Source organism: Papaver somniferum, chromosome 6 (genome assembly GCF_003573695.1).
Source record: "Papaver somniferum cultivar HN1 chromosome 6, ASM357369v1, whole genome shotgun sequence".
Taxonomy (NCBI): Eukaryota; Viridiplantae; Streptophyta; class Magnoliopsida; order Ranunculales; family Papaveraceae; genus Papaver; species Papaver somniferum.
The window spans coordinates 152,243,573-152,315,661 of NC_039363.1; the positions used below are offsets into that span (position 1 = coordinate 152,243,573).

At 35.7% G+C, this 72,089-nt stretch overlaps 3 protein-coding genes and 5 pseudogenes across 6 annotated transcripts; 1 reads left to right on the top strand and 7 right to left on the bottom strand.

The window, feature by feature from the left end:
* Window positions 1-7,893: 7,893 nt before the first annotated feature.
* Window positions 7,894-11,042, top strand: LOC113286313 (CASP-like protein 1B2). Its single transcript, XM_026534968.1, has 3 exons — window positions 7,894-8,223; window positions 10,430-10,553; window positions 10,654-11,042. Exons 1-3 carry the CDS (start codon window positions 7,964-7,966, stop codon window positions 10,888-10,890), a joined length of 621 nt encoding a protein of 206 aa, XP_026390753.1. The 5' UTR covers window positions 7,894-7,963; the 3' UTR covers window positions 10,891-11,042.
* Window positions 11,043-11,430: 388 nt separating this feature from the next.
* LOC113289825 lies at window positions 11,431-19,632 on the bottom strand (annotated as a pseudogene).
* A 1,509-nt stretch (window positions 19,633-21,141) lies between these two features.
* Window positions 21,142-22,181, bottom strand: LOC113291671 (annotated as a pseudogene).
* Window positions 22,182-23,435: 1,254 nt separating this feature from the next.
* LOC113291672 (60S ribosomal protein L24-like) lies at window positions 23,436-25,286 on the bottom strand. Its single transcript, XM_026541177.1, has 6 exons — window positions 25,186-25,286; window positions 24,982-25,036; window positions 24,229-24,372; window positions 24,026-24,127; window positions 23,709-23,857; window positions 23,436-23,592 (listed from the first exon to the last, which is right to left on the bottom strand). The coding sequence occupies exons 1-6, from the start codon at window positions 25,284-25,286 to the stop codon at window positions 23,436-23,438; spliced, it is 708 nt and encodes a 235-aa protein (XP_026396962.1).
* A 595-nt stretch (window positions 25,287-25,881) lies between these two features.
* LOC113289827 (uncharacterized MFS-type transporter YwfA-like) lies at window positions 25,882-28,606 on the bottom strand. Of its 4 annotated transcripts, XM_026539206.1 has the most exons (5): window positions 28,459-28,594; window positions 27,837-27,951; window positions 27,585-27,785; window positions 26,754-27,487; window positions 25,882-26,671 (listed from the first exon to the last, which is right to left on the bottom strand). In XM_026539206.1, exons 3-5 carry the CDS (start codon window positions 27,678-27,680, stop codon window positions 26,239-26,241), a joined length of 1,263 nt encoding a protein of 420 aa, XP_026394991.1. In that variant the 5' UTR covers window positions 27,681-27,785; window positions 27,837-27,951; window positions 28,459-28,594; the 3' UTR covers window positions 25,882-26,238. The 4 variants fall into 4 exon arrangements, with proteins under 4 accessions (XP_026394991.1, XP_026394993.1, XP_026394992.1 ...); XM_026539208.1 differs by lacking the exon at window positions 27,585-27,785; XM_026539207.1 differs by lacking the exons at window positions 27,585-27,785; window positions 28,459-28,594 and adding an exon at window positions 28,295-28,434.
* Window positions 28,607-29,212: 606 nt separating this feature from the next.
* LOC113289826 lies at window positions 29,213-31,808 on the bottom strand (annotated as a pseudogene).
* Window positions 31,809-49,293: 17,485 nt separating this feature from the next.
* LOC113289828 lies at window positions 49,294-52,038 on the bottom strand (annotated as a pseudogene).
* LOC113291673 lies at window positions 51,986-54,193 on the bottom strand (annotated as a pseudogene).
* Between the last annotated feature and the right edge of the window lie 17,896 nt (window positions 54,194-72,089).

Sequence of the window (72,089 nt, forward strand, 5' to 3'; positions counted from 1 at the left end):
GTTTTACAACCATTCTACGCAAGTCTCTCAAAACTGAAGTTTTCTAATGAACACCCAAAAGAAGAGTCCTAATACAAACAAAACGTGTGAAAGGAGGCTGGAACGACCTCCATACTTAGGTCACGCCCAAAATAAGTGGAAACGAGTTTTATTTTCAAGCCTAGATCAAAAAGGAATCCTTGAAGCAAAAAGAAAAGGAGTTAGAACTAAAAGAGGAAATTGGAGGAATTTGGGCCGAATAAGGAAATCAAGGTCTTTTCTCCTTCCAAAACTCCTCCAAGCCGTGTACAAGACATTTTCATGCGTGCGAATGATCTCATAGGCCATTGGAACGTGATTTATTCTCTCGGGATTTTCCAGAGGGATCAAAGTCGAAGAGAATTGGGAATTTGACGAAAAGCCCTGATTTCAAGAATTTTGTGAAAAAAGGGATTTATTCTAAAAGACAGGGGACCGAGTCTCTCCTATTCTCTTATACGATTATCTAAGCCTCTATCAATCCCTTTTATCTCATTACTCTTCAAAAAAAAGAGCTCATAAGATATTTTGACCAAAATACCCTTATTTCGCAATTTTGAGTATTTTCAAGGAAGAAGGCCATGATACATCCAGAGACCGGCCAAGATCTCATATACTCATTAAAAAAGCCTCATACACGTGAGTATTGAGTTCTATAAATGCTCTAAGAAGAACGGGATTGAAACGGAATCTAGAAAAGCGGAATCTCATAGAAAATAAAGGGAATATGACTCAAAATCGGGAATTCGGGTTCATGATTTCAAAAACCAAGACCAGAAACGCTCCAACCACTCTTTAAAGACGTGATTATGATTAGGGAGGCTCCATTTTTCTCTCATGCCAAAGAAAAATCAGGTTCATATTGGTTTTTGACAAAAATACCCTTGGTTTCAAAGATAAGCACTTCCTCTTGGAAAATGGGGTGTCTGATTAGGATAAGGGATTGAATGAGCTCCCGTTATACAAGGTGTTGAACCCATAATAAATATGCACGCCAACCAAGCCTCTTAAATAATCTCCAGAGTGTTTGAAGAAGTCAGGCGCGGACAAAAGAAAAATTAGGGTTTAGGTAAAGTACAAGCCTGAATTCAAAATTTGCCTAGGATAGGGATTCTGAAAATTCAAAAGGTAAGTGCATGTATTTGCTCACGGATCTTCACCAACATCAAGGTCATCCAGGAAACCGTTCAGAAACTCTCTCTTCCCCACATACCCGCCTGTCCAAACTCGGAAGCTTAAGGATGCACAAAGAGAGAAAATTAGGGTTTTGTCCAGGTAAACCCTAATTAACAAATTTCATTCGTTCAAGACGGAAATTTTGTCTCATCAAGACTTCATTATCATTAACGTCAAACACAAAGTCCCAGGAAATTCCAAGGTCCAGAATCCATTCCAAGATTAGAGTCATAACAATTGAAGGTTAAAAACATCAATCCGAGGATTATGAAAGTCTAAAAGGACGAATGAATTGTGATTGCATACGAATGATTTGATACCATCTATATACTCATCATAGAACAATCAAGGTTCTACTCTGAGTAGGGGACTTAATGTAGATGGTGAAATTTGGATAACGGGAAAAAGTGACATTTCAATCCTATAGGCAGAATTCACCTCTCACGGGAGAGATTAAGCCCTTGGCCCTCAAGGAATCCTTAGACACGACTTCTAGTATACGTCCCCGCGAGACACTACTGGTTGTGATGCCATGATTCCTAGCGCACATCCTCGAAGAGATAATGTAGGTCACATAGGCTCTGTAGAGCGTAAAACGTCCTCGGAAGACTTATGAACCAGAACATCCACAATTCCAGCATGTCTTTGCGAAACGCAACTGATTGTGATGCCATGATTCCTAGTATACATCCTCAACGAGATGTTGTTGGTCCTGTAGGCTCTGTAGATGCATAAATACGTCCCTGGCGGACGTATGACCCGGAGCGGAGATATACATATCTCCTGTAAGCACGACTCTCCCTATTTGAGATCAAGGATTGATTCCTGGTACATCATCACGAGATACACTGGTCATGTATGCTCTGGGCTCTGACTCGACTTACTGAGGTTTACAGATAACTTCTAGGACATCCCCACGAGATACGTTGGTTCTTCTACCTCTGAGCTCTTTCGACAGACTCATAGACGTCCTTTCGAGATACACTGTTCTTGTTGGATCATTATATGGACACGCAGTTGATTCCTAGAACATATCTGCAAGATACGCTGGTCAAAGACAAGTGAGACAAAGTCTCACAGAGGCATTAATCGGGCATACAAAGCCTTTTCTCTCTCCAGGACGAGTCTCAGCTGACCACAGAGAGATTTTGTTTCGTCTGCAAAATCTCGAAGAGATTCAAATCTCTCTGCAAAATCACTGAGAGATTTTGTTCCGTCTGTAAAATCTCAGAGAGATTTTGTTCCGTCTGTAAAATCTCAGAGAGATTTAAATCTTTATGCAAAATCACGGACATATTTTGTTCTATCTGCAAATTCTCAGAGAGATTCAAATCTCTCTGCAAAATCACTGAGAGATTTTCTTCCGTATGCAAAATCTCTCTGCAAAATCACGGAGAGATTTTGTTCCGTCTGCAAAATCTCGGAGAGATTCAAATCTCTTCTCAAAATCTCGAAGATATTCACATGATGGGCACACGTGTTACCTAGTGCTCAAGCCTATTTCTCAGCCTCTCAAGTACACTCACGGCTAGTAAATTGAGCAAGAACTATACATGTCTATCCAAAAACGTGAATAAGCTCTCTTGAGATCCGCATGCTCAACAAAGGGACCCACAAACAATAATACGGTCCGGCCATGGAGAGAGGGAGATAACCTCAACTCCTCTCACACTCTTCACACGATTCATGAGGAATTTCATGCCTTTTTACGTGACTCATCCTAGTTATTCTCACAAATCATAGAACATCTCTATATCTTGGCCAACTCGTATAAAGAGAATATTTCTCTCTTAACATATCATCACAAAGTCTGACTTAACTTAGGGTTTTGGTCTGGCGATCTATGGCACGTGTGAGAAATACCCTGCTTATTTATCACCACAGAAGAGAGAAAAGGCGGTGGAATAATGAGATATACTCAACCTAGTTTATACCTATACCTGAAGAGACGTGAGAATTGTTCCGCACGGCACGGAAAGCAATCCTTATCTTCACCGACTTGAGATTAGAGAATTCAGCTATAAATAGGTCATATATTTTCCAAGCTACGATCACCTTTCTCATAATCTCTCAGAGCATTAATTTGTTCTCTGATCTCTCTCTTCATCTGCTTCCCTCCCTAAGACAAGCCCTAATCCTTCTTCCATGTGACTGAAGCATCCTTTGAACGGCCATCGTGCATGGTTTAGGCGAAGACTGTTCATGCTCAACCTCCGTAACTCACTTTCAGAAACCCTAGAATCCCACTTCTAACCTCTTTAAGATTTTAGGTAACTATAAAGACATATTAAAAAGAAGTTTAGTATGTTTACCTGGTTGGCGGTGATGGCAGAGGAAAAAGTCTGAAGGACCAGAAAACTTGATCGGATTCTTCTTCTTGAGATAATCAAAAATTGATGATGACAAATGACCTAGTCTATTGTGTCACACATAACAAGAGCTTGTAGTGATGCAGTGAAATAAATATGAACGGGTTGAGAAGAAACAATGATGAAATTGATAAGATACAAATTATTCTTTTCTGCATTTTCATCAAGAACTTGTTGAGTTGCAAGATATATATTAACATAATCAGTATAAGAAAAATTAATTTAACATGAATTTTCTTTTACACACTTGCCAACTGATATAAGATTCTGAGCAATTTGAGGAACATAAATTCCATAAGAGTAAAATACGATGAAGAAGTATGAAGACTAGAATCTCTAGTGTCAGGGATTGGTAAAAAAAACACCATTACTAATCATAACTTTATCATCTCTTGTTTAAGGACTGGTAGTAATAATGAATTATTCCTAATATGAGTGGTAGCCCCAGAATATGGAAGTCGTTGTATAGAAGAAGAAGAAGAAGAAGAAGAAGAAATCAAATGAATATTGCTTACTTGAACACTAGAAAAAGCAACAAGAGGTGATAAGTAATCTTCATCTGGTTGCACCTCAAACTCTGGACATAGTGGAGACTCGGAGTTTGAATTGAATTCCGGATGAATTTTTAAACCAGTAAAAGCCTTATCCAACATAGGAGCTGTTGTAGAATATTTGGAGGAAGTATATCGATATGAGCACTTAACAGCGGAATGACCTATACGCTTGCAGATCTGACATTCCATGGAAGAATAATCGGCAAAAGGCATATGACTTTTACCTTTTCCATCTTTAGAATCATATCTATGCGGAATCAATAGCCTTTGAATATTGTTGAGAATAAGAAGGCCTTCTTGAGTGAAAAGCTGGTGTGCTAGAAAGATCAACAACATTTGAAGATGAATTATCTTGTCTAATAAGAATCTAACTGCTCATGTTTCAATAATCGTGAAGGAAGGCTAGGAAATGTAATGAATCTTTATTTAGTACCATGGTAATGAATTGAGAAAATTTTGTTTCAAGACCATAAGTGTGTGCATTACAAGAACGTTGTCTGCAACTTAGTCACTTATGGATGTCAATCGATCAACAAGTGATTAATCTCTGCAAGAAACTCCATTACATACATAAGATTTTTCTGAAATTTTGTAGATTATGTTTCAATATCTCATGAAAAATATTCTCACATTAAATTGGATCTTAGATCCCCACGTTCCTTATGCAGAATCAAATGCAGTAGCATTATTTTGATGAGAAGAAGATAGAATAGACGTAATATATCTCATAACAAACCTATCTAATCTGTCAAATTTAACAAACTGAGGAATTATACGATCATAATCAGGAATAAATCTTGATGGTTTAATTATAAAACCATTAACTAATTCTACGAGATATGTGCTCATAAGAGCATTAAAAAATTGATTCCTTCAATATAATTCGTTGAATCTAGTTTAATAGAAACAAAGTGATTGATATTGATAAAAGGAATAGGATTGAGATCTAACCAAGTAGCTGAAGCCGTGAACTAAGACGCCATGAAAGAAAGTAAATAAATTGATATAATAGTTGAAGTTGTTCTGAAACTTGAGGAAATTTGATAGCACAAAAGTTGTAGAAGAGGTTGAAAATTGAAATCTGTTAGGAAATTTGTAAGAAAAATGAAGAAGAAACAGGTTGGATCGGTTTTACCTTGATACCATGAGAAAGGATGAATTTGATATTACGTGAAAAGATAAAATTATAGGACTTGCTGACAGACTATTTATACAATAAGATCAAACAAAACAACTACGACTATAACAACCATGTGATGCGATATCATTGCAATAAAAAGATTTCCTTAACAGAATCGTAACTGTGTATATGACAGTTAACAAACAGTTGTAATTATCATTCAAATAGAAACTAAAACAAATGTTTTTTTCTCGATATGGAAAACTGCCAACTCTTGTCATGGGTTGGCTCCAGCCTTGGTAAATCTATTCAATAAAAATCATAAACAAAAATATAATTACATATTTCTTAAAGTGTTTGTCATGTTTTTATCGACAACAAGAAATTTTAAAGTCAAAAGTAAAATAAATATGTAATCAATGAAGGCTAATGAACAAACTTCACTTTATTACGCATCAAGGGAATGAATATATTACTTAGATTCCCATGTATGCACGTTTGTTAAACTGTTCAGATTGGCGTATATTCAGATTAATTGGGCTAATACCTAATAAGACAAAATAGGGTCATTTGGAAGTAAAACCCAAAGCCTCTTAGCCATATATTTTTGAAAATGGTTAAATTATCCTTATTTAATTAGTACTAATAAACCTTTTTTGTCTAATAAATTTGGTTAGATTAATTAGTTGAATCGAAAGTTTTGAGTTAGATTGAACTTTTGGATTTTGTTGGAAATTTTTGAGAATTTTTTTTGTAACGAAAATGAAATCACACTAGTCAAACGCTTCTAATAAGGGGATTGTACAGTTGTTTAATGGTTTCATTCTCCAAATTACAGAAAAAATTAACACTTCCAGAAATCACAGTATGAAAAGTCGGCATGCTCCATCGAAACAAAGCATGCGGCCAAACATTAGTTTTTCAGATTTATAGTCTACATGATCGAAAATGTAACAAAACCATGACAGCTAAAAACAAAATTAGGACACAGGAAAACTTGTTTTTTAGAAGTCGTTAATCGGCATGCTCGACTAAAACTAAGCACGTCGACCAAACATTACTTTTTTGCATTCATCACACTGACGACTGTTTATTAGTCATCGTGTTATTTTTACAAAGTCATGACGACTAATACCAAAATTGGACCATAAAAACTAGTTTTCCGGGAGTTATTAATCGTCATGGTTAGGCTTTTCAAACCTTGACGACTATTCATACTACATCACTAGTCGTCATGGTTAGGTTTATTTATGGATGAAGACCATGACGACCCTGTGAATGTTACTTTCAGAAACAAAACTCTTTGAAAAGTTGTCACATTATTCATCCGAAAACCTTGACGAGTGAAAACAAATATGAAAAGTCATCATGCTCAACGAAGAGATACCATGACGACCGTATAACTGCAATTCAACAATTTCAATTTTTCCAACCAAATATGACATTCAAACAACAAAACAAAGTATTCGATAGAGTTTTAAAAATTTAATTGACGATAAAAAAAATTCTAATCAGTGATTATTTTTCATTTGAAAACGATGAAATATAGAGAAGGGAAAAGGAATCAGTTATTAGATTGAGGATGAAGGAGAAGGAAAAGAATAAGGTTTGGATCTAAAACCAAAGAGGAAGTAGTTTTAGTTATTATTGAGGGAAGGGTAATTAGGTAACTCTATACACATTAAACATCCCTTAGCCCACTATTATGGTTGGGAACAAAATGAGTATACCCCAATTAATCTCGGTATACCCCAATGTGACCAGTTTTTTAATGCTCGGTGTTATTGGAATGCAAGGCTTGAGCTTTTCATTTTAGTTCGGAGACTTTCCTCGTTCCCCTGGAAATGGAATTGAGCACATGAATAACCCATGGATTATCTGTTCATCACAGGGAACGCATTTATGTGTTGTACCATGTACATTAGCGCGTGGAACCCATTCAAAGTAATGACCCAAATTTGCTGCTGACGCTTCAATTCCAACCATTAGTCGCGACTAGTACAAATCGTACTGAAGCACCGACTTGCATGTGTTTCAAAAGAGGCAGATATTTTCAACGTACGGGATATGTACCGCTGGCAATAGAACCTCCAACGACGTTGTTAATAACATTTTATGAATGGAAGCTATCTGATTTGACTCCGCAATTAGACACTCAGAGTCCTGTAACATACAGGCGTGCTCCAGTACTACTTGACCAGTAACCAGTACCATGAATTGATCCCATGAAAATGATCCCATGCGATTTCCTGCTTCCTACAGAGGAACAAAGTGTAATGAATATTTTTTATTAATATTTGTTTTTGATAACAACTACGGTCGACTCGACAGTGTATAATTTGAGATAAGCTGAAGTAAAAGTTGGTTGTAGCTAATTGTAAAGCGTTAAAACAATTTAGGTAAGATTTAAATGTTCAAGTGTCGGAAATAGAAACAATTTTTGTTGCACCAAATTGTTCTCTTTAGAGTAAAATCGCACACGAGATTTTTGTTGGGCTCAAATGAAATTGGTGGCCATTTCTTCACCACCTCCACCCAACTCTCAAAAAATTCGATGACAACAATGGTGAAGTTGAGTAAGAGATACACAAATGAAACACAAAATGGCTAGAATCATACATCAACCCCCTTCTCTATATATAGAAGGCTAAGACACATGCTTCAAAATATCCACCTCTATTCATCTATTTTTCCATCTTCATCTATTTGTGTAAGTTAACCAAAATATGGATCATGAAAATGGTGGTAGAAAACCAGAGGTTATTGCAGGAGGGTCAGATGAGCCTAAGACACACAAAAGTAGACACAGTTGTATGTATTGGGGGATATTATTGTTGTTAAGGTTTCTAGCACTTAGTGCAACTGTCTTGGCTACACTTATAATGTCCCTTAACAAAGAAAGCAAAACAATGGTTGTTGCTACTATTGGAACCAACCCCATTAAAGCCACTCTCGTTACCAAATTTCAGAACACCCCTGCTTTTGTGTAATGGGCTTTTTAACTGCATTCTCTTCTCTTTTCTTATTTTATTTTTCTATATTGGAACTATAATTTTGGCATACCAAAATCTTCCAAGGCATACTGAATGAAGACAAAAAAGGTTGTGAAATAGCAAAATCAGATAACCCCTTAACCCAAAAAAGTTTCATAGTAAGCCGAACAACATCCTGAATAGCTCGGAAAAAAAATAATTACCGGTTCGGCTTATATTTCGAAAATCGTATGAGCCGAACATCAATTTGTTATTTTTTGGGTTAAAATATTGTTATTGGTTCGGCACATATTGAGAATATCGTAATAGCCGAACCTCGTTAATGTGCTAGGTTCGGCACATATTATGATTATCGAATACGCCGAACCCCTATGTATCTCTATCTGTGACTAGGTTCGGCTTGAAATTTCATGAAATTTCATGCCGAACTGTTCATATACACTTACAGGAAGCTTTTGTGAAGAACAGTTCGGCTAAAAACGCAACTCAATTTTGAGCCGAACCCAACACTGTAACCGTCATTTAATCGATGAAAAACAGCAAATAGAAGATTGGGTTTGTAAAACTTGCTTTCTTATCCTCATTTCCGGAGTTGGAGATGCAGTTGGTTCAATTTCTGGTTCAATTGGTGGTTGATTTTCAGTTTCTACACCTTCAAAGTATTAGTGTTAATAATCTTGATTAGTGATTAAATACTTTGTTTAGTGATTAAAATAATTTTCAGAATTATAAGAGTTGTTTAGATGAAAAATTTGAGGAAAAAAAAATCACAAGTTTTGGTTTGGTTAAGAAGGAGAGAAAGAGATGGAGAAAGTGAGAAAATTCTAATTCTTGATTCAATGGAGGATGAGGAGGGTCATCATTCATCTAAAAAACCTAGGAAAATACATATCAACTACAACAATGATCCAGAAATGGTTGATTTCTTAGATTATGAGAATGATTTTACACCCACTCAAACTCAAGCTCAAACTCAAACACAAACTCAAGATGATGATTTTTATGAGCCAAATCCTGATGATGAAGACATTGATGAGGAACCCAATGCTTCTAATACACAGGTACACTTATATCCTATACTTAATCTCACTTCTATAGCTCTCAATTATCAAAAGTTAGGTCTTTTGAATCATCGTTCGGCGAAACATGTTGAGGTTCGGCTCACATCTACGAGCCGAATCTACCAATTGATGAACGGTTCGGCTTACTGAATCTGTTTACTGCATGTGCCGAACTGTTTGCTAGACACTAGTTCGGCTTATATGAAAGTTTCATAGTAAGCCGAACAACATCCTGAATAGCTCGGAAAAAAAATAATTACCGGTTCGGCTTATATTTCGAAAATCGTATGAGCCGAACATCAATTTGTTATTTTTTGGGTTAAAATATAGTTATTGGTTCAGCACATATTGAGAATATCGTAATAGCCGAACCTCGTTAATGTGCTAGGTTCGGCACATATTATGATTATCGAATACGCCGAACCCCTATGCATCTCTATCTGTGACTAGGTTCGGCTTGAAATTTCATGAAATTTCATGCCGAACTGTTCATATACACTTACAGGAAGCTTTTGTGAAGAACAGTTCGGCTAAAAACGCAACTCAATTCTGAGCCGAACCCAACACTGTAACCGTCATTTAATCTATGAAAAACAACAAATAGGAGATTGGGTTTGTAAAACTTGCTTTCTTATCCTCATTTCCGGAGTTGGAGATGCAGTTGGTTCAATTTCTGGTTCAATTGGTGGTTGATTTTCAGTTTCTACACCTTCATCTTCAATTGGTTCTTCTTCTTCAATTGATGGATTAGAAGACGATTTGGTTTGCATAGTCCCTGCTTTTCTTTGTACGAGTCATTATGTGGTTGAGTTTAATCGACGATCAAATTTTTACGAATCGACAATTAATCACGATGATGAATTTTTTTTTTTCGCAGGAGGGGAAAGAGTTCGGCTAGAGGAGGAGGAGGAAGAAGAGATGGTAAGAGAAAATGATTTTGATTTTGTAGAAAACTGATTTTAGATTTTTGTATTAAGGGTATATAGGTAATTGAACTACCCATAGGGTACCCCTTATAAGATCACCCAAGATGAGACTATTGTTTTGTATGCCTAGAAAGATTTTGGTATGCCCAAAATCAGGGTTCCTATATTGATTGGTTAACTAACTCGATCTTTATCTTCTGTGAGAAATGCAGATTCTTTGTGATAGTCACTTCTATAGTCAGTTTCCACAACTTGGTGATGTTGTTGACTGAATTGTTTGGGCACAAGTTCGGTTTCAAAGGGATTAAGCTTTTGGCAATGACACTCTTGGACATGGTAAAAATACTATGTTTAAATGTCCCTGTCGTTTGTTAGTTGGGTACGGAAATTAACTACCTTGGGAATTATGTTAACTAATGCCCTTTGGTTCGTGTAGGGAGCGGTTGTTCTGCTATCAGGTGCTACTGGTGGTGCAGCTTCAATAGCGCAGCTTGGAAAGAATGGGAACACACATGCTCGTTGGAACAAGATTTGTGATAAGTTTGAGAAATACTGCGGTCGTGGTTCTGGAGCCCTTATCGCTGCCTTCATCGGAATTATTCTCCTGCTAGTCCTCAATGTGACGTCCACCATTGCTATTCATAAGAATACTCGATCGTCGTCAGCTCATTAATCACTCATATTATATCGGCCTTACTACTCTACGTCTATAACTAATGCTATTTTCATCTGGTTTCCTTCAAGTGCTTGCACAAGTATGTAACCTGTCTACAGGTTTGAGTTATTTAAATTATGAAAGGCATTTGCTTGCTTTGGTTTTAGATACATCATCTGTCTTGAATCTTGATTATGTAGTTGTTTCCATCTCCACGTGGCCGTATGACACTGTCTGAAACTTTAAAATTTAAGCCGATCTCCTTTAGTACCGGAGCACATTGATTTTTCTCCCCAATATCTGCCCTCATTCCATTATCAGGGTGTACTTCGTGAACGAACATTAAAGCCTACCAGAAACTTATTTTGCAAGAGAAGGGATTAGAAAACTTAGGATGGACTGATTATGTGCATGATCCATCTGCCAAACGATCCCCACCCAAAGCTCTTGGAGAATACCAGCAGACTATTTTTCTATCATCGACTTACATTTCCTTGGAAAATAAAAGAACTTATAAAAACACTCACCATCCTGAATCCTGTGTACTGACAACAGCAATTAGTTTTCACATTCTCCCATTTTATTAACATCACATTTTAAAAAATCATCAGAACCGATTACAATATCTTTAGGGCACCCTGATGTGACCAAAAGTTCAGCTATCAGGTTACCTCCACACTACTCTGATGATTATGATAACCATCTTATAGGGGTTCAGACGTTAATTTATCTTTACATATGAACCACATCAGAAAAATTGAGATAAAGTTACAAATAAACTACAACATTAATGAAGGAATAATTGAAAGAATAAGGACAACAAACACTATGGACCTATCACTTACAAGCATAGTTCAAAATTTTGAACGTTTCGTTCGGAGACAACATTCATGATTTGTTTCAGAAAATCAGAATGCTTTGGTCAGCATGTGTTGAGCATCAGAAAAATAGAATGCTTGGGACAAAAAATCAGAACGCTTTGTATAAGTGATAACATTCAGCTTTCCAACTAACCCGAAAAATTCTGCTGGACTGAGATCGGTACCCTTTCCTATGAGAACAGGAATCCGTACCTTGTAATTGGGTAGAGCAGGATGGTGTCAATGTTACTTTTTTCTGGTAATGACTATCTGAGTTAGATCAATAAGAGCCTGTCTTGATCTTCTGGCATCCACATTATCAGTCTCTGGTAGAGATCTGATGGCTGCAGCTGCTAGATTTGCATGCTCAGATGCCAACTCAATGGCCCTCTGTATTCCATTGCTCTTGCCAAGGATTTCAATGGCCTAGAAAGTTCAAGTGAGACATAAAGTTAAGAACTTGCAGCAAGCAAGAGATGCGGACAGGTGTAGATATATCAAAGTAAATTTGCACAAGAGCAATCACTATATTGTTATCCTTTCTGTAAGTATGAAGTTTCTAAACCCACCGACAAGATTACATGTCTGATATGTTCTTGCACATTCACTCGTTCACCTAAGAAACATGAATTTCAAAGATCTTGTAATAGCAACAACACTACACTAGTGACATATTGTAAGACATAACTGAGCTGTTGCTAATATTTTGGAATATGAATAAACTGTTATGAGGGTTCTTCGAAAGTGTTATCATGTGACCAAGAATTAACTAAAGAAATTTACACTGAAGAAAATACATATATGAGTTGTTACTAATAACTTATAGAAAATCTTCAAGTTATTAAAGAGTTATAATACCTGTTACATCACTTTAATAAGAGAAATCCAAGAAAGCTTAGCAAGAAGTTCTGGGCAATGATGTTGCCCATTCCATCCTTTTCTAAGTAATCTGTCCCTGTGAATCGTACTTTGGGGGCTCGAACATCCTTTAGCTGATTGGCTGACTTTAAGCTGCCACTTTACCACTCTTACAGGAAGGTCGAGATTCTTTTCAAAAGAAGAAACCCCAGTGGACAATTCCATGTCATCTTGAATGGATGCAACATGAGGCCAGAACAGAGACGTGGCTCCCAAAATGGGAAATGCTGCTTCTCTCACTTGAAACTAACTAATATATTTAAGCTACAATTATCACTAAACAAATCCTCTAGATGGTCTTGTTAACTTGTATACGGGTATACAAGTTAAAGAAGATTTAAAAAACCCTTTCTTTGCTTTGGGTATCACAATTGTTCTTGGATATCCTTTCTAGACATTATAAAATCAGATGTCCTAGAAGTTTTAGGATATCCAAGAAGAATTGTAATACTAAAGCAAAGAGATAATTTTTAAATCTTTCTTAACTTGTGTACCCTTACGCAAGTTAACAAGACTCATAACTGTACAGGCTTTTGTTAATTAGAGATGGAACACGATGCATATGCTTTGGAATTGCTGATACACAACAAATACCCGCTAATTCTGCTTTGGATGTTGTTAAATGGAACAAACGGGATTTGATGCACTCCAAGAATTACGAAGCAAAAAAATGTGCATGTATTGTCTCTTTTTATGTGCATCAGGTCACAAATTAACAAAAACCTTTACTACTCAGCATATCATTAGAAAATCAAGGAGGGGGTGGTGGTGGGGGCAGGGGCTAAGACAATACCTATACATGAAAAGATGGTTCCCAACACGCTTTTACCTATCACCCTTCCAATATGGTGGCAAAATTGACATTCAAGAATTTGAGTAATATAGCAAACGATTTACTTAGCGGAGGAGTTTTTCGTATACTCCAACTCTTTTGGGTTTCTTTTATGCAAAGAATCCCCTCTTTCTTCACTGGGTAAAGTTTTCAGTTGAGATTCCTCCACTATGCCCCTACTTATTCACGTACTTTTGGACTGTCTTCTTGAATCTAGATTTTTCCATAGAATAACAATCAATATGAACTGGTTAACAAGAGCTTCTCATCCGGATACAAGTATAGGTGGTGCAATCCAATAAGTTTTCAAAAGGATCTTGTTTCACTAATTTATTTTTCTGCAGAATCTTTTTTCACAGACTCGGGGCTCCTTGGTGTTGAGCACGATAACTATATTAGCACAAAATGCGACAAGACAAAAATCGATTAGCTAAGATCCATTTGCATTTTGACTAGGATAACCATTGTAAATCAGAAAATGTAATCAACCCTGCCAGCAAATATCCTCCCGTATATCCTAATAAGAGACAATCAAGGATATAACTAGTTATACAAAGTAAGATTTATTCTTGGGACCTCTTTCTTAAGGACAACCAATATCAATCTTATTAATTATTCTTCGCTGTCTCTTAATAGCACAACATAAGCTAGAGTATTTTAGCCATAGACGACTTACCCTCTCAATTCACCACGGACTGCCTATGTACAAGCTATGATTGGCATGTTAAACTAATAATCGACTTACTAAGTGAAAAGCTGCACCATCAAAAATAAACGTGAACGCCAAGTTGATGGAGATACATGCAGTGAAGCACACATAACGGTCATTGTTATGATTACATAATATATAAAGAAGGAAACAGATGTTATCATAGACTTTTTTGATCAAACATAGTACCCAGGGTTTCATGTGTACTGTATTGTGCAAGTGAAATGGTGGAACGCTTAATAATTAGCTTACCAGATCAACATCGGCAGGATTATGGAAGCCTCGATCCACAATTTTACGTAACTGAGGGAACTCTTCCATGGCGAACAATATTGGAGCCGTTACTATCCCCTACACATAAAACAGCTTGAGTGAGCACTGCACTAATTGAACAGTCATAAAGCATATTTATTATTTTAGGTATGGTCCAAAAAGTAGGAGTAAGATGGTTGAGAATGGGATATCAAGACTATCAATATCTATCGCGTAAGAGTAATACTCAATAATTGTGCACTTCAATACCTAATTAAACAGTAAGAAACAACCAATGATGGTCTTTTTCACCTAATGTATCCCTGAGATACGATTGAGATATAAGCTTTCTAGATCTTAATTCGTCATCTCAGCTTTCGTAAGTATGTAACTACCCACATGCAGCATAAGTTAGAAGTCGAGCATACAGCGGAGCGCCAGGCGCACATGGAGAAGAACCATTGGCTTATTTGTGGTGACATTATTTATAAACTTATTTCACACGAATATTCATAATCCAATTAATTTAACTACTATAGTACATCATCCTAGTTGTCCCACTTGGAGAAAGGGTTTAATTCAACAGAAGTTGTATTTAAATAATCAAGGAAAAAAATAAGAGCAGGAGGATTACATGGCGAATGTCGGACAAGGATCCCTTTCCAAGGGAAGCTGATGTGCCAGTGAAAGAAATCAAGTACATCGTCAATCAACTGGAAGGCCAAACCCTGAAAAAGAAGATCACTTCTTAATAATAGTTAGCCTTATTAAAAGAAGTAAAGTAGCATGACGGTCTGTGATGCATGAGAGACCCCTACTAAATCAGTCGCAACCCAAATTGCACAGGAAACACAATAGAAAATTGGACAGTGAATGAAGAGGGGGAAAAATCTCACTATTAACCTTAATGGATTCTTTTTCTCCGTTTTCTTTTCTTTGTTGAAATTGTCTTCGGAGATGAAAAAAAGTCTCTATTGCTATCAATTTTGTCCTTGGAGAAATCTGGGGAAGCCCTATATTGGTACACCTATTATTTTTTCATGTTTTACGTTTTATAATACCAAGAATGATATTCATTTAGTTTTGCCTTGCAGAGAAATGCTAGGTGAAGGAAAAATTTGTGACGACAAACCTACCAGATTCCTGCCATAGTCATACGCTAACATCGAAACCTCTGCTGTTTGTCCTGTGATAATAGAAACTGCTTGGCAGCTGTTCGATATCAATGATGCTGTTTTGTTATATGTCTTTTCCATATAATATTCCATACTGCAACCACCAAAAGTAATTTATTAAGAACTGTAGAAGAAGTCCACATGACCAAGACAAACAATGTATGACCAATGTTAATAACTTTGAAACTGACATTGGTAGTAATGAAGATGAAGAAAAACAAGTCTCAAGGACCAGAAGAAACATGAAAGAAAGATAAAAACGATGAAGCGGTTCATGTGTTCTGAAGACTGAAAGTCCCTCGAAACATTAAGAATGGTACTGAAACGAGAGATTGATGGTGGCAGCAATGCAAGCAGAATAAAAGGCGATTATGTTGACAACGGTGGTTTCCAAATTTTTGTTGGGTTGACACAAGGAAACATGAACACGTGTACGATACTTGCAGACACTCCATTACTTTCCTCATATTAATAGATGCTATGTTTATAGCTTCTGCGTACTTGCACATGATACATTTTGAACAGTGTGGCGTTCTAGGCTAATGACTTGTGAGTGTGTGGACACAAATTTGACTGTATATCTAACAATTTAAGATCCAGAAGTTAAGGATAAATCGCATAACTACTGAGACAAGTACATATATGCACTTCTGTAAGCCCACACCCTTGTTTTGGGTCTTGCACCTATTTGCCAACCTTGTGCATCAGAAACTGATAGACGTATCAATGTCTGTATTTGCTTTGTAAATTTGTTCATGTTTGCTACGAATAAATAGTATAATATGGAAGATTGGCATACCTACATCTTTGCTCAGAAGCAGTGGTCATTTGCATGGTTTCACCAGTAACCAGATGCTTAACAGACTTCGCAATCAAAGTTACAACCTACATAGAGATGGTGATGATTAGTAAGATGCTGATTCGAATAATCAAAGTGAACTAATTTTTTATTTTATTTTTGACCAGAAAAGTGAACTGATGTTGTGTCAACTGAAAAGTAAACAAAAAGGCAATGTACTATGTTACAAATGGTAACAACCTACGAGGGAAATATGCATGATGCAAGTGAGCAGAAAAAAAATTCCTTAATTTTAGGATTCTTTGCCAACCTTTGAGTGCAACTAACACATTCAACACTAGTAGAGATGCAAAACGGTGATGATTTTTTGCTGTTGCAAAAGTGCTGAGATATTACACCCTTTTTTATTTTTGTCTAATATTTGAAAGGCTCAATAAATAAAGCATACTACAATCATAATTAACATTGCTCGTAAACAATTAAACCCTTGCTTCTTTTTTTCTCATTTATATCGAGGATATTACGTAGGGATACATAGCCCAACCATTGTAGCAAATTGGTGTATGACCATGAACATATTTAATAAGACTCGCCGAAATTCCGAAGGAAGCAAAAGCAGACTGGTCAACTATCTAAGACATAAAAGAGACTCTACATTAGGGCAAGTGCCAAGATGAATTCCATGGATTTGATCTTCTAATCATGTTCGTATATTACCATAAGACGCCGGCTAGTAACATACCTCATTATTTCTCAAAGAAGCAAGAGCAACACATGCTCTTGAAAGCAGAAAGTCTCCTGCTAATACAGCTATCTGCATCATGAAGGAGCACAGGTAAGGATACTACTAAGAAAGGTAATTTCATAAACTAAAAAGTGAATATACACACCTAACATATTTTACATTTGAAGTTTGCTCATATACCGTTCACTGTGTTTTTGCAAATTGCTATATGGTCATTGTCTATTAGGCAGTCACTAGGGTCTATTAAATTGGGAGCTCTGCCTGACATCGTGTAGTCTATTCCACTCTGAACTGCTTTACATTGTCAAGATACTGAAAATAGACTTCCAACAAGATAAACGATAACCATTTAAAATGGATAATGCCGTAATATTCAGGACAAGAAGGGAATTCTTCACTGGGTAAGCATATGTTAGGTATCCTTGCTCTATATTGGATTGGATATAGCATAGACACCCTTAAAAAGACTTAAGGTGCTTCTTTTAATTGTTTATCTGTGCTATTATCATATCTTCCTGATCGCTACCCCATTGAAATAATGCGGTCATTCAACAATGAGAAAAGATTAAACAATTTCAAAAAAATCCTCTCTCAGACATCCCTAATCCTATGCTATACACTTTGCATCCTGAAGAGCATGATTTGAAAACTCTGAAAGTCTGATGATAGAGCTGATTCTTCTTGTTATAGAACACATGTTCACAAGATATAGAAGTTTGGACCCGAGGGAGTCAACACTGAGTCGCCTGAACTCTGATCTCAAGCAAAGTCGAAGGGAAGAATTAAAGTAGCAGACCAGCAGTAAGATTTCTAGGTTATGAATCAAATGGTTTAGATGATCTCAGCCATCCAATTAATAGACAATCCACAAACTGCTGATGAACCTATTTACCATCCAAAGATGCTAAAAAGCAGAAGGTTAGAATCATCTCTCTGGATAAACTTTTATCAGGAGGATCTACCAGCTGTAACCCATTATAATGGGTCCTGATCACTTCATGAGGCATGAACATCTGCAATAAGGTAACAAGGCGATGATCTGCCATCTGCTTAAGAATAGCAGGAGTTTTACATCTGAATAAGCAGGTGAAACAATTCATAATTAAATATATGCATAATACCTTATTCCCCATGAAACAATTTAATGAACCAATACCACGCCTAGTCTCGGCATCATCCAAAACATCATCATGAAGAAGACTCGCCACCTAGCACAAGAAATGAATCAACGGAACTCCGTAATTGAGAAGTATAACATTAATTTATAAGTATGAGGGAATGAACTGCTACTTGATGTACAGACAAGTAATCTCCGATTAATCACTGACACTAGAAGCATACATGTTCATTAAAAATAAATTTGACTAACTTACATGGATCATCTCTGTAATCACAGCAATAGAGAGTTGTCTAGAGTGCAGTTCTTCATGTAGCAAGTCAACCACACCATCAGGAGCTATGGTTGACATATTTAAAGCAGATGCCATCAACAGTATAATCTGTATCAGAAACATATTCATAATAATTGAGTTAGAACCATGTTTATATAGCTTGGTTTCATTAGATTACAGCTCGAGTTTAAAAATTATTGTTTTCTGAAATATACCATATTTTGTTGGCTATATATATGCATTACACAAAGTTCAAAGAAAAACACCTTAAGAAGTTTATTTTCTTGGCCATATAGAACTATTTCAACAGAGAAAGAAAACTAAAAAAGAAACGTGTAAGATAACATGAGATATAGCTCAGCATTTAGGAGATGGTATAAAATTATAAGATAAGTCCGCAAGATGTTTAGAGACAACTGTTTGTCGTGAGAATCCAGATACTAAAACTGTCGAGGAAAATGAGAAAATACCAATGCAGGTAAGTGGGACTTCAACTATAGGAACACGAGTGTGATTATCCTGAGACTGAATTCCTGATACAGTTAGTCTTGATACAAAGGCAGATGAGCATAAGATCTTAAGTAGCAGACCTACTGTTGAATATTACCTTTTCAGTATGTACAATGACTCAACTGATAATACAGTGCCACCAGTATCGAGTCTATCAAAGTTTCATAGAGGGACGCAAACCATCAAAAAATTGAATACCCCCAAACATCATGCTGTACTAGCAATCCTATCTAAGGTTGAGCAATAAATGTAAGGAATGAGGAGTAAGATTATGATTATTGGGAATGACATCAGCCAAAACAAGCTTAACATAACAAATTAAGTATCACATCACCTTCTGGAAGTTCAATTTCATCCACGCATCAGTTGCATAATCATCGTCATCATCATTAGAAGCCGCTTCATCTATATGTTTGGAACTGTAGGGCACAGCGCTATGTTTTGATTCTGCTGCAACATCAAGAAGATATGGAAGCTTTAAAAGTGCAATAAAGACATTGTTTGAGGGTTTCTCGATTGCGCAGATAAGAAGCCCCATGACATCAGCTGGTTGGGATTATAGGGAGGGACAGTCTGCACAAAATCAAAAGGCTTGGGGCCTCTAGTTGCCAGCTTAATCTTAAACCAATCATGATCTTGCTTGTCAAGCTGTACACTCCCCAACCATGTGGTATTTCTGATTAAAGGAAAGATGGGATCGAGTTTCCTTGAAATTGCACGCCATTCATCATCATACTGAATCTCATAGGGTCCAGGCTCCGATGGAATATCCACAATCTGCAGAAATTTGCGTCCTGGGAGGCACTTATCAAGTGCAAGAAACTTTGTGACCGGGCCACTCTCCCCATGTTGGACCATTGCTGAAAACTTGCAATACAGGTGAGATGAAAAACAGTAAGGAGGTTTCAATTTCTTTAGCAGATCTGCAGAAGCTTTAGTTCCCAGGGTTTTTTTTCATTTTTCTTGAATTTCTTTATTAAAATAGGGTTTGAAATGAACCAGTTGCTGCAAATTTTCATAGTCGGTGATACCAACAGGCCCATCATGTGAGAGGAAAATATTGATAGGTTCTTCAACTTGCATGAGCTGTAGACATCGCACTCATGCACATGATAGATAGATAGATCAAATATCATTCTCGTTATAAGGATGCCTTTCATAATGTCCTAACTGGTAATGGTGTGCATTGTAGCGCTGTCCAGCCTCCATAATACAATTATCCACAAGTAACTGGATGCTTCATGATTCCCACCAATACAGACAGTAGGGAAAGGAGCAACTTCTTGACCCGAGTAATACTTCCAGAATGTATTCATACATAGTTCTGCATGTTGGCTTCACATTTGAACTCTCCAAATTCTTGTCATACCTTCCAGCCTGAAAGTCACCACACAAATTAGTAAGTCAATTTTTGTCTTCTCAACTTTCTCCAAATGAAATAAAGTGGCATATACATTGTCTAGATCTCCATGAGTACATCCTTCTACTGCAATTAACCACTTAATAATCAAATAATTGAAAGCTTTATTCCACTGTGACTTCCAAATCCAAATCCAAACCCAAAGGTTCAGCACTCAGCTTTAAGAAACTTCCCTAAATCGAATTTGAATTTTTTTGAAGAACCAATTTTCATTGTTGGAAATCCTGACTATCTTGCAACTACTGATGTTGCCATAAACGAACCCATAGCTAACATAGTACTTTGAATCAATCAGAAAATCGGATAGTCGCACTTCTAAATTCATATATTCAGCAGTTGAATAGTGTTCCAAATACAAATAAAAATTTCCAAACCAGTAATACCTATTTTCAGCACTAGAAATACAACTTTCAATTTTGATGAAGCTGAAGCCGATGAAGATGAAATTGAAATGTAATCTATGGAGTTGATTCTAGGGTTCATACCTAGATCATACTGAGCTTGACCAAACATGAGTCTAGGGTTGTTACTTTGAATTGTAAGATTTAAGGTGATTCTGGATAAAACTAGGTTTACAAAGTAGATTACACCAATATATCTACATGCTAAAATTGAATAAACTGGTGGTAATCAGAGAAAAGCATCTACCTGAATCTCTTCCGGAGCTATCCACCAAATTGAGTCTTCAAATTTCACATCATCAGGAAACGAGAGAAACATATAGAGAGAGAGGCTGAGAGACTGTTAAACGGGAAAATGAACAAGGCATTGGTATATATGCTTCTACAGTGGACTTCTAAGCATCGACCTACTCGTCCAGGCTCTGATGGAATATCCACAATCTGCAGAAATTTGCGTCCTGGGAGGCACTTATCAAGTGCAAGAAACTATGCGACTGGGCCACTCTCCCCATGCTGGAACGATTCTGCAAACTAGCAATGCAGATGAGCTGAAAACCAGTAAGGAGGCTTCAATTTCTCTAGCAGATCTCCAGCAGCTTTACTTCCCAGGGTTTTTTCTTGAATCTCTTTTTTAAATAAGGTTTGAAGTGAAGCAGTTGCTACCGATTTCCATAGTCGGTGATACCAACAGGCCGATCATGTGAGAGAAAAATATCTATAGGTTCTTCAACTTGCACAAGCTTTTGTAAACACCGTACTCACGCACATGATAGATAGATCGAATATCATTCTCGCTATAAGGAGGCCTCTTGTAATGCCCCAAGTGGTAATGGCGTGCATTGTAAATTCCAGACAGTCCAGCAATAAGTAAGGTTCCGAACTTTATCTCCCCAGCAAATCTCAAGAAACATATATTAGGCGATGTCCACCCTCCGTAATACAATTCCCACAAGTAATTGGATGCTTCATGACTCCCACCAACAAAGACAGTAGGAATCGGAGCAACTTCTTGACCCAAGTAATACTTCCAGAATAAATTCATACTTCTGTATGTTGGCTTCACATTTAAACTCTCCAAATCCTCCTCATTCCCTATAGCCTGAAAGTCACCACAACAGATTAGCAAATCAATTTTTGTCTTCTCAACTTTCTCCAAATGTAATAAAGTCCCATTTACACCATCTAGGTCTCAATGCATACATCCTTCTACTACAATTAACCACTTAATAATCAAATAATTAAAAGCTTGATTCCACTGTGACTTCAAAATCCAAACCCAAAGGTTCAAAATCTCCATGAATACATCCTTGAATTCTGCTGTAAGAAACTTCCCTAAACCAATTTGAATTTTTTTGAAGAACCAATTTTCATTATCGGAAATCCTGACTATCTTGTAATTACTGATATTGCTATCATAAACGAACCCTTATCTAATACTTTGAATCAATCAGAAAATCGGATAGTCGCACTTCAATGTTCATATGATCAGCAGTTGAATAGTGTTGCAAATTCACACCACTACCTATTTCAGCACTATCAATACCTAAGCAAATCAAACCATTACAGAAACCCAGTGTTACAATGGCTTCAGTTTTCCTATATTCAAATGGGCAATCAATTTTAATGAAGCGGAAGCTGAAGAAAATGAAATTGAATTGTAACCTACGGATTTGATCATAGGGCTCATACCTAGATCATACTGAGATTGACCAAACATGAGTCCAGGGTTATTACTATTGTTACTTTAAATTGTAAGATTAGGTGATTCTTGATAAAACTAGGTTTAGAAAGTAAACTACACCAATATATGAAATTAACTGAGAAAATTATTTACCTGAATCTGTTCCGAAAGTCCCCACCACACCAAATTGACATTTCTTCAAAACATGGTGAGAGAGGTTGAGAGACTGTTAAAAGGAGGAAATGAACAAGGCATTGGCTTTTCATTCGCTTTTATAAAGCTACGAAACATTAGTCCCACGGCGTCTAAAATTCAAACTTGGGGTGGGTATATAGACCGTAAATGTCTTGATGTTTGTTGACGTGTTGCTGTTTTACTTGATGTTTAACAGAACTATGCTGTTTAACTAAAAAAAGTGAAAGCAAGGGCTCCGGAGGGGTGGTGGCAAGGTTGCCATTTCTTTATTTGTTTTGTTTCTGTTTTTGTTTTTGTTTTTTTTTTTGCAGCTACGCCCAATGGGCTGTCTGGCTCCGGAGGGGTGGTGGCAAGGTTGCAAAACTTGAATTTGGATTGTAGCAAGCCATCCGGACATAAAGTTGTAACTTACGGGAAAAAATCTCTACCTAGGTACAACATAATACATCCCACTAAACATGAATCAGCATGAAAAAACTACAAAACTTATCTAAACCCAACAATGTCGATACACTTGGTTTATCAGTCTGATCTAGCATTTCAATGCAAAAACGAGAAACAAACAGGAAAGATATAAAATGTAGCCTAATTGGATCCTCTGTATTCAAAATTAAGCGAGATAACAAAATAAAGGTTTGTAGTAATAACAGAATTCCTAGCGTCTCTTAAAACAACTTAACGCTTGCCACCACCACCACCACCACCAAGCTTTACTCCCTTTGGTTGGGCACCCTTGGCCACCTTACCCTGAGTCTTTTGTGTCTTGGACATTACTTCTGCTTTTTTAGCTTTCTTCTCATCCTTGGACTTCTTAACTCTCTTCTTGACTTCACTGAAAAAGCCACACAACACAAAATCAGTAAAACAGAACCACGTCAACAAACATCAAGTTTAAATGTCAGAGACTATGTTGTTTAACTAAGAAAAGTGAAAGCAACAAAATCATACTGAAGAGCGGCTTCACGAGCTGCATCTCCGACTTTGGGTTTCTCGGCTCTTCTCTTTTGAATCACCTCCAGAGTAGCACCAACAATTGACCTAGAGTAGGGATTCTTGGTAACACGACGCCTCTTCTTTACTGCCTCTGCAGCATTGTCCTGCAAACAATAAAAAAAAAGGATATCAGTCACAAAAAAGCACTCCATACTTGACATAAAACAAATTAGTAACTTGGAAATTTACTTGATCCTACTATAAGCTTCCACGATTATTCATATCCATGGCACAAAATTTATAAAACAAAAGGACAACCCCCAGACAATTACCTTCTTGTGTTGCTTCATGTACATGGCTGTCCATGTAAGCTTTGAGGGCTTCAACTTGTTGTGGAAATACCTCTTACATTTTGAGTTAACGAAAAGGAACAGCTACCAAGCAACAAACTCATCAATCAAATGGACCATTACAAGAAAAATCTCAACAATCCAGTATCAACAAATAACAACTACATGATACACAAATACTTTACCTGAGAATCACTCTTGATAAATATAATACCTCTGCCAGGGTAAATCTTTGCACCATTGAATCGACATAGTTCAGTCCTGTAAATCCACAACAGTATAAATATCAACACCAACTTCACCAACCAAAAACCCTTATCTTTATCAATCTAAATAGCAGATTCTAACAGTAGTGAGCAATTGAAAACAAATCAATCAAGCATATCTGCATCTATTACTCATCAACCCTAATTCGAAAATCAAGACTATCCACATCTATCGATCTAAACATGGACTAACCTTCAAAAACAACATACAACAATTTCTACACATATTTCATTTGAGATTACATAACAAGTTCTACACAGATTAAGATATCCACGGTTTCGTTTGAGGTCGAGATAACAAGTAAAATAGAACGATAAACCCTAAAATGATTTCTGAAAGATTGCAGACTAACAATCTGAATAGTGAGATCTAGCAGTAATATTAATGGAGCAGAATTTATATAGAATGATGAAGAAATCTTACTTGAGAACCATGGATGTTGTTCTTCACGAAAACCTAAACTAGTCTCTTTCTCTTCTCTCCGAATAAGGGGATAACAAGAGGTTTGGAAAAAGAAAGAGAACCTCATCTAATACATTTTGAGTTAACGAAAAGGAACACCTACCAAGCAACAAACTCATCACTCAAATGGACCATTACAGGAAAAAAACTCAACAATCCAGTTTCAACAAATAACAACTAATGTAATACATCATACACAAATACATTACCTGAGAATCACTCTTGATAAATATAATACCTCTGTCAGGGTAAATCTTTGCACCACTGAATCGACAAAGTTCAGACCTAGTAACACTTTGATTTTCACACTTTCAGCATCATTTTTTTCTCTGATATAAAACCCAATCCGTAATTGGAAGATAATACTTGAGGAAATGCACCCCTTACAAATCTCTACATACAAACCAAATTACTTGAAGGATATTGTGCCTACTAGAGCTAGAATTGCTAGCGATAAAACTGGAATTGAGTTGCATTGCTGTTTCAGTAATCGTAGTCTGGAATATGTTGACATTTGTTCTGTGATTGTAGTTATGCTAGATCAATTTGGTTTGCACTAGGTACTAACATCTCTGATATTTTACAATCTTTTAATTCCTTACTTGATTGGGTTGAAAGTTGGTCTCATAATAATAATCTGAATCAGAATAATCATGTTGTGTCAGAAAGTTACATTTGCATACTTTTGTGTCCAATTTGGTACATTTGGAAAGATATGTACAATCTGTTATTTCAGAGTACCAAACCAAATCCACATGCTACTATTATAAGAAATTAGAGTTTAGTCAACCAATGTAATATCTCTGTTGCTTATCTCAGAACTAACCATATTCCTATTTTGCAGTTGAAAGAATGGATTCCCCCTGAAGGATTATCTGAAAACCAATACGGATGCACCTTTTATTTCTGAAACAGGCAAAGGTTCAATTGGACTAATTATCTGTGATTTTGCAGGAAAATGCCTAGGTGTCAAAGGTATGACAATGGAGGATAATGTGGATGCTGAATTTGGAGCTGAACATTTTGAATGTAAAGCTTTATGGATAGTTGTGGAATGGATGGAGTCTCTAGGATTTACGCAAGCTATTTTTCAAATGGACTGTGGAACTGTAATGAAATAACTTCATAGTGATGATTTGCATGTACACTGATTAGCTGCGGCTAGCCTTGCCGCCCAGATTTCCACAAGTAAATAATAATAAGATGTGGAACTTGATTTTTTTTTTTTTTGCAATGTAGTCTTTGTTTCAATTAGAATTATAACATTAAACTTCCTACACTTCCTGTTAGTACGAAATCTTGCATTTCTGTCCGTTGCACAATGAGCTGACCAACTGTCTCTCTGTACCTTTTTACATAAGAAAACAACCTCTGTCGATCCGCCAATGCTTTGATCCCTGGTTCATCATAATTGCTCATGGGTTAGTAGTTTCATCGTTATTTTCAACTTCGAGTCCATCCTTTACTTAGTAATCCAGCTCAATCACAGTTTCCTTTTCATAAACTTTAGAAGCCTGGATTTGAGAGTATTTTCCATCCATTAGAACTTTTTGTGACTCCAACTGCTCCATTTCTGATTCAATTAGTGCCTTCATTTTTCCGCGGTCTCTATCTCTGAGGTAAGTACAGTACATGAAAGAGTAAACGAGGACACAAATTGTGAACGGAATAGCTATTGAAGCGTAAAGTGCCTTGGCTAGTGAAGCTGCATTTTTTCGGTCTGTTTCGACTTCAGCTGATTGACTTGAACCTTGAGGAGCAGGTCTATAACCAAAAACATGCTGGGACAGAAGTCCGACTACTGGAGGAGCAAAAGAAGCTAAAATGTTCTCAAAGGATTGATCCAGAGCATAAATGCTCGTTCGAGATCTCACCAGAACTATCTCTGCAAATATTGCACTGCACATAACATAGAGGTCAGCACTTGCATAAGTAAGTAAATCTCATAAAGAGGAAAATGGGAAGAAATGGAGAGTCTTACTTGTTGGTAGATGGAGCATTCCACGACGTAAACAGGCCAATGATGAACAAAACCAGGCCATGTTTAAATGCGGTGGAGGGATCATAAGGTAATCCAAGCTGCAAAATCCATGCTAGTGGGATGAATGAAACTGCACTTATCTGAGACAAAATGATCCTGCAGGAATTCGGTAAGCGGACAGAAAGTATATCTCCCATCTTTCCTCCAAATAGTCCTCCAATGGAACAAGCAACTGGATACATACTCATGAGAAAAGCCGTTTCTTTGTGGGAGAAGCCGATAACTTCTAACCACAATGGTATGAACGCCGAAGCTGCCCCTCCAAATGATCCAGTAACACCCTGAGATACAACAATCTGGAACGTCGGGATTTTCATCACGGATTTTGCTTCTTTGAAAAACTCCTTCAACTGTAATGATTTTCCTGTGCTGGAATCCCCATCCACACAATTTTTCTCAACAAAACGAGAATCTTTGCCATACAATCGCACTACGATTCCAACTATGATGCTTACAAGTGCAACGAGATGGAATGCAATTCTCCAACCAGCAATACCATAAAACGACGTGGAAGCAAGAAGAACTGACAACATGCTGCCAAGATTTCCTGTTAGTTGAATCCAGCCAAATACTATTCCCTGGTTATGGTCCTCCGTTGAATCATCAACAAGGGATTGAATAGCTGGTTGAACCATAGCTAGTCCAATACCATTCAAACCTCGCGAAACAGCCACCTAATATACCAAAAGAAATGTCAGCATTCCCCATTTAGGCATTGTCAAGTCAAGTGCAGCAGAAATGAAAACAGTGAGCGGAAAATTAGGCATATACTCTGATATTTAGACACACTAACACCATAAGGTAATACAATACAGTGTTTGCAACACGGCCGGTTAACGGTAACTGAAAAAATCTGTGAAAGGACATACGCCCCCGCCAACATCAATTTTGGATCTAGACATCTTAAACTCCAATAATTCAAACCTAAATCCAACACCAAAAGGCAAAATCTGAAAAAGCAAAATGAAATTACTGCATCACTGATTTTAGTAATCAATGAATGTGGGGTTTATACAAACATACCTGAAAGAATGTGGAAGAGAATCCAACCAAGATGATTTGAGTCATCAACAAGGGATTGAATTGCTGGTTGAACCATAGCTAGTCCAATACCGTTCAAACCACGCGAAACAGCCACCTAAATACCAAAAGAAATGTCAGCATTCGCAGTTTTGGCAGTGTCAAGTGCACTAAAAACTGAAAACAAGTGGAAATGTGCCTTGAGGCTAGACAGTGACAGACATTTCCCAAAATTTCAAATTAACATTAATTTTGGATCTAGACACGGCCGGTTAACGGTAACCGCGAAAATCAGTGAAAATGCATGCCCCCATTAACATCAATTTTGAATCTAGGCATCATAAATTCCAATAAGTCAAACCAAAATCCAACACCAAAAAGGAAAAATCTGAAAAAGCAAAATGAAATTATTGCATCACTGATATTAGTAATCAATGAATGTGGGGTTTACACAAACATACCTGAAAGAATGTGGAAGAGAATCCAACCAAGAAAGTTGCAGCGGCCCATAGAAAAGCACCAAGAACAATAACATGAGTACGATTATGACGAACAGCGAGATACATTGCCAATGGATAACAAAGAGATTGAACAATTGAACGTAAGAGAGTTAATGAACCCAAACCAGTTGAATCAGTATGTAAAGCTGCTCCTACTTCTTTGTAAACACCTGGTAGTAACGATTCATCTGCTCTTTCCATTATCCCTGCTAGATTTACTAACACTAGTATTAGTGTTTCTGACTTCATCTTAAGATCCTCTGTCTCTCTCTTTTTTTTTTTTTTTTTTCTGGTTTTAAATACCTGCTAGATTTACCAACACTAGGGGATGTTTGGTCAGTTTAATGAAGAGAACGGTTCCGGAATCTGTGGAATCTCAACGAATTAAGATTTGCCACGTGTCACTTTCTCTTCTGTTTTTTTTTCATGATATTTTAAGGTGCATTCAGTTTCTGGGAACAGAGCAAATGAACCCAAAAATGCAAGAAAAATCCAAGCACTAGCAGGTGCAAATCTTGGTTTAGTAATCCCTGTACAAAAATACCAAACATTTCTCTTCTTTTCAATTAAAACTAAAATGTTATATCTTTTTGACGCTGACTCTGATTATGATGAGCAAATTGATGTTGTTAAATGCTCATATCAGGATGAAAATGAGGATTTTGAAGAATGAATTTTTTCGTTTTCTTTGGAGGACTTGCGTAGTTTCTTTGGAGTTGATGGTTGGATCTTTTCTGCTTTTTTCTATGTATGAGGGTTCTGTGTTGCTCCTACGTGAGCTCTTAATTTTTCTTTTTTGTTTTTCTTTCTTTTTTTTCTTGTAACGTTGGTGTCACTCTTGGTGACATCTTTTGTTTTTCTAATTAAATTTGCCCTTTCTGCGTCAAAAAGAAAAAGACTACACAACCTTTTGGTGTTCAAGAGGTCAAACAAATTTCTCTTCTTCGTGTACATTTTCGCAAATATGAACGATACCTGATTCTTACTCACGTGTAAGTAGGGTCTTCTCATCACTCTCATCGACTTCAAGGCCATCCTACTCAGCTCCATAATCAAGATCGATCACAGTTTCCTTTTCATAAACCTGAACTTGAGAATAGTCTCCTCCAGTTGGAAGATTTTCCGACTTTAACTGCTCCATTTCTGATTCAATCAGCCTGTTCATCTTTGCTCGGTCTCTATCTCTTGGGTAGGTACGATAGAGGAATGTGTAAATGAAGCAACAAATAGCCATTAGAATTGCTATTTCTGTGTACATGGCCTTGGCTAGTGATGCCACATTTTCTCTATCTGTTTCTACCTCAACTGACAGACTTGACCCTTGAGGAATGGGTTTATAACCAAAAGCGTGTCGTGACAGGAGTCCGACTACTGGAGGTGCAAAAGATGCTAACACAGATTCAAAAGATCGATCCATAGCATAAATGCTCGTTCTAGATTTCTCTGGAACTATCTCTGCAAATGTTGGACTGGATACGACATACAATTTCATATCAGCAATTGCACAAGTTTGAGAAATATTAAGACGTGACTCTGAATGGAGACAAAAATGACATCTAATCAGGAAGTAATTTTGGCCATTTCAAGTTGCTTTATTTTGATACCAATGGCATCATGGCTCATTTTTTCATAGGTTACTCGGGGTTCATCCAGAAATTTATTTGTTTATAAACCTACTAAACTTCAAAAGAATCAAACAAATATGGGAATAAAAGAAAGAGGCTTACTTGTTTGTAGCCGCAGCATTCCAGGTTATGAACAAACCCATGATGAACAAAATTAGTCTGTGTTGGAATGTAGTGTTGGGATCATCAGGCAAACCTAGCAGCGGAATCCATGCAAGTGGGATAGCTGAGCCTGAACTTATTTGAGATAAAATGATCCTGCCTGCGCTTGGAAAATGAACGGAGAGTATGTCCCCCATTTTTCCTCCGAAAAGTGCCCCAATAGAACTAGAAACTGTAAATACACCCATGAGAAGTGTTGTTTGTTTGTGAGTGAAGCCAATAAGTTCTAACCACATTGGTGCAAACGACAAAGCGGACCATGGAAATGATCCACTAACTCCCTGTGCTACAATAATCTGGAAGGATGGAATTTTCATCACCGATTTTTCTTCTTGAAACAATTCCTTGAACTCTAACAACCATGATTTTGCTAAACTTGAACCATCTGTACTACTTTTATCTACAAACCGAGGGTCTTTGGCAAACAATCCAACTAAAGCTCCGACGATAATACTAATAATTGCAACGAGATGGAACGAAATTCTCCAACCAGCAATACCCATGAACGACGTGGAAGCTAGAAGAACTGACAACAGACCACCGATAACTGTCCCTATATTTCCTGTTACTTGAAGCCATCCAAAAGCTACACCGCGATTGAGTCAGCAACAAGGGACTGAATAGTTGGTATAACTGTAACAAGTCCAATCCCATTCAAACTACAGGAAACCGCCACCTAAAAATATCAAACATGAGACAGGTAGAAAATGTGGAAACCATACAGTTCTTACTTCTTAGCATATTTAAGTGGATCGAAATGACAGTTATGCTATCTACCTACTCCATTTGGGCAAACTTTACTAACCCATTCTAGCTGTGAGCAGTCTGCTATAAGTAAACAGAAATGCTCCCCGCAAATGATGAAATAAGACATGTTCCGACACGCCAAGTTCCTTACACACTAATATATAGAGTAACACCAATACAGTAACACCAACCGAGTCGTTTAACCTTACAGGCCTTGACCCTAGGCTCTAGCAGTGAGTTTTTTTTTTTTTAAATGATCAATCCACCCAACCATCATTTGACTGTGTAGCAGCACCCATTGACACTTTTTAGAGTTTTCCTTAACAAGACAACAACCCCATTTTTCAAACTTACACCAATTAGAAGAAAATTGATTTTGGATCTGCAAATTATAACTTTGAACAAACAATATTGAAACCCAAATTCCATATGAACACAGTAAACAAATCTATAACCATGGAATTAACTAATAGATTTAATTCCTTTCACAAAATAAACTAAAAAAATTGGGCAATTCAATTTAGGAAAATTCAAATCAGTCGAATCAATTACATAAATCAACAAATTGGGTTTTATGGTGGCATTCAAAATTAAGCAACAAAAATGTGAGAGAGAGTAGCACCTACCTCGAAGAAAGTAGAAGAGATGCCAACCAAGAACGTTTCAAGATCCCAAGGAAAAGCACCAAGAGAAATAACATGAGCACAATTATGACGAACAACAAGATAAGTAGCTAATGGATAACACAGAGACTGTACAATTGAAGGAAACAGAGTTAATGAACCCAAACCAGTTGGATCACTATGTAAAGCTGCTCCTACTTCTTTATAAACACCTGGTAGTAAAGATTCATCTGCCCTTTCCATAATCCCTGCTAGATTTATTAACACCAATGTTAGTGTTTCTGATTTCATCTTCATCTTCATCGTGTCTGGTTTCTCAGAGATTCAGAGACGGAAGAAACAGAGGAAAATGATTTTCTTCCCTTTTTTCATGTTCTTGGGTTTTATTTTGGTCTGACCTTTGACTCAGACTCAGATTCAGACACTTTGGTAAAGGAAGAAAGGAATGTTAACGGGAACCTCGGGTAAGAATTTTGGTTCCAGAATTAATGGGACCAGGTTTATTGGGTTTATGACACGTGTGACGGTGTCTGTGTTTTGGCATGCATGACAATTTTTTGCGTTGATTTGAGAGTTCACGGCACTTGAGACGTGTAACCAGAACCGATGGGTCCACATGAATAGGCGCAACCAAGATTGAATGAATAAGGATCTTGAAGGTTTTTCTGGAAGGTGGTTCAATATTCGTGTGAGTTTGAGGATAATAACAGGTTCTCTATGTATTTCTTCTAAGGTACTCGTCAGAATCTGACTTAGTACTCACAAAGACTTATCTTTGCGCCATGCATTTGCTAAATGTGACTTACACCATGTTTGTTTTGTTTTAACGGGGTATGACTCACTTAGGTTCGACAGAAATCACCTGAATCATTTCAATAAGACGTAATATGTTTGTACAGAAATATTCTATGACAATGATAAACAGATAAGGTGACAAGGTGTCTCCCAATCTAAGACCCCTTGTAGGAAAAAAAAAACCTCACCTGGAGATCCATTCAATAACACAGAAGTGGAAACTGTAGAAATACATTCGTGCATCATATACATTCCTCATGGAAGCCTAATTTTCTAAGTGTGGCAATCAAAAACCCAATTTTCAATTCTGTCAAAAGCCTTTGACATATCTAATTTCACCGCCATTAGACCTTTTTTAGCTTTATTCTTCCTGATAGTGTCAACTAATTCATGAGCTATCACTAGGTTGTCTGTGATCCGTCAAGAAGAAAAGAAAGCAGCTTGAAAGGGACTAATGAATTTATCCATAACTAACGTAGAGCCTAGAAGCTAGCAACTTATTATTTTATAAGCTTCATTACTAAGACTAATAGGTCTAAAGTCAGTCACATGCTTAGGAGAAGCATTATTAGGATTAGTTAGATGAAATTATGATTAGTTTGTTTCAGCAACTGTTTAGAATGGAAAAATGATTGGACCATTTTCACAGTATTATCACCAATGACATCCCACGTTTTTTGACACTCTGGAGGATAGCCATCTGGAGCCGGAAAGGTCCATGGCTGCATTTGGAAAACAGTATTTCTGATTTCATCAGCATTAGGCATTCTAGCAAGCATGATATTCTCAGCCTCAGAAATACAGGGAGCTAAATCCTTTAAATAATCATCAGGGTTGGGAGGGCTAGATGACCTACTCATTTTAAGGAAATGATTTCTAAGTTCATGAGCAATACCATCCCTATCAGTAAGCCAAATACCAAGATCAGAATGTAAAGAATCAATTTGAGTTCTTTTCTTTCGAAATTTAACGTTATCATGCAAGTATTCATATCATCAAAGGTCAAAACATTTTAGCTCTTTGCACACGGAACTCTTTCTTAACATCATACAAAAAGTTAAGTTTATTTTCTACTTCAGCTAGCGTGTTTCAATTATGAGGATTATTAGAATGTTGAGCTAAATTAGCAATTTGAGATTGTAGGTCTCTAATCTGCGTATGAAAGTTCCCAAATTTATTCATATTCCGATGCGTAAGAATATATTTAACATTCTATAAAGCTTTAATGTTCTTGAATGCATAAGAGCCATCAATATCAACAGACCAATTTTGCTTAATCAATTTCATACAAGAAGCATCAAGAAACCAACATCTGTTAAACCTTTAAGGCACCCTTCTATTGGTAGAATTATTCTCTGTAGCACTGCCAAACAAGATGGACAATTATCACTCCCATAAGGAATCAGATGACACACCACGCTATTAAGATATTCAAAAAATCGGTTTATATTTCCCAAAACCCTATCTAATCTTTCAATATCAGAGAACTATCATTCCTTCTATTAGGCAAGGTATAGGGAGAACCTACAGAAGGGATATCAGAAAGATCTAAGAAATCTAGATTGTCATTGACAGAATCAAGTTCAGACTGAGATGGAGTGTTACCACCCAATTTATCCTCTTTCCTAGTAATGAAATTAAGGTCTCCCACAACTATCCAAGGACATTGGAACTGACCTCTAAGTCAACTTAGATAATCCCATTGGTTCCTAATATCTTCATCATTTAGGGCAACTATAGGGTTAACATAACAGTAATGGGGGAACCATAATCTTTGGGTGAACTGAATCATTCTTTTATCTTGATTTTTAGTCTCAGAGAGAAAAACCAAATCAGGATCATTAGCAGAAATTAAATCACTAAGATGATACTTAGTATATTCCCAAACTCCTGTACGTTCCAGGCAGGGACCTTCGTATTATCAAATTTGAAATTTCTTAACCTAACTGATTTGAAATCCAATTTGAACTAAACAATGACCTTATTTTCCAAAATTGAAATTAAACAACACACAAAAAGTATACTGATAGGAAAAAGTTTTAGTAAAAACCTGTTTTGCATTATTCGATTGATTCTCGGTAGCAGCGTGGTCTTCCATCTCCTTCTCCCAATCTTTCCATCTCTACCATTTGATAGTCTTCATCATTGTGAGTTGCAGTACCATCCTCTATTTGGTAATCACATCGTGTTATGATTATAGTTTGAGGTTTGAGTAATATTAGGTAACTGAGAAATAAAAAGAGGATTTTGGATGATGATTTGAGAATTTTCATCTACACAATCATTTCTGGATCTTTTATGTTTTCTAGGATACGGTTCTGGGCAACAAGACTTTTTTGTTGGTTTGATCTTGAGGAATCACCTTGTTCTTTCGATTGTCTTTGGCTCTCATCAACAAGTATATCCTCCAAGTCAACCATTCTGTCTACACGACACAAAAATATGTCACGGTTTAGCAAGGAAAACTTTCTGAGTAACTTAGAATCTATGACAAAGGAGGGAGAAGAGTAGTAATACTTAATCAAAATCGAACTACAGAACCTTGACTAGCATTATATAGAAGACCAACTTACTAATGTAAACAAAATTACGTAAACAGCATATACAATGAAGTGTAGGGTAGTTAAAAGATTACAATAACAATTTAGACAATTTAGAATAAGAAACCGAAACTTATTAAGGAAATAACTCCTTCGAAACAATATACCAGCACCAAACAAAATAATCAATCAACAACGAAGTTCAGATCTAATACACAATAAAGTGGACAAACAAAGATTCTGCCTCTTTGCTGCAGTGCCAAATGTAACTTTGAGCACGACAGTTAACTAAGTAACCATTAAAGAAACACAAATTGCCAAAACTTTGTCTGCCAGGCTAAAACATGTGCTTCCTCAACTAATATCTACCTCCCAAAGTGCTTTCATTCAGCGGAGACAAATTACTGACAGCATTCTCATGGCTAACGAATGTATCGACTCAAACTAACGTGTTAAGGAGCCGGGTGTAATTTCAAGTTGGATATAGAGAAGGCATATGACAAGGTTAATTGGGGATTCCTGATTTGGGTCTTTCAAAAAATGGGGTTTGGTTTTTTATAAAGGAAGTGGATCTTATTATTTATCCTGCATACACCACGCTCATTTTGCTGTTTTGGTGAATAGGCATGCTGGAACAAAGTTCAAGAGCTCTAGAGGGCTACACCAAGGTGATCCTCTGTCTCCCTTCCTCTTAACTATTGTAATGGAGGGTCTTTGCAGGCAGAGGAAGAACCAAAATTGAGGTCTGGGGGGGTTGGGTGGAGGGAGGGGAGGCTTGGAAAAATAAATTTGAGCACTGGTTAAAAAAAAAAATTGCGATGCCAAAAAAGAAAGAAAATTACCTATTAAAAGACCGTCGGAAATCCTGATAAAAAAATCGTATATCATGTCCCTTTTGACCATTTTTTCCAGCTGATATGGGCATCAGCCCCTAGAACTGAAATTAGCATGTAATAATTCCACAAGAATTTGAGAAAATAAGAGATAAAATGTACCTATCGTTGCACCAGAGCGAGATCCAAATTGTGGTCGTGTTTCGGGTTTCAATTCCAGCACTGAATTTGGTTGCGGTTCTGGTGGTGGTGACGAATCTAGGGTTTTTATTCGACCTGTGATAAGAGCAAGACGATCTTCCCCTATATTAAATATCCTTCGATTTGGGGGTGGGTGAAATAGTTTTTGTCTGCTGTCGATTTGGAAGTTCACGGCAAATGAGATTTCTGGGTTTTCTTTATTTTCTTTTTCTGACTTATTGATTTTTCTAAGGAAACCTGAACTGTTGGGACTTGGGAGGTCTTTGACTTGCCATCCATTTGTTGGGCTCAAAATCTTGGTTACAGGAGTAGTGTCAAGTCTAATGAATAACTAGTTGGTATCATCCAACTTTCTCTAACTCATGTTTTATGATTTAGCGAAATGGTGTGTGAGAACCAAAGTAACGGTAATCAGACCAGCAGCGTCAAGCGTTATTTCACATAGCGTGCTAAAAGTAGAAAAACGTTATTGCATAAGTCAAGCGCGGAAAAGCTATTCTTAATCCTAATCATACAAATATTTTAGTCACCATTAACCAAATCAAACATTATTGCTGTTTGGATTAGTGTTTCTATGATTTCATTATAAGACTCGAGCTTCCATGAACAATTCAAAATGTTGAGTTTGCATGGAACATGAAAGATGAAATTCTTCCACCATAACAGTTACTCTAAAATGCAATCTCGTACTTAGCTTTTGCCTTTCAGAATGAAATTTAAGTCCAAATATATTGGAGACCCTGTCAATATATAGGTAACCTAATATAGGGCCCATGATCATAGTTAGTTGGTTACGGGGAATTCTATAAGCATTTAAAAAGTTTAAATTGACCTTATATATATATAACTTAATAAATATATAAAACTAAATTCTAATCTATTTTTTTTTTGTATCTCTTCTCTTTTCCTACTCTCTTAATCTGTTTCATTATTTTTCATCGTCTTTGATTAATCGACTAATCTAAACCTAATAACCAATTGAAATTTACATTAAAGATGCAGAAGAATAAGGAATATGGCAGGAAATTCGACCGAAAACCATTTATTTTTTTCCCTTATTTGTGTTTGAAATGGTTTTATTTATTGAATAAGTAAAAAAAAAATAGGTTTGCAGTTACATTAACGATATGTATGTTCAATTTGCTGGTGTAATTTATTCTCTAAAACTGTTATAGTTAGCAAAATAAGAACTACTAACTGTAAATTAAAAAAAAAATATTACATGAAAGTTACAGTTATCTTTCTAACCATGAATGTTTATACGATTGGGTATGACTCGCGAAAAACCTAACCGTAAATAATCCTGAATAACAACAGTTTTAAGTTTGGAAAAAATAACTAGGATTGGATTTTATTAAAATATACCAACTGTATTTTGATGCAGTTGGTTTTTTTTCTTTTCTTTTCATTTAAGTAACTGTAAAAAAGGAAGTACCCTGATACTTAAAACTAAGGATCAAATGAATTGGTGTTTATCTTCCTCAACGAGCGAAAACGAAGATTCATCATTAACTATTTATAAAGATATTACAAGGAAGCTTGGTTTACAAGAGAATACAAAAGAAATGAAACTATCATTAAAAGAATAAAAGATATAGAAAGAAAATAATCAAGCAAGCAATATTCTAAATCAAATACTTTGAAGTATGCATACAACATTGCCTATTATATTGGATATGTACCATGTACTGTGAAATGGAAACTAAGCAAATCTTTTGTAGCTGTCCGAATATTCTGCAGTACTCCTCATAGTTAACATAATTATGGATCTCGTATATTGTTGGCATCATATGCGAAGAATATGGATATCAAGATATGCAAATATATCATTTAAGTTGTATGAGATGAAAAAGGAAACAATGAAATAATAGCTCAAATGACGTACATAAACTTCCTTTGATAATGAGTTCTGTTTAGCATCTAAAAAACAAAACCTAGCCATAACCTTTTTATTGTTTGATATTTTGGATTGGGTTAATATTCATTTTACAACCATAAATTATTAAGGTTATAGTTCATGATTTAATAAGAAAATGTGCCTATAAACAGAAGCGGACAACTATTTTAAGACATACCAAAACGGAATAGAGGAAAGATACAAAAAAAAAAGACAGAGCTTGTACTATCAATTATACTTCCTCAATTAACTGTAATACCAACTAGAGAAACCCCTGACTAGATCACTTATTCAACTTGTCAACACAAGGTCGGAGCCTTGAAAATAGCAAGTTCACTTTTAATTTATCAGTTGAACTTTCGAGTGCGAAAGCATTACGAATTTCATGTACGCTTAATGATATTGTCCATGAAACAACTTCATTTAGGGTTTACTAACTCATTAAAAAATGAAGTTCAGTAACTCATAACCTTCTCAAGAGTTAAACTACCTATAGTCATTAATTTTTAACCATCTTCCTTTTTGTCCTTGGGGGAATCATCAAATCCTTTATTTTGCATTTCAAAAGACAACTCTGCTGTTTTCATGTTGTTAAGAAACTCCGTTTCAAATATTACTGATTTAGTATTTGCATCATCAAATAATTCGGTTTCATTTTCTAGGATAGTATTTTTTCTTTGGGCGAACAAATATCACTCTCTACTATTGACTTATTTCTCTTGAGAAGTCCGAAATCAACATATTCACATCCGCGGAGAATTTGAAAATTCGTTTTTTTCTTGTTTAGAAACTCAGTATTAGTCTTCTCATTGCAAACCGATTCAAATTTATTTTCCAGAATTTCCTTATTTCATTGAGCGAACAAATATCATATTGTACCGTAAACTTTTTTTTTTTGAGAACCTCTAAATGGAATGAATCAACTCAACTTTCTTTCTCTTTTTTTTTTCTTCAATATTTTTCTTTTGCTCTGATGGAGGCGGGAGGAAACATAACCCGCGTGAAAAGAACCACGATCACTGGCCGTATGAATGATAATGATACACAACACATAATTTGTGGAAGCAAAGGCTTTGTAGTTCTTTTTTTATGCGTGGAATGGACATGGAAACATAGGTTTTTTTCTTCTTCAAATTATGTCATATAACTATTTTGTTAAAGTCTCTTGATGTGTATGTTGTCTCTTTGGTAAAGCTACGATTGTTGAGAGTCCCTATGTAACCCCTATAAACATTCCTGGCCTTGAATTTTAAGATTATTATCGGTGGATACATGACTTTCTTCTTTATTGTAGTTGTACTAGCATGATTAATCATCGCTAGCTAAGCAATGATTTCTGCATCACTTTTGATCATGAAACAAGTTATGGAAACGAGTGGCTTCCCTAAAATTCGAATAATTTATATTTCGAAAATACATGAAGACCAAATCTATATTTTAGAAATCAATTTCTTTCTGATTTATATTTTTATTATAATTATTTTTCTATACAATATTCGGAACCTATATTAATGCTTAAAGGAAAAATTTGAAATGTATTATATTATCATATGTTTGAATTTATTATTTGAGCATTAAGGGACCAAATTGAAACTAGAAAATTACTCCCTCCGTTTTCAAATAATAGACTTGTTTGTGTATAAATTTGCACACAAACCTGCCTATTTTTTAGAAACAGCGGGAATATATTATTTTAATGAGATTATTATATTAAAGAAGTGATAATTTAATAGGCCACAACCTATGAGCAATTTTTCTAAATTATAAACCTTTCAAAATACTGTAACAAGCTTTTGCATTGGGAAGTTTCTTCCATCATTTTAAGTCTGCATTGATTTGTGTATATTATGTTTACCAATGCCTCTTAAAGGCAAAATATTTCGCATATTTTGCCTCCAACACTATAAAAACAAATAAAATTAGCAAAGATTTCATTATTTTTTCTCATATGTTCGGTATTTTCGCGGCGTCTATATAATGTGTTTTTAATTGTTTCGTATTGTATTTCACAATTCAGCAAAAAGGGTTTTTCTCTTAAAGATGATCAAAATGTTTTTTATGGATTCTCTACTGATCTCCTGTCACATCGCATGAGCAATTTAAGCCTCCTTGCCCAACAAAAACTTATGGTTAAGATGGAATCAACTATCAACTAATTGTCTAGGTTTTGGATTAACCAAATTTGTGTGCCTCTAGTAGCTTTGTGCCACTTTAAAGAAGAGGTGGGCTTGGTTTGGGAGTGGCCGTGCTACTTGGGCTCTATTCTATCGATTCTACGACCAATAAAACGAAATAAAACCAACTTAGGGTTAGAGTTTATGAAGAGGCTCTCTTTCTTATTCGGAGAGAGACTAGTTTTAAGGTTTTCGTGAAGAACAACATCCGTGGTTCTTAAGTAAGATTTCTTCATCTTCAGCCGTGGTTCTAGAAGAACAGCAGCCGTGGTTCTTAAGTAAGATTTCTTCATCTTCAGCCGTGGTTCTAGATCTCACTATTCAGACTGTTAGTCTTCAATCTTTATTTTTTTTCCTTAGAAATCATTTTAGGGTTTATCATTCAATTTTACTTGTTATCTCGATCTCAAATCTTACATGGGTTTACTCAATAAATACTTTTTATTATCTTTTATTTTTTTAACACAGTTGATTTGCAAAAATTTAAATATTATTTTTTTGATATTCTTTTATTTTATTTCAAGTTGGTGCAAGCGCTTGCACATATACTCTAGATCCATTTCTTTTTCTTATGTAGAACAACTCTAGTACTTCTAGAATCTTCTCAACTTGTCTATCAAGTTAAACACTTCTTGTTTTAGTCTTATGCTATTACTGTTTTTAGAGTCTTTCTCTTTTTAGTCTTTTACTCACGCCTATATATACAGGCTTCTTTCGTTTATTGTTTACACACTATTATTATCAAATTATTGAATACAACTCAGTTTGAGTAATCTTTATCTTTTCTCAGCAAAGCTTATTAACTTTCATCTGTTTTCTCACCTCTTTTGACTATTCTCATCTCCAGCAAACTTCGTTTTGCTTTCTTCTTACAAGTGCTACATTAAGTGGCATCGAGCCAACGTTTTGAGATTTTTATCTCAAAACAGATCCTTAATCGCTTCCGCTACATAAACCCTAATACAAAAAAATATATATATATAGTTAGTTTCAATGGGTGACCAAATCACAAGAGTAGAGTTTGCAAAAGCTACAAACAGGTTGGATCAACTCGACAAAAAACGTTGCAAGTATTCAGAGCATCTTAGAAGATATACAAAAAAAGTTGAATATCAAAGAAAAGTTTGATATTAAGAAAAATCCAGAAAGTGAAGAAAAATCTGATGCATAACACAAGTCGCAAGAAGAAGGAGAACATTCTAGGGCAAGAAATACTTCACGAGAAGAGAAGAAATATTATAACCATGAAACTCGCAGCTCAGAAGGAGTAAAAAAAAGTAATAGACAATATGACCGAGAACACTACCAGTCTTACAAAAAAATTGATAACTCCTAATATAGCAGTAGTGAAGACGATGCTGAAGACTATCTTGAAAGAAATTGGGCTGGATCAGAAAGGCGTACATGATCAAATCAAAACTCTTCTGGGTCTCTACCTGATTATAAGCCTATGGATGATTTTCCTACGTTCAGTGGTAGGTTTAAGATAGAATAGTTATTAGACTGGTTTTATGAAGTTGAATCTTTTTTCGATTATATGGATATACCAGAACGAATTCAAGTGAAGCTAGTAGCTTACAAACTCAAAGGAGGAGATGTTGCATGGTGGTCTAAAGTTGGTGAAGATCGCAAGAATTTTGGTAAACCGCCAGTAAAGTCTTGGAGAAGAATGAAGGATCTCATAAGAGATAAATTTTTGCCAAGAGACTACAAACAACAACTTTTTATTAAGCTTCAAACTTGTCTACAAGGTGCAAGGTTAGTAAACGAGTATGTTTCTGAATTTCCTAGTTTAATAGCACGTAATGAGCTTAATGAAACTGAAGAGCAACTTTTAGCAAGGTTTATTGAAGGTTTGAATCGAGTGATTCAATAAGGGATGACTCAAACAACCTACACCATGGTTGAAGCAATGCAACAAGCTGTCAGGGTTGAATGACGAGTTCTTAGTTCTACAAAATTTCCTCTTAAACAAAGTCCCAAATATCAAGGTAATTTCAGAATCTCTCCTTCATACAATAATTACAATGAGAGTTCTTATTATCAAGAGGATATCCCTAGTAGACAACAATTTTGATCTACCAATTTTACTAATTCTCCTGCACCAAAGAATCCTACACCTATTCTACCAATTCCGGCTGAGTTTCGGTCAGCGCAACCATCTCAAGCTACTACTTCCCTACCCAGTAATACCTCAAATACCCGATTCACAAATAAAAACCAAGCACCTTTTCCTCCTCCTCAGAAAATATCAAATCCTTATGCTAAGTTCAGAGGGGAAAAATGTGATAAGTGCCAAATGACAGGACATACTTCATCTGAATGCCGTCGAGTTCATGGTTTGGTACAGGGTAATCAAGAGGATTTATACAAGTATAATGGTTTAGTTCAAGATACTACAAGTACGATATACGTGATGTTCATAATTGTTTTGAGAAAACATATACTGTTTATAAGAATGAGAAGAATTTTTTTTAATTCCTTCAAAGTCTAACTCAGTTTATAAGGAACACAGTGATGGGAAACTAGTGCTTTGGTGGCTTCTATTATCAAGTCATTACATTCTCGAACACTAAATTTACATGAAGATTTATAACCTGAAGTGGACATTCCAGCAAGGATACAACCATTGCTTCAACAGTACCAAGATCTATTTCCAAAGGAATTACCAACAAAATTACCTCCTTTGAGAGATCTTCAATACCAAATTGATTTCACACCAGGGTATCATTTGCCAAATTTGGTTCATTATCGTTTGAGTCCTACTGAGCATGAAATTCTCCAAGGTCAGGTAAATGAATTACTTCACAAAGGTCTTATCAGATTAAGTAAGAGCCCTTGTTCACGTCCAGCATTCTTAGCATCCAAGAATGCATTGATTGTAGACCTATTAATAAGATTACAATTCCGTAGCGATTTTCAATTCCAATACTTGATGATATGATTGACATGTTGGTTGGTGCAAAAATTTTCACTAAACTTGATTGAAGGGGTGGTTACCATCAGATTCGCATCCGAGTTGGTGATGAATGGAAAACAGCTTTTAAGACACGAGAAGGATTATATGAATGGCTGGTAATGCCTTTTGGATTGTCAAATGCTCCAAGTACCGTCATGCTTTTAATGAATCAGGTTCTTCAACCCTTCTTTGGACATTTTGTTATTGTTTATTTTGATGACATCTTAATAAACAGCCGAAATGAAGATGAACACATTGAACATATTTTAAGGGTTTTAGAAACACTTGCTAATAATAAGTCATATGCAAACCTGAAGAAATGTACGTTCCTCTCCAACAAAGTTACATTTTTGGGTTATGTCATTTCTGATGCCGGTATTGCAGTTAATGAAACTAAGGTGAAAGCAATTAAAGAGTGGCCTACACCAACGTGTATTAAAAATGTTAGGAGTTTTCATGGCCTTGCATAATTTTATAGACGTTTTGTGAAGAATTTTAGTTCGATTGCTGCAGGGCTTACAAACTGTTTAAAGGGTGAAAAAATTTTTTGGACAGAAGAGTCAGATAAGAGTTTCAATATTCTTAAAGAGAAGTTATGTAGTACACCTGTACTTGCTTGTGATGCTTCTATCGTTGGGATTGGTGTTGTTTTATCTCAAGAATGACATCCGGTTGCATTTCATAGTGAGAATAATTCTGATACAAGAAAAAAATGGTCTACATATGAACTTGAATTGATTGCTTTATTTCAAGCCTTGAAGCAGTGGAATCCTTATCTTATACATAAAGAATTTGTGGTCAATACAGATCACCAAGCTTTGAAATACCTCCAGACTTCAGCTAAGGTGAATAGAATACATGATAGATGGTTATCCACCATTAATAAATGCACATTCTCTATTTGACATAAAAGTGGAAAGCTAAATACAGTTGTTGATGCTTTAAGTCGACGTGCTCATCTTCTTGTTACTCTTAAAAACGAAAGTTTGTCTTTTGATTTTATCAAGGAAGTTTATCTAGATGATGAAGACTTTAAAGATATTTGGAAAACCTGTGGAACAAAAAATGGTGGTGAAGCTGGATTTTTGATACAAGATGATTTTCTTTTTAAAGATAATCGTCTATGTATTCCTCAAGGTTCATTGAGACTTCATTTGATGCAAGAATTACATGGCAGTGGTCTTGGTGGTCATTTTGGTAAAGATAAGACAATTTCCTTGGTTGAAGAAAGATATTTTTGGCCTTCTTTAAAACGATATGTTCAGAAATTTGTTCAAAAGTGCATGGTTTTTCAGCGTTCTAAAGGTACGATTCAAAACACTGGTCTTTATACTCATTTACCCATTCCTGAAGCTCCCTGGGTTGATGTTAGTATGGACTTTATTTTGGGACTACCTCGTACAACTAAAGGGCATGATTCTGTTATGGTTGTCGTGGATAGGTATTCCAAGATGTCACATTATGTTGCATCTAAAAAAAAAACAGATGCGTCAAACATAGCTTATTTGTTTTTCAAGGAAATAGTACGTCTACGTGGTGTACCTAAAACAATAACGTCTGATAGAGACACTAAATTCCTAAGATATTTTTGGAAATCTCTTTGGATGAGACTCGGTACTAAACTGCAGTATAGTACAACTTCTCATCCACAGAATGATGGACAAACGAAGGTTGTTAATCGTTCACTTGGAAATTTGATTCGAGCAAAGATAGCTGACAACAAAGAGAAACAATGGGATGTTTTTCTGTCTCACATGGAGTTTGCGTTCAATACTTATATTAATCGATCAACAGGAAAGACACAATTCAAGATTGTTTATTCTAAAGTACCAAATCATGTACTTGATTTAGTGGTTCTGCCAAAGATTTCAAAGGCTAATGTTCAAGATGAAAAGATGGTAGACAAAGCTGTTCAAATTCATCAAGAAGTAAAGACAAAGCTTGAAGTTTCCAATGCCAAATATAAAGAGACTGAAGATCAACACAGGAGACTTAAACTTTTTCAAGAAGGAGATTTGGTTATGATTCATCTTCGTAAAGAATGTTTCCCTACAGGTACATACAACAAGACTAAGATGAAGAAATATGGTCCTTTCAGGATTTTGAAAAAGATAAGTGATAATGCTTATATAATTGATCTTCCTTCCGATTGGAATATCTCTAACATTTTCAATGTTCAAGAGATTTTTACTTTTCATGGAGACGTTTGAGCAACTCGTGGACGAGTTCTTTCAAGAGGGAGGGACTGATGTAGAATATATCTAGTTCTTATAGAATCTTCTCAACTTGTTTATCAAGTTAAACACTTCCTGTTTTAGTCCTATGCTATAACTGTTTTTAGAGTCTTTCTCTTTTTAGTCTTTTGCTCACGCCTATATATATATACATGCTTCTTTCGTTTATTGTTTACACACTATTATTATCAAACTATTGAATACAACTCATTTTGAGTAATCTTTATCTTTTCTCAGCAAAGCTTATTAACTTTCATATGTTTTCTCACCTCTTTCGACTATTCTCATCTCCAGCAAACTCCGTTTTGCTTTCTTCTTACAAGTGCTACATTATTTTCTCTCTCTTTTTTAATTATATCCTAAATGCAAAAGCTTAAAATTTCATTTATTATCTTCTATTTTTTTAACACATTTCAAGTTGATGCAAGTGCTTGCACTATATATATATATATATATATATATATATACATATATATCATATGATACGATCAAACTTTTTTGGTTTTGTTATTTGTTGAAATCAACAGTTCCGTTGATGGCTAAAGTGTTTCAGATTATGATTGTTGTTCAATTTAATTTGCAATCAACATTTTTCAAGAATTGGTTTTGATGGGATAAATTTTTTATAGAACTCTAAAAATCTCTATATTTGTTATGTTTGGTTGTTATATAATTCTCTAGAAATCTTGTTTTCATAACTTTTTAGAACTCTACAAATCTCTACAAGAATTATACCAACTCTACAAAACTCTGTAAGTATTTTTCCAACTCCGTAGAACTCTCTAAAAATTGCTATTTTTATGACTCTTTTTAAATCCATACAAATCTACAAAAGTATTTATTGAGTAAACCCCCGTTAATCTGTGTAGAACTTGTTACGCAATCTCAAATGAAACTTTCGAAATCTGTAATGTGTGTAGAAATTGTTTTTGAAGGTTAGTTTATGTTTAGATTGATAGATGTGGATAGTCTTGATTTTCGAAATAGATGCAGATATGCTTGGTTGATTTATTCAACGGCTCACTACTGTTAAAATCTGCTATTTAGATTGATAGATATAAGGGTTTTTGGTTGGTGTTGATATCTATTCTGTTGTGGATTTACAGGAAAACAACTCTATTTGAGTTAGTGTTAATAATCTAATTAGATAATGATTAGATTAATAATTATAATTAGCAACAAAAAAAAAATCAGATTAATAAGTTTTTTCTTTGTACAATTAGTGATCAGATTATGTGTTATATTTTGGTGGGACGAAAAAGTAGAAAAAACAAAGAAATTTTTGATATTTTCTTCAAACTAAAACCTTATATTTGATTCACCAAACCAATTTCCTTTTTGTTTCTCAATTGATGAAAGTACGTAAAAAGATCAAACTTTTTAGCTTTTCAGAGAGGTTAACGGTTGAGTTTTTTTCCTTAAGAGGGATTGGTACAATTTGATGAAGTTGACTTCGAATTCAGAGACTTAGAATGACAAGGAATGATTGGATGGTTATGTTTGAGCTTAAAGGAGGATGGTATCATATTAAGCTCAAACATGGTGATTGAAGAGTTTGTGGTAGAAACTTAGAAATCATACAAAGTGTAGACATAAATAATTTACTTGAGAATCACCCATGATAAATCTAATACCTCTGCCAGGGTAAATCTTTGCACCACTGAATCGACAAAGTTCAGTCCTGTAAATCCACAACAGTATAAATATCAACACCAACTTCACCAACCAAAAACCCTTATCTCTATCAATCTAAATAACAGATTCTAACAGTAGTGAGCAATTGAAAACAAATCAATCAAGCATATACACATCTATTACTCATCAACCCTAATTCGAAAATCAAGACTATCCACATCTATCAATCTAAACATAGACTAACCTTCAAAAACAATATACAACAATTTCTACACAGATTTCATTTGAGATTACATAACAAGTTCTACACAGATTAAGATTTCCACAGTTTTGTTTGAGATCGAGATAACAAGTAAAATAGAACGATAAACCCTAAAATGATTTTTGAAAGATTGAATACCAACAATCTGAATAGTGAGATCTAGCATTAATATTAATGGAGAAGAATTTATAGATAATGATGAAGAAATCTTACTTCAGAACCATGGATGTTGTTCTTCATGAAAGCCCTAAAACTAGTCTCTTTCTCTCTCTCTCTCCCCGCATAAGGGGCTAACAAGAGGTTTGTAAAAAGAAAGAGAACCTCATCTAATACATTTTGAGTTAACGAAAAGGAATACCTACCAAGCAACAAACTCATCACTCAAATGGACCATTACAGTAAAAAACTCAACAAATAACAACAAAGGTAATACATTATACACAAATACATTACCTGAGAATCATTAGTAACACTTTGATTTTCACACTTTCACCATCATTTTGTTTTCCTCTGATATAAAACCCAATCCGTAATTGGAAGATAATACTTAAGGAAATGCAACCCTTACAAATCTCTACATACAAACCAAATTACTTGAAGGATATTGTGCCTACTAGAGCTAGAATTGCTAGCGATAAAACTGGAATTGAGTTGCATTGCTGTTTTAGTAATCGTAGTATGGAATATGTTGACATCTGTTCTGTGATTGTAGTTATGCTAGATCAATTTGGTTTGCACTAGGTACTAACATCACTGATATTTTACAATCTTTTAATTTCTTACTTGATTGGGTTGAAAGTTAGTCTCGTAATAATAATCTGAATCAGAATAATCACGTTGTGTTACATTTGCATACTTATGTGTCCAATTTGGTGCATTTGGAAAGATATGTGCAATATGTTATTTCAGAGTACCAAACCAAATCCACATGCTACTATTATAAGAAATTAGAGTTTAGTCAACCAATGTAATATCTCTGTTGCTTATCTCAGAACTAACCATATTCCTATTTTGCAGTTGAAAGAATGGATTCCTCCTGAAGGATTATCTGAAAACCAATACGGATGCACCTTTTATATCTGAAACAGGCAAAGGTTCAATTGGACTAATTATCCGTGATTTTGCAGGAAAATGCCTAGGTGTTAAAGGTATGACTAATGTGGATGCTGCATTTGGAGCTGAACAATTTGAATGTAAAGCTTTATGGATAGTTGTGGAATGGATGGAGTCTCTAAGATTTACGCGAGCTATTTTTCAAATGGCCTATGAAACTGTAATGAAATCACTTCATAGTGATGATTTGCATGTACACTGGTTCAATCAAACTTTAATTCTTTTAGTTAAAAAAAAGTTTCAAGCCAATAAACTAAGGTTGTGTAAGTTAATTCATAGGTCTGTAATAGTGTTCCCCATAATCTAGCCAAAAAAGCTAGAATTGAACAACCTCTTTCTTTCAATTTGATAATTACCCTCGTGACATTATTAAATGGGTGGAGGATGACTATGTATTCACTGGAGTTCTTAATTCATAAATTTTGTATTAGTATCAAGAGAAAAAAAATACAAACCAAAAATAATTGTGTTTCTGAAATATCAAATCTAACTATATACTAATCTTAATTTTAACGGTTAAAAATCCGCTTATTTTCGATGACTGATTTTCAAAGTACCGGATGGCATGTTATACGTCTCGGAATGTACTCATTTGTATTAGGAACGTAGAGATTTGTGAGGAACATATCCCAAAACACTAGCTTTAAATCAGTTACCTTACATTTAAGTTCTTTGAAGAAACAGGTTCCACTTTTGAGATAGTTTGAGAATAAAAGTATGAGGAAAATGAAATTAATTTTTGATCATAGAAGTAGCTATGAGATAGCAGACATTCTATCAAAGAAGGCAAGAAAGTAAGGATTACATAAACAAAGATGGAACCAAATGCCAAACTCCCTTCTCGCTTCTGTTTCTTTAGATCGATCATTTCAGCTGGATTTTCCTTTTTTGTTGCTGAGGATCAAGTTCCGATTGGGGAAACTCATGTCATTAAAATCCCTGAAACAAAATTCAAAAAATCATGCTTTGCATGAGGTCAAATTTTTGTTCGTAGTTGGTACCCAAAAAATTTGATGGTGCAAAGAAACACGTTAAGGCACAAAAGTAGAAATGATGACCAATGTGAGACTATACATTGTCTGGCCCATGTACTGCAAAGGGGCTTCTGTTATCCAACATTGATGAGTGATACCACCCATCAGTAACATTGACCGACACTTTCGGAAAGAGCTAAGGCCGGCTTTGGTATGCCAATCCCCTCGAATCCTTTGTAGGCAGCCTTTACGGCCACAAAATAACTTTCCTAGTTATTTCCTGAGTGGATCTTTTTGATCGCACCCCCTGTAAGCCAATTCTGCAGAAGAAAATTAGAGTGCTTTGTAGAGTAAACTAGAGAAAGAAACAACCCAGGAAACAAAATAACAAGCAAAGGGAAACTATTTGTATAATCAAAACATTCTCCAATATAGATGAAACCACTACAACCTGATAATATAGAGAATACCAGAAGTAGAATATAGCTGTGTCCACAAGTCACTGTGACTAACTAAGAATACAGTTTCGTTCCAGTGGTTTGAAAAAGAAAATGATAGTAAACTAGACAGAAGAAACCAACGGAAGGCAACAAAAGAGAATTCGTGGCACCAATAAGCTGGAATTGTTCTCAAGACAAATCTATTCTTGTGGTTCACTTCTTTTTCTTTGAGTTGGTTAATCTCTGGATTCCTTCCTTCAGTTGTGGTTTCAGATGTTCGGAGAATGAAGAAACAAAGGAGATCCATGAAAGGTGTTCTTTGTTTTCTGTTGACTATCTCTAACTAGATGAGTTGACTAGGAGTCGATGAAGTAGGAAGTGAGGAAGAGAGTAAAGGATTTGTCCAAAGCATAAATGCTTGTTCTAGATTTCTCAGGAACTATCTCCGCAAATATTGGACTGCATATAACATAGATGATAGATGTGAGACACCATCACTTGCTCAAGCAAATCAATTGCTGTGATAAATGTATAAACCCGTGCATTACTTAAGAAGTGACTCCAATTTATGCTAAACGTGATGTAATCGTGGAAGGACTTTTTGGCCATTTCAACATGCAATCGTTTATAGTAATGTGCGTTCATCAGCTAGGCGGCTTAGGCCACTCAAAGTTTAAGTAAGAAGTATCGGTAGGTGGTATTTTTATAAAGCCTAATTCAGTAGTTAATATTGAAACTTGGGATTTTCGGTAATAAGATTTGTTTTGAATCTGAAGCCTGCGTGGACTTGTTCTGAACAAGTGCCACCATACATTGGGCAAATATTGGTTCGATTGAGATTTGTTTCTCAGGACAGGAGTACTAAAAGCAAGCATGAAACTGTGATGAAAAGTCCCAAACTATGGAACCCCGGAAAAGGGAATCAGTCTTCTAATTTCAGAAAGTCAGAAAAATATATATGCTGGGTTAAATTTTCAGTTTGAAATTTTCAGAAATTAAGGTAAACATATCATGTTTTCCTTAATTTCTGAGTTTCTGTGGATCTGTCATTATAGCAGAAAAAAAAGACTGACTCATACCTATTTGTAGCCGCGGCGTTCCATGACGTGCACAGACCAATGATGAACAAAACGACACCATGTTTGAATGCGGTAGAGGGATCATCAGGTAATCCAAACATCAGAATCCATGCTAGTGGGATAAATGAACCAGCACTTATTTGAGATAAAATGATCCTGCCCGAGTTTGGGAGATGAACAGATAGTATATCTCCCATCTTTCCTCCAAAAAGTTCCCCAATAAACTGTGTGCATACCCCAAAGAAAGGCTGTTTCTTTGTGGGTGAAGCCAATAAGTTCTAACCACATAGGTGCAAATGACAAAGCGGACCATGGAAATGTGCCACTAACACCCTGTGCTATTAGAATATGGAAGGAGGGGATTTTCGTCACGAACTTTGCTTCTTGAAAATAATTCCTTCAACTCTAATGATAATGATTCTGCTGGGCTAGATTCCACATTCAGACAGTTTTTCTCCACAAACAGAGGATCTTTAGCATACAATCGCACAAAAATTCCGACAATGATACTTAAAATTCTCCAACCAACAACACCCATGAATGATTTGGAAGCTAGAAGAACAGACATCATGCCACCTAGAATTGACCCAATATTTCCTGTTAGTTGAAGCCATCCAAAAGCTACACCCCGATTATGATTCTCTATTGAATCAACAACAAGGGATTGAATGGCTGGTATAACCGTAGCTAGTAAAATACCATTCAGACCACGTGAAACAACCACCTGAATATCAAAAAGAAGGTCTATAAACTTTAACAATCGCTGTTTTGGAAGTCAAGTGCACTAAATGAAAAAAAAAAAAAAGTCAATCTATTCCCTTTCCAGGAAATTATTTATGATTAGACTGATGTATGCAGAATCTTGCATAGAGAGTGAAATTTAAACATTGCCCAAACAGGCATTGAGTGGGCACACCATAAGCCAGTACTTAAAAACAGTAACACGTAGTTTAACAGTAACGGACAGAAGACAGCAAAAAACCATTTCTTTTGGATCTAAATTTAAAAAAGAAGTCAAACTGAAATCAAAAATTCACAACATTAGAATCAAGAGTCTTCCTGTGGAATCAATACAAAAACTAAACAAGCAAATGAAATTATTGAATCATCTAGAGAGGGTATACCTGAAAGAAAGTGGAAGAGATGCCAACTAAGAAAGTAGCAGCAACCCATAAAAAGGCACCAAGAGCAATAACATGAGTACAATTATGACGAACCGCGAGATACATAGCTAACGGATAACACAGAGTCTGAACAATGGAACGGAAAAGAGTTAATGATCCTAAAAGAGTTGGATCAGTATGTAAAGTTGCTCCTACTTCTTTATAAACACCAGGCAGTAATGATTCATCTGCTCTTTCCATTATTCCTGCTAAATTCACTCACACTAATGTTAACGTTTCTGATTTCATCTTTAACTCTCTATCTCCTGGTTTCAGAGGTTTAGATAGAGGCGAAAGAGAGGAGATTCAAGAAGGGTACTTTTGCTTTCAGTTATGGGATGAGTTGACTCACAGTTATGGATAAGAACTGAGGAAGAGTGTGAAAAGAAAGGAGATCCATGAAAAGTGTTCTTGTTTTCAATGTTTTGTGTTGACTTTCAGTGATAGGATGAGTTTGACTGGGAGCTGATGAAGATTGAAGAAAGTGATAGTGGGATGGCCTGGATTCTAGGGGATGTTTGGCTGGTGGTGTAACAAGAATTATATTCCAGAATCTTTGGGATAAAAAACAGGCCCAGAGAAGCAATTGATTTAAGGAATTTGAGTGTATATCTTTCTCTGTACACAAGCTTTTCTGCAAGTCTTCAATGGTACAAAAAGTCGAAAACATAGTCTTTCAAAATCTTTCAATTCTGTCAATTGCACAAAGAGCTGATCAACATTTTTCATCCACATCATCAGTTGCATCATCATCGTCATCACCATCACAAGCCGCTTTATCTATATGTTTGGAACTATTGTTTTGATTCCGCTGCACCATCAAGAAGATACGGAAGCTCTAAAAGCTGCTATAGAGATACTGTTTAAGGGTTTCTGGATTGCACAGATAAGGAACCCCTAGACATCATATGGTTGGGATTGTAGGGAGGGACAATCTGCACAAAATCAAAAGGGTTGGGACCTCTAGTTGCCAGATTACTCTTAATCATCTCGAGATCTTGCCTGTCAAGCTGTACCCTCCCCAACCATGTGATATATCTGGTTAAAGGAAATATAGGATTGAATTTCCTTGTAATTGCAAGCCATTCTTCATCATACTAAATCTGCAGAAATTTGCATCCTGGGAGGCACTTAACAAGTGCAAGAAACTCTGTAACTGAGCCACTCTCCCCATGCCCGACCGATGCTGCAAATGTGCAATGCAGATGATCTGAAAACCAATAAGGAGGCTTCAATTTCTCTAGCAGATTCTGCAGCTTTACTTCCCAAGGTATTTTCTTGAATCTCTTTCTTAACAGGCCAATCATGTGAGAGGCCAATCATGTGAAATGAACCAGCTGCTGCATAGTCAATCATGTATTTTCTTGAACATCTTTCTTGAAATGAACCAGTTGCTGCATAGTCGATACCAACAGGCCAATCATGTGAGAGGAAAATATCGGTAGGTTCTTCAACTTGCTTGAGCTTGTAGACATCGTACTCATGCAAATGATAGATAGATCGAGTATCATTCTCGTTATAAGGAGGCCTTTCGTAATGCCCCAAGTGGTAATGGTGTGCATTGTAACTTCCAGATAGTCCACCATTGTGCGTCAAGGTTTTCAATCTCCCTATCAGCAGTTCAACCTCTAATTCCAGTTTATCTTTGGCATCCAATTTCTTCTCCTCTTCAATTCTTTCTCTAAGACGAGCTTCCTTCACTCTCTGAGACCACAATCCACACAGAGATGATCAAGTACATGATTATCTACACTGAACATGTTACTTATACTTGAACCTAAAGATTACAATAGTATATACCTTTTGTTCTTCAGCAATCCTCAATATATTATTGTCTGATTTACTTTGTTCCAATTCTGCCATTTCGAGTTTACTGTTTCTCATCGCATTCTGAAGACATAAGAAGAATGTTGTCAAACAACTTCATCAATGTATCATGCAGAGATGCTATCTCTATATTCATTACAAGTACAGTCCTTGCACAGTATAACCTAGGTATACCAGTTGCTCGGCATGTAAAATACAAATGAGTGATGGAGAATGTTATCAATTGCGATTTTTCTGTATCCTCGTAAAATCAAATTATGTAACTTAGGTATGTAATTGTAACAACTAGTTTATATTATGGAATTTAGCCCTTTCACGCCAACTGGAGATATCATTTAGGTACTTGTTTCTTGCTTCTAGTTGTGCTAATAGGGGTTTTACCATTAGACTAATAAGGAGACGTTACCTTTCGTTTCTCTTCAATAAGTTTCTCTCTATCACTTTCGCTTTGTGCCTTAAATTTCTCCATCTCTTCTCTCTGCAACTTGAGCTCTTCCTTTTGAGATTTCATTCTCGATTTGAGTTCCTCACGCTCATTAGACATCTTCTCCAAATGATCCTTATGATCTTGTTGCATCTTTAATGTCTCTGAAGAAATACAACAGAGCATTGAATCAGTAACCACGACAACTAAAATTACTGTTGTAATTCATACAATACGTTATCACTTAAAATTTATGAGTTTGTACTTCAATTTCTTAAAAATCAGATTAACATCTTATCAGAAACCAGCTCGAATGAACCCAGGAATACCATCAAAAAGCTACATTATGTGCGTGTTTTATGTAGCTCATCAAAACTCCAGGTTCTCTAGGCAAAGGGTTAATGTAATTGAAACTAGCATCTTATCAAACAACATTAAAAGGATAACCAACTGCATACCTTCGTTGTATTTTTTATTTAGCGTATCATGTTGAGATGCCAAGTTCTTGAGAGAATAGCTTGTCTCATTGTATTGAAGCTGAACTTGTTCCAAATTCTTATTATTTTCATCGACGGTCCAAATGCACCAAATTTGTTACCAATTGTTTGTTCTTCCTCAAATCTATTCTCAGAAGGGACATGAACTATCAAGATGTTACAAGTACAAACATCAAGTAAGGCACGCCAACAAACTTCAACGAAGAGCAAATCATTTAGCAAGAAAGTTTAAACTTTTCCAGAAGACTGCTGAGGTATGTAGGATTTTATCTTCGTTTAAGAAGCCAGTTTCCAAAGACAAAACAAGACCATTTGAGAAGAAAGTATGGTCGAATCGTTTTGATAGATAGAAGTCTGAAGATTCCTTTCAAGAGGAAAATGGTGGACAAATTGTTGTTCACCACAGCACAAATTAATTGTGTTGATTGGTAAATCGTCTCATGTGCCTGATCAAAAGAGACAAGATTGTGAACGCACATGCTTTAGGAAAAGTTGTTTTCTTAGGTTTGTTGTTTTCTGTCTATCAAATAAAAGAAAGGGTTATTATCGACAGTTCTACTCTTTATAGGGTTTAGAGTTGAACGACCACGAACCTGTTTATAGGTTTCGAACCCTACATTCCTTTTTCCTCTTTAGTATTCTTTATATCTCAAGAATGCTTGTTGAGATTGTGAATTCCATCCACAAAAATCAGTTGGTTATAACTGTTGTCAAAGCATCATGTCTTTGGAGGGAAAAGATGTCAACATGATTGTTAAGCCATCAATCAAGGAAAAAGAAAAATCTCCAGTAACTCCGTCCTTGAAAAGAAAAAGGAGGAATACAAGAAAGCCAAGGGATGTGCCTTCTAAATCTCAAAAGTTTTTCGATGTTCTTGATGAGTTGAGGGAAGTAAGAAAGGAGATTCGTGATATACAGGCTTGTGTTTCAAGTCTCTTGAAATTCAGAAAGCCCTGGTTCGACATAATCAGCCAAGACGGTTCGTTGATATTAACTCCTATCTTCGCGAACCTTATGTTCCAATGGCTGTTGACAACAAGGAGTTCGGGAATGATGCTGAATTTCTCAAAAATATTGTTGCCTAGTATGTATTCTTTTTGGTTTAGTTGGAAGAATAAATAGTGCTTTGAATACCGATGATTGTGACTACACATAGCTATTATTTTCATCTTCTTGTTTTTAGTCTTTTTGGTTTAAATTCTAAAACTATTTGGAGGATGATGTATTTGCAGTATTTAATCTTTATGGTTTGTTATGTTGAAAATTGTTTATGGGATATTGGTGTTTACATCCGTGAACTATGTTGTCCCATATTTTTTCAAAAGTAAAGTCGTTCATGATCGGTATTCGTTTATTGGTTTAAGAACGAATGGACTGTTGACATATACAAAAGTTAAGCCTATATTGTCAATCTTTGACGGAAGATAGGTTAAAATCTTTTGTGTGTAAGGATGATGTCTATTATTCATATGCATATAATGATTTAAGATAGAATGAGTCCTTGTGTGGTATCCACGGTATTGATCTTCATTGATCCATCTTTTTGTATTACCGTGAAGGCTCCATTGCGTATCTTATGTTGAGCACGATACCACTAAGTCGATTATTTTTGATTGGCTTTGTTGGTTGTTCCGTAGGATGCTATATGTTGAGCATTATGAACTAAATTAATCATCTTGTTTCGTTATTTAGTTTTTACTCCATAAGTTTCTTCTTGTGTCGAGTAGATGAACAGTTAAGCTAATCATTTTCTATGATGAACTTAGTCGGGGTTCCGTAAGTTTTCTTATGTTGAGTTCAAATAATTAAATTGATCACTTTTGTGTTTAATTTGATTACGTATTCCGATTAAATTAGTCATGGGTTTACTTGCGGCTAGTTTGATTGAGATTTTTGGATATAAAAATCATTCTCATGGTTTTGGTGTTCAATTAAATCCTTTGTTTATCTTAAAATTAAAGTCGCTCGTTGTTGTTCCCCTAGGAATGACATCTTATGGGGGAGAGTTCTTTTGAACTTGTGCTTAATGGTCATATCTTGAGGGGTGTGCGGCTGTGGAATTTTAGAGGGGTTATCTTGTATCTTTAAACTCCTTGATGAATGATGTTAGCTTCGGCCATGTGATTGCATCTCAATAAGTTGATGTGTGTTCTTTCTTTTGGTCATGAAATGTCTCTTACGGAAATTTCATTATGATCCCGTTCTTTTACCTTTGCCAATTTTATTGACAGAAAGAGGGAGAAATAATGTAGTTCACACTAAAAAATACATATGGTTTTCGTATCATTGTGTAAGGGGGAGTGGTTTCCATAATCGAGATGGAGTATTGACTAAGGGGGAGTAATACATATCACCATAGTATTATTGTTGAAGTTGTGATACAATTGGACTTTGAGACTGTGTAATAATAGTATGACACTGTATAACAATGATCGAGGACTATGTTTTCTCATTGTTATAGCTACGGATCTTCAACAATGGTAGTGCTAAACTTACAACCTTTGGGATCATTGGAGTACTTGGAAGTAACGAAGATTTCGAGTAATGTTGAAGATTAGACTTATGGAATAGGAGCCACTAAAGTTATTATCTTTTTTTTGTATTCCATATGTATTGATAGTTTTATCACTAAAATTGACAAAGGTGGAGATTGTTAGAACACTGCTCGGTCAAACTCGCATGCGTTGCTATCTCAAGCATGTTTGTCAATGTTAGTGATCAAAACTATAAGTCTTGATTTCTAGTCTCTTATACCCAAGTCTCGGACTAGGATAGTGAGTGTAGTTGAGCTCAAGGACTTCATGGCGATTCATCAGACAAGTAGAAGAACTACTCAAGGAAACGGTGGAACTTCTCGACAAAAAGGTATGTGAAGACTTGAACCTATCTATCACTCAAAAGTATATCTATTCTATCCCCTACTCTTTGAGACAAAAGTCGTATGCTATACATATAAACTAGATCATACACATTTGGTATTTCAAGCCGAGTATATCTCGCCTATCTATTTCTCGAAATATGAGTTGGTAAGATTTTCGCTTCGACCAAATTTATCTTCACCTAGTGACAAAATTCATGAAAAGTTTCAATCACTTTGGAAATTGCTCTGACGAAAAATGGTCTGTGAATAACGGCTGTATAACGTCCTCTGAGAATGTTTCAATGATTGGAATGAGAGTTTAGATTACATGACCATGGATTCCTTGAACCGAAGTTTTCGAACTTTGTTCATCAAGAGAACCGGAAGGATGGCATGTTGCCAAGTACGCGAACTCAGTACGCGAACTGCCGAAGTTCTCAAACCCGAGAATTTCTGCTGAGTTGACAAACTACTTGCGTGAGCCAAGTCCGCGAACTCAGTCCGTGAACCGACGAAGTTCTCAAACTCGAGAATTTATGCTGGAGTTTGTAAACTCTATCCGGTATCTTAAGTCCACGAACCTAGTGTGCGAACTTGAGATGGTTATATATCTAAAGATGATTTCTGAACTTAATCTTAAAAGACTAAGGATTGCTTTTGCAAACCGTGGCTATAAAAGTTCATGAACCGATTTATGTGGATCGGATCATCTTTGTTTCAATTGTGTCTTGTTTAGTTACATAAGATCTCATAGCAATTGAACAACTCTTTAACTAGTTCATTTGAGTCACTTGAACTAGTTATGGTGAGGAAGAACATGGTTGGTATGAAATGATCAAATGGCTAACCTTTTGGTTGACTGTTGTTGAACCAACAATGTACACGTTTGGGTGCAGTTAACAAACCTAGAGGCGTGCATTTCATTTGTGTATGACAAGCTAAGTTTTCGATCTAACGGTTGAAAAATATTAGCTTTGTTTTATGATGGGCATACACAAGACACAACAAAGGTTACACAAGTTACTTGAATTTAGTTTAGCAGAGGAGGTTTTCAATATCAGTGAATTTGAGTAATGCTTGCGCTATTACATGTTTACATCTACTATTAGATTGGAGAGTTGCCAACTACTTTTCCGTGAAACCTGACCTACTTTTAGTAGTTTCCGTCTAAGCAGTTGCTTTATAATAATAAGTAAAGTGGTTGCTCTATGAGTTGCATCATACAGATAGAGACCGAGGATGTTAATGAAATCGTGGATGCTCTGAGTGTTGTGGAATGAAAAAGGTATTAATACGAAGGATTCATTGCCTCGGAAAACGTTGGTGTCTAGATTCTGGAACCAAGTAGAAGTATTATATTTGCGGACTTCAGTGAATATGAGGCTTTCACTCTATGAAAAAAAACTTAACGAGCGCAGGTGTTCTGGATATTTAGATCTTGAAAATGGATATGTTCCCTTCTATTTTGGGTATATACGTTATCTGATGGACTTAGTAGTACTGGAAACTGTATAATTTGCTTTAAATTAGATATGTAACTATAACCTTTATCTCACACAGCATCTTTAAACAAAAGCCAATCGTTTGGTAGGATAAAAGAGGATGTTCTGCACTGATAATCGAAGTGAACGGCTTGGTTTGTAATATTTTTCCTTGATTTTGTTATCTTTGTTGGGGTTTACTAAAGTTTACTTTATGGACCACCCAGAACAGAGTTATGTAGGGGGCAATTCTGGAGGACTTTGTTTCTCAAATAGTGACATTATTGTTGAAGCTTTTGATGTTCTAGTGGTTCCTCTGTTTTATCTTTTGTTATCCTTGTCCTCAACTGAACGTTATGGTGATGGTAGGTAGTGGAGGCACTGGACTGTCCGCAGATGCTGTTGAGGAGAATGCAAATGAAACCAATGAGTTAGATCAGAAAGAGCATCCTGCTAGTGTCGATGATCATCTCACACCAGCTGAGAAGCGTTATATGGAGCAAAGGGAAAGAATCGATGTCCGCAGGCTGGCAAAGACTTCAAACAAATATCACCGTGATCGAATTCAAGATTTCAATCAGTATCTGGCAAACATGAGTGAACACTACGACATTCCTAAAGTTGGTCCAGGCTAAGAACTCTTCAGAGAAGCTCAATCTGTGTAAAGAAAGTGATATTACTGTTAGAACCCTTGGTTTTGATAACGTTACACTACTTTGTTTTATGATGTTTACACTTCATTTCTTTGGTTGGCGAACTTCATGCATCTCTTAGATGGCTAGTCCATGTTGGTTGGCTTGTTTATGGTGTGATAAAACTCCTCCATATGAAAATCTTTATGTACCTCAGTGGACTAGTCGACTGTAAATGAACACCAGGGTGATGTTGTAGATTTCAGATTATTCAATTATGTGCAGATGTATTGACTCGGAATTAATTGTAGTAATTATGAATTCATTTTCTGTCCACCCTGATTTTTGGCATACAAGTGGTGCAGTGATGAGCCTTGGATACAGCTTGCTGGTAATATCATGGTGAATGGTGAGGTTTCTACTAAGCTGAGCTCTACATTACATGAAGGGGATGATACCTAGAAATTTGATAAATTTTTTGGAGTCTGTGTGGGTGAGCTTTGCTGATCTGCATGACTTATATCCTGCAGGTGGTACTCACAGAAAAATCTGGATTGGTATCTGTAAAGGCAAGTTTTTGCTTTCTGATGCTGTAGAAAAAGCTGAGAGTCAAGAATCCAAAGGTTGGCTGGCACAATGCTCTTTGGAAGAGATTTGGAAGTTGGTGAGGGGTGGGTGAGCTAGTGATGATAAACTTAAAAGAAGAGGTGTACCTCTTGCTTCTAGATGTATTCTTTATAAGAATGAAGAAGAAACTCTATATCACTTGATGTAGGAATGTGAAGTTAGCATAATGGTGTGGATTGGATCTGTGATTTTTATTGCTTCACTAGTATTGATGGCTTCGATATTTTCCTGAAAAAGGCTCAACGTAAAAGTTCTGCTATGAAGGAAGTCTGGTTAGTTCTTCACTAGCAATAGATATCCAGAACACACAGAAAAAGATCTTTCGACTGAGATGCACAACACTGCATTTTATCAAATATGAGTAGAGTTTGTTGTACTACTAAGCTAGAGTGGTTCAATGCAAATCTTTTCTTGTAGTTGACTTCTTTTTCTTTGAATTGCTTAATCTTTGGATACCCTCCTGCAAAGTCCCCCTTCTTCTTTCTTTGAAGTTCCATTATTCTGGGACTATGTACCTCCCACTCCCATTGTATTCATTCAACTCCAACAATGCAGTTGCCACAGCTTTGAATACCTCGTCACCTGTGCCATTTCTTAGACGACTCAGCTTCTCATCCTTCACATTCAATATATAGTTCACTTCAGATCATTTTGCATGAAAATCTTGAGAACATTTTGCAGTCTGTTGTCCAAAAATCTACGACTTCTTTTCGCTCCCTAAGTTTTAATATTCGTGTTAGTTGTAGGATTTAGTCTGCTTAAAGAAGCAGCGGAGGAGTGCTGGCATACTCAGATAAATTTGGCAACCTTTAACGCGTCAATGACTGGAGTGGAAATAACATCCAACGCAGCGGCTCGAACAACCCTTGCACTATTTTTCCTTGCGAAAAAAGAGGGTCGAACACCGAAACCCTAATAAAAATTATACTCCCTCCGACCCACTAATAAGTTACCTAGTTACTTTTAGATTTTGTCTCACCATTAAGTGACCTATATCACTAAACAAGAAGATATTTCTAAAATTATCCTTTTAATTATTATAAGAAATATGCATAATTTAATAGTCATGCTTATATTCGTTATGAATGTGTTTTAAAATGCTTTTCAATAGTACGAAGTTTGCGAACATCCGTGATGTAGTTTGAGAGATAAATCATTTCAAAATTTCACTATTTATTACCCATAAGGGTATAATTGTAAAAAGTGCTTACAAATTCTTTTTCCTTACTTGCCTTAAAAATTATGCAAACTTGAACTAGGTCACTTAATTGTTGTGGGAAGGAGGGAGTATAGGAATCTGAAATTGCAGTATTTGGATATGTATTTGATACACTATCCGGTAAGCTTGAAGCTAGGGACAACTGTGAAAGATTTAGGCAACAAGGACAACTTACTTCCAAGTTCCAATGGACTACAGGTCTGTATGGCCTGGCTATGGAAGAGTGTCAGTAGGTTGGCCTCACTAAGTCGATAGGTGCCAGCAACTTCTCCTCCAAAAAGATTCAAGAGCTAATGAGCACGGCCAACACCACCGTACTCGCTCCATGACCATCCAAGCAAAACATCCTCCTCCAACTTTTTCCCTGCCGCATTACTATGATCAAACTCACTTTGCAAGTTATTCCATCGGGGCACTAAGTTGAACTTGTATAAGAAAATCCAAAATCTAAGAACTAGACCTTAAAACTATGAAAAGAAAACTCAGTTTGATCTAGTATTCCCACATAAAACCTCGAAACCAATTAACCAGGATGAAATAGAAAGCCGACTTGGATACCAAGTGAAAGAAATGAAGAATGAAAACCAATAACAGTATATCCAAGGTACAACGTGTTCCACCACCTCTCAGGAACAAAGTATACCCAAGATCCTGTAAGCTAAATTAGGCAAGCACCTCTTGTTCTCAGCTGCCTTGCCTTTGAACTAAAAAGCGATGGTCATACAAGTCATTTCATGTTACTAAGCAGAGTGAGGTGATAATCCTACAAAATGTATAACCAAAGATTCCAACCTTTTCCCCTCGAGCTTTGCCTCAAATCCTTCAAAATGTGTTAAAAGGATTCTAGCAAGCCCTCCAGGCATAAAGTTGGAACTTACAGAAAAAAATCTAAATACAATATAATACATCCCCACTAACCATAAATCAGCATGAAAAAACTACAAAATAGAGAAACTTATCTAAACCCAACAATGTCGATACACTTGATTTATCAGTCTGATCTAGCATTTCCATGCAAAAACGAGAAACAAACAGGATAATCAAAATGTAGCCTAATTGGATCCTATGTATTCAAAATTAAGCTAGATAACAGAATAAAGGTTTTTCCTTAAAGTAGTAATAAAAGAATTCCTAGCATCTCTTAAAGCAGAACTACCTTGCTTAACGCTTGCCACCACCACCACCAAGCTTTGCTCCCTTTGGATGGGCATCCTTGGCCACCTTACCCTGAGTCTTATGTGTCTTGGACATTACTTCTACTTTTTTAGCTTTCTTCTCATCCTTGGAATTATTAACTCTCTCCTTGACTTCACTGAAAAAACCACACAATACAAAATCAGTAAAACAGACAACAAACATCAAGTTTAAATGTGAGAGACTAAGCTGTTTAATTAAGAAAAGTGAAAGCAACAAAATCATACCGAAGAACAGCTTCACGAGCTGCATCTCTGACTTCGGGTTTCTCGGCCCTTCTCTTTTGAATCACCTCCAAAGTAGCACCAACAATTGACCTAGAGTAGGGCTTCTTGGTAACACGACGCCTCTTGTTTACTGCCTCTGCAGCAATGTCCTGCAAACAATAAAAAAGCAAAAAAGGATATCAGTCACAATAAAGCACTCCATACTTGACATAAAAAAAATTAGTAACTTGGAAATTTACTTGATCCTACTATAAGCTTCCACGATTATTCATATCCATGGCACAAAAATTTACAATTATCTTCTTGTGTTGCTTCCTGTACATGGCTGTCCATGTAAGCTTTGAGGGCTTTAACTTGTTGTGGAAATACCTCTTACATTTTGAGTTAACGAAAAGGAACACCTACCAAACAACAAACTCATCACTCAAATGGAGCATTACAGGAAAAATCTCAACAATCCAGTTTCAACAAATAACAACTACATGATACACAAATACTTTACCTGAGAACCACTCCTGATAAATGTAATACCTCTGCCAGGGTAAATCTTTGCACCACTGAATCTACAAAGTTCAGTCCTATAAACCAACAACAATCCAACATCAACACCAACTTTACCAACAAAAAACGCTTCATCTTTGTAAGTGGTACTCATCATGAAACATCGTCAATAGCAAGCATACAATATCTAGCGAAAACCCATTCACACATTGACATATAATAAATAACCCACCTCTACCACTCATCACCACAATCCACCACTCACCACCACAAGAATGTTAGTTTCTTATAAATGAGAGGCACTGACAAGTCTCAAACCTAAATGGCATCTTACATACTGTAACTAGTAAACCCCAAACAAGACTAATGCATTTGTAGATTTATCAAAACATAAAATCAATAACCAACCACCGACAACAAAAATCCTCCACCAGCTTCACCACCACTCATCGCCACCAATATAGGTCTCAACAACAAAACATCATACACACAGTAACTTACAAAACCCCATCAAAACTTAGTCCCATTCACATTAGATCAATACCCACCACTGACCACCACAATCCACAACTACTATTATGAAGTGTTGTTTCTATCAAATGGGAGGAGACACAAAACAAGTCTCAAACCAAAACAACATCAAACAAACAGTAACTAGCAAAACCCCAGCAAGACTAATAGATCTAAAACATAAGATCAAATAAAAACACCCCCAGAACCCCAAAACATGAAATCAAACTCTAGAAACACTAAAAACATGATAAAATCAAAGAATCAGAGAAAGGGTCTAGTTTAGATTAGTTTACCATTAGCTCTTCTCAGATTCAAATAGTAGTAACCCAATCAATCAATATTTACTTAATAATCCTAACCCTAATCATAGATTAACCATCAAAAACCTAAGCCTGTCCATACTAAACAACTCAAACCCTAATCATAGACCAACCTTGGAAAAGAATATATCACAATTTCTACAGATCACAGATTTCCAGACAAAAAAGTAAAAATCAAGCCTATCTACAGCTATCAATCTAAACATACACTACATATTTCAATAAAAGGTAAAATAGAACAAAAAACCCTAGAATGATTTCAGAGAAAAAACAAAAGAAAACAAAGATTAAAAACTAAACATCTCATTTCAGAGAAAAAAGAAAACAAATCTGATTTCAAATGGAGAAAAAACAAAAGTAACAATCTGAGATCTAGCAGTAATATTAATGGAGAAGAAAAGAAATCAATACAGAAGACGAAGGAAGCTTACTTGAGAACCATGGCGACAGTTGCTCCGCTTCTTCACGTAAACCCTAGAAAGGAGAGCCTCCTTATAAACTACAAATTCCAACCCTAAGTTGCTTAGAACCGATTTTGTTTCTTTGCTTAGCACCGGTTTTGTTTCTTTGGAGAAACCAATTTGGTTAGCCCAAATCTCTAGATATAAGGGTTTTTGAGTTCACCCCTAAATGAATTAGTGATCTAGCTTTTCCCCCGAAGTTGTTAATGTTAGCAACTTTCCCCTCTAAAAGGATATTTTCCCAAAAATGTCCCTAACTTTGTGCGTGCAATTTATATGTGTGAGCATGAAGCGTATTTTGAACGCTAAGTATCTATTTTGCACTCCATCCTCCATCACCGTCTCTACCACCAGGCTATTCACACCATATGTATACTTCCCCCATCTCAATAGTTGTTTAACAAATCGTATAGGTTTGGTTCCATTATACTGTTCTCAACCCAAATAAAGTTCAAAAGAAGCTTGATTAATTAACCTAGGAAGTTTATGATAGTCATATCTTGGTCTGATCCTTTGTTGATTGAATAGTGAAAGATTTTAAATTTATATCATGGACCGATGACCTTTCAATCGGTTTTTGTGTTTGGTTTTCGATGAAATGGCAGTGGTGGTGTTTGAGGAACACCAATTGAGGGAATTCAAATCAACGTTGCTTCTGTTTGACTTGTAAACATTTGAATTAGGGATTGAGCGTGATCAAATTAAATTAGTTTGATGTTGATTTGTAATCTAGAATGAAGAACATAATGAAATCGGATTTGATACGGGTATCTTAATCATGGTGTGGGACTGTTGAGTGAGGGCAATTATTGGCGATATGGATTCATCTAATGGGGAATGCTAAGCACACAAAGGAAAATGGGCATTTTGATAAAAGTTTTCTTTTTACACACACATATTTGTTGCACTGGGCACAGTCGAGGACAATTTTGTCAGAAATATTATTTTAGGGGGGGAAGTTGCTAACATTAACAATTTAGGGGGTAAAGCTAAATCACTAATTCAATTAGGGGGGTAAACTCAAAAACCCCTCCCTAGATATAATTAATGGGGAAAGCCACTTTTACCTGGGTGGATTTTTTTTCGTTTGTTTTTGAAGGCTGTTATTGGGTCACATTTCAATAGAGGGGCTTTACTAATAGGACAAAAATGGGTCACCTGTTATTAATTTTAAAAACCCATATCTAAAATATTTTTATAATGACTAAACAACTCTATTTTAGTTAGTGTTAATAATCTAATTAGCTAATGATTAGATTAACTATTATAATTATCAACAAAAAAAGATTAGATTAATAAGTTTTTTCTTTGTGCAGTTAGTGATCAGGTTATGTATTATATTTTGGTGGGAAGAAAAAGTAGAAAAAACAAAGAAATTTTAGATATTTTCTTCAAACTAAAACCTTATATTTGATTGACCAAACCAATTTCCTTTTTGTTTCTCAATTGATGAAAGTACGTAAAAAGATCAAACTTTTTAGCTTTTCAGAGAGGTTACGGTTGAGTTTTTTCCTTAATAGCCAACTGTAAGACAAATTTATGGATATGTGATGATGAACTCATAAACGTAAATAAGTAAAATTAGGAGGATAACCCAACAACTTTTATCATCTTTTTTTGTAATACTTTGTTTCGTGAATGGGGATCTATTGTAGAACTTTTATCATCTTTTTTCCTATCTTTTTTAGTTCCTGTAACACTCTCAATTATTTCTTCATCAGTCAACAATTGCATAACTTCATTTTTTTTCCAGATATTTAGGAAATATTGACATTCACTAGATTGTGATAACCCAATTTTTCGATCAAATTTTGCAAGTCGTGACTGATATCACCGTCTAACTGTTCATCCGAGTTGTCTAAACATACGTTATTTGTTGATCAAAGTTAAATTTACATATAAGTCAATAAGATATTAATTAATATATAAATTAATAATTATTAATTAAAACGGGCACCTAGCTCAGCTGGTAATCCCCGTTTCCCAAAGTTTCATGTGCTCCAGGAAGTCTCAGGTTAGCTTCCCCCCTTGTGATATTACTCACCCCCCGTTCGCTTCGGTTCCTTTGGTTAGGTTATCCATGAGGCTCGCTGGTAGGCTAACACGACAACCTGTTCAATTAATGTAGTAGTATGTTGTTGGAGCTTAGCTTGTTGAGCTTCCAACTAGTTAACGTAATATTCTATATCCAATAATAATATTAATATCTCTCTTAATTAATAAATTCTGGTGGTCCCAACAATATTAATTTATAGAGTTTCTACTATAATTTGTAAGCATTTAATTGACTATTAAATAAACTAGGTAGTGTAGGACAAGCTCGAAGAATACAATACAGAGATTGCAGGTGATGAAATGAGAAGAAAATGATGAGAAAACAGAAGAAGTATAATAAAGTTTAAGGAAAAAGAAGATAGAATGGGTACTCTGAAACAGAGATTGTATTGATAATCTTGATAAAAATAATTGTACCTTCTCATAAACTACAAGCCTATTTATATAGGCATGAGCAGAATCTAAAAGAAGAAAGAAAAATAAAAGAAGTCTAAAAAATGAAACCACTAGTACTAGACTTGTAAAACATGTCTTCAAGAGTTCTAAAAATAAAGAAAAAAAAGAAAGGAAAGAAAGAAAGTCTTAGATGTTCTACATCAGTCCCACCTTCTTGAAAAACAAATTGTCTTTAAGTTGACAAAATGAATTAGTTTAAATCATTCTCTCCATGAAAAGTAAAAATTTTCTGCACATTAAATATGTTAGATATGTTCCGATTGGAAGGAAGATGCACAACATAAAAATTATCACATATTTTCTTCAAAATCTTAAAAAGACCATACTTCTCCATCTAGTCTTGTTGTATATACCTAAAGGAAAACGTTGCTTTCTAAGGCGTATCATAACCAAATCTCTTTCTTCAAAAGTTTTAATCCACCTCTGTTGATCAAATAATTTATTTGTACTTGGAATTTGAATCTTCCAACTTAGTTTTCACTTCTTGATGAAGTTGAGAAGCTTTGTCAACTAGCTGATCAACTTTTGCATGAGACTTTTAAGGCCTAGGAAAAACTACCAAATATAGTATATGGTTTGATACCTTGGAATGAACAACAACAAATGGTGACTTACCAGTAGAACGGTTCACAGATGTGTTGAAAGCAAATTCCATATGAGGAAGAAAAATTTCCCACTGTTTTTCTTTAGAGTCAACAATCTTAGCACGTATCAAATTTCCCAAGGATCTGTTGACAACTTCAGTTTGTCCATCAATTTGAGGATGTGCAATAGTACTATATTGCAGTTTAGTTCCTAATCTCATCCAAAGAGGTTTCTAGAAATAAGTAAGAAACTTAGTGTCATGATCTGATGTGATAGATTTAGGTACTCCATGCAATCGAACATTTTTTTTGAAAAATAAATACGCCACGTTTGAAGCATCTGTAGTCTTTTTACATGAGACAAAGTGACCCATTTTTGAGTATCTATCAACAATAACCATCACAGAATCATTGCCTTTAGCAGTACGTGGTAACCCAAGAATGAAATCCATACTCACATCATCCCATGGAGCTTCAGGAACTGATAAAGGAGTATATAGTCCGGTGTTTTGAATAGTGCCCTTGGAGCGTTGACAAACCATGCATTTTTGTACAAACTTCTGCACATCTCTCTTTAAGGAAGGCCTACAATACCGTTTTTCAACTAAGGATATAGTTTTATCACTACCAAAATGACTACCAAGACCACTACCATGTATTTTATGAATCAAATGATGCATTAAAGAACCTTGTGGATTGCAAAGACGAATACCCTTGAATAGAAATCCATCTTGTATAAGAAATCCATTCAATGCAGTAGTCAAAGGACACACTCTCATTGATCCCAAATTGTCTTAAAATCATCATCAGCAACATATAAATCCTTGATGTAATCAAAGGACACACTCTCATTGCGAAGAGTGACAAGAAAGTGAGCACGTCTACTCAAAGCATCAACAACTTGATTAAATCTTCCATTCTTGTGTTTAATAGAGAAAGTATTGGTTTATTGTAGACAACCACCTATCATGCATACGGTTTATCTTAGCTGAAGTCTGTAAAAACTTCAAAGCTTGATTTTCAGTGTTAACAACAAACTCACTGTGAACTAGATAAGGATGCCAATGTTTTAAAGCTTGAACAAGAGCATACAATTCAAGTTCATAAGTTGACCACTTCCTTTTAGCTTCAATAAAATTTCACTATGAAAAGCAACTGGATGCCCACCTTGAGATAATACAACACCAATTCCCACAATATAAGCATCGCAGTCTATTTCAAATAGTTTAGAAAAATCCGGCATTGCAAGTACTGGAGCACTAGGTAACTTTTCTTTAAGAAGGTTAAAACTCTTATCTTCTTCTTAAGTCTAGAGAAATTTCCCTTGTTTTAAACAATCATTCAGTCCAGCAGCTATGGAGCTAAAATTGCGAATAAAACGTCTATTAAAAGATGCCAAGCCATGAAAACTCCTAACATCTTTAATACATGTTGGAGTAGGCCATTCAGATACGACTTTGATCTTCGAATCGTCAACTGCAATTCCTTTATCAGATATTATGTAACCTAAAAAGGTGACTGAATTGGATAAAAAAATACACTTTTTGAAGATTCACGTAGAGTGCATTATCTTCAAGTGCTTGAAATACTTGTGAAAGATGAAACAGATGCTCTTCTTCACTACGACTGTAAATCAAAATATCATCAAAATAAAAAATGATGAATTTACCAAGGAAAGGTTGAAGTACCTGATTCATTAGTCGCATGAAAGTACTAGGTGCATTCGACAACCCAAATGGCATTACTAACTATTCATACAAGCCTTCACGAGTTTTAAATGTTGTTTTCTACTCATCACCCATTCTAATACGAATCTGATGATAACCACTGCGAAGATCAATCTTAGAAAACACCTTAGAACCAACAAGCATATCAATCAAATCATCCAATCTTGGTATAGGAAATCTATAGGGAATAGTGATTATGTTTAGAGCTCTACAGTCAATACACATTATCCAACATCCATCCTTATTATCAACAAGAAATGTTTGACTAGCACAAGGACTCTTACTCAACCTGATCAAAGCTTTCTCTAATAAGTCATTTACTTGTCCTTGTAAAATATCATGTTCTTTAAGGCTCAATCTGTAATGAGCATGATTAGAAAGAGATGCACTAGGAATGAAATCTATCTGATGTTGTAAATCTCTTAATGGAGGTACAGATTTTAGCCATTCATCAGGAAATAAACCATGCAACTGAGTGATCAAAGGCTGCACTTTTTCTGGAATGACTATCATTGGCTTAAAATCTTCATGTGAATTAAAAGTATGTAGTTGTTTCACAATGCTAGCTACCAATGCACTTATCTTTCCATCACTATGTTCTTTATAAATGGCTGTAGATTTAGAAGGAACTAAAACTTTCTTTTTGCCATCCTTGAAAAAGGTATATGTATTTTCAAAACAATTGTGAACTGCACACGTATCATACTGCCAAGGCCTTCCATGTAATAAATGTGCACCATTAATAGTAATAACATCACATAACACTGAATCCTCATAACCCTTGAGAGCAAATTCAACAAGACATTGGTGAGTAATTTTTTATGAGAAGAAGAACTATTGACCCAACCTACTGAATCAGGACGAGGATGTGGAGTAACTGGTAACCCCAGCTTCTGAACTACCTCAGCTGAAATATAATTATCCATGCTTTCACTACCCATTATTAGATCACAAATAACTCCTTTAATTAAGCACCTTGTTCTGGAAATACTATTTCTTTGTGAAAAAGAAGGTTGAGAAAGCAATAAAGGTCGAATCATACCTATAGAATGTTCACTGTACAACTCTTCAACCACTTCATTATTCTCTTCTTCATACTCAGACTTTTCTAAGTTATTAGAATCATCATTAATCAAACCACTATATTTACCTGTATTTTCTGGTTCTTCATGCACTAATCCATGGATTCTACGACACTGTGAAGATGTATGTCCAGGCAGTTGGCATTTGTTGCACTTTTCTCCTCTGAATTTGGCATAAGGATTTTGTGTTTTTTGTTGAGGTGGAAAAGTGTTTGATTTTTACTGGGAAAACGAGTATTATAATTGTTACTTGGATGAGTAGTAACAGTCTGAGGTTGTTGTACAAATTGAACTTCAACATGATTAGGAAGAATAGGTGAACAATTCTTTGGCATTGGAGAATTAGTATTGGTAGTTCGAAACTGTTGTCGACTAGAAATGTCATCTTGATAAAATGGATTTTCTCCGTAATTATTGAATGAAGAAGAATATTTAAAATTACCTTGATATTTGGAACTCTGTCTTGAAGAAAATCTTTGAGAACAAAAAAAGACGTCGTTCTATTTTGATAGCATGTTGTATAGCTTCATCAATTGTAAAAATTGACCGTCATTCCTTTCTGAATCAATCGATTCAAACCTTCGATAAATCTAGATACAAGTTGTTCCTCAGTTTCATGGAGTTCATTGCATGCAACTAAGTTGTAGAACTCAGATACATATTCTTGAACCAACCTCGCCCCTTGTTGACAGGTCTGAAGTTTTATAAAAAGTTGATGTTTGTAATCTCTTGGAAAAAATTTATCTCTCAAGAGATCGTTCATTCTTTTCCATGAACGTATTGGTGGCTTATCATAATTCCTGCGATCTTCACAAAGTTTCACCCACCAAGAAGCAACACCTCCTTTGAGCTTGTGAGCTATAAGATTAACTTTAGAACCTTATGGTACCTCCATGAATTCAAAAAAAGCCTCGACTTCATAAAATCAATCTAGCAACTCCTCAATTTTGAACCTTCCACTGAAATTTGGAATATCAGCCTTAAGCTTGTATTCTGGTAAAGACCTATAAGAGTTTTGATTCGATCGAAGATACTTTTCTTCTGCCCAACTCATTTCTAGCTTATTTTCAATATCATCTTCCTCACTACTGCTAAATTTAGAACTTGCAGACTTCTTATATGAGTGATGAATGTATCCTTCATATTGTTTGTTCTTGGAATCATAGACAAAGTTATTTTTCTTTTTATCCTTCGATAAGTACTTGGACCTTGAATGTTTTCCTTCTTCTTGTGATTTATTTTCAAAATCAGTGCTTTCTTCGTCAGTTTTTTTTCCACATTTTGAGAACTCTTTGCCTCCAAGTTTCAGGTGTTTCTTTAAAAGAACAAAAATATCATCTAGCCTTTTTTCGACCCCTTCCTTCCAGTTCTCTATCTTCTTATTTTTTTCTTTATTGAATTTTATGAAATCTTCTTTAGTAACGTAGTCACCCATTGAAAGAAGAACTTGTATAACTTACTTGCAGAAAGAAAAAAGTTTAAGGTTTTTTTTCTGTTTTTTGTTTTGTTTTTTGTTTTTATATAGGGTTGCGGAAGCGTAGACTTAAGAATCTATCCTAGATGAAAATATAGAATTGAGGCCGTGGTACCAAATAGAGTAGGACAAGCTAGAA

Bases quoted from the DNA above. Each gene is read 5' to 3' on its own strand.
- LOC113286313 (XM_026534968.1), top strand. From the start codon at position 7,964: ATGGATCATGAAAATGGTGGTAGAAAACCAGAGGTTATTGCAGGAGGG. The intron at 8,224-10,429 runs GTAATGGGCTTT...TGAGAAATGCAG, and splicing joins CAGAACACCCCTGCTTTTGT to ATTCTTTGTGATAGTCACTT. The intron at 10,554-10,653 runs GTAAAAATACTA...TGGTTCGTGTAG, and splicing joins CAATGACACTCTTGGACATG to GGAGCGGTTGTTCTGCTATC.
- LOC113289827 (XM_026539205.1), bottom strand. From the start codon at position 28,582: ATGAAGTCAGAAACACTAATACTAGTGTTAGTAAATCTAGCAGGGATA. The intron at 27,488-28,294 runs GTATGTTTGTGT...TTGGTATATTAG, and splicing joins TCTCTTCCACATTCTTTCAG to GTGGCTGTTTCGCGAGGTTT. The intron at 26,672-26,753 runs GTAAGACTCTCC...TGTTATGTGCAG, and splicing joins AATGCTCCATCTACCAACAA to TGCAATATTTGCAGAGATAG.
- LOC113291672 (XM_026541177.1), bottom strand. From the start codon at position 25,286: ATGTCAACATATTCCAGACTACGATTACTGAAACAGCAATGCAACTCA. The intron at 23,858-24,025 runs GTAATTGTCTGG...TATTGTTTGCAG, and splicing joins ACATGAAGCAACACAAGAAG to GACAATGCTGCAGAGGCAGT. The intron at 23,593-23,708 runs GTATGATTTTGT...TGGCTTTTTCAG, and splicing joins GCTCGTGAAGCCGCTCTTCA to TGAAGTCAAGAAGAGAGTTA.